Source organism: Ictalurus furcatus, chromosome 6 (assembly GCF_023375685.1).
Source record: "Ictalurus furcatus strain D&B chromosome 6, Billie_1.0, whole genome shotgun sequence".
Lineage (NCBI taxonomy): Eukaryota > Metazoa > Chordata > Actinopteri > Siluriformes > Ictaluridae > Ictalurus > Ictalurus furcatus.
In genome coordinates this window covers 19,013,851-19,074,389 of record NC_071260.1, presented here as the reverse complement: position 1 = coordinate 19,074,389, position 60,539 = coordinate 19,013,851, and the positions used below count along the sequence as shown (strand labels likewise).

General features: G+C 37.2%; 5 protein-coding genes across 7 annotated transcripts; 2 read left to right on the top strand and 3 right to left on the bottom strand.

The window, feature by feature from the left end:
• Positions 1-23,268: 23,268 nt before the first annotated feature.
• kctd12.1 (potassium channel tetramerisation domain containing 12.1) lies at positions 23,269-26,171 on the bottom strand. Its single transcript, XM_053626923.1, has one exon. The coding sequence runs from the start codon at positions 24,916-24,918 to the stop codon at positions 24,058-24,060; it is 861 nt and encodes a 286-aa protein (XP_053482898.1). The 5' UTR covers positions 24,919-26,171; the 3' UTR covers positions 23,269-24,057.
• A 2,789-nt stretch (positions 26,172-28,960) lies between these two features.
• On the top strand, positions 28,961-33,812 carry acod1 (aconitate decarboxylase 1). The gene is made up of 5 exons (XM_053626919.1): positions 28,961-28,982; positions 29,108-29,269; positions 29,413-29,502; positions 30,177-30,376; positions 31,662-33,812. The coding sequence occupies exons 1-5, from the start codon at positions 28,971-28,973 to the stop codon at positions 32,629-32,631; spliced, it is 1,434 nt and encodes a 477-aa protein (XP_053482894.1). The 5' UTR covers positions 28,961-28,970; the 3' UTR covers positions 32,632-33,812.
• A 76-nt stretch (positions 33,813-33,888) lies between these two features.
• zgc:162944 (uncharacterized protein LOC569993 homolog) lies at positions 33,889-40,889 on the bottom strand. The gene is made up of 4 exons (XM_053626924.1): positions 40,642-40,889; positions 37,801-37,972; positions 36,393-36,591; positions 33,889-34,223 (listed from the first exon to the last, which is right to left on the bottom strand). The coding sequence occupies exons 1-4, from the start codon at positions 40,747-40,749 to the stop codon at positions 34,028-34,030; spliced, it is 675 nt and encodes a 224-aa protein (XP_053482899.1). The 5' UTR covers positions 40,750-40,889; the 3' UTR covers positions 33,889-34,027.
• A 378-nt stretch (positions 40,890-41,267) lies between these two features.
• On the top strand, positions 41,268-50,476 carry zgc:152951 (uncharacterized protein LOC569013 homolog). Its single transcript, XM_053626922.1, has 9 exons — positions 41,268-41,563; positions 42,947-43,194; positions 45,078-45,192; positions 46,536-46,618; positions 46,790-46,987; positions 47,095-47,232; positions 47,838-47,927; positions 48,023-48,166; positions 48,300-50,476. Exons 2-9 carry the CDS (start codon positions 42,955-42,957, stop codon positions 48,426-48,428), a joined length of 1,137 nt encoding a protein of 378 aa, XP_053482897.1. The 5' UTR covers positions 41,268-41,563; positions 42,947-42,954; the 3' UTR covers positions 48,429-50,476.
• htr1fa (5-hydroxytryptamine (serotonin) receptor 1Fa) lies at positions 48,057-59,503 on the bottom strand. 3 transcript variants are annotated; one of them, XR_008386133.1, is made up of 2 exons: positions 51,409-52,883; positions 48,057-48,092 (listed from the first exon to the last, which is right to left on the bottom strand). XR_008386133.1 is itself a non-coding variant. In XM_053626920.1 (2 exons), the coding sequence occupies exon 2, from the start codon at positions 52,609-52,611 to the stop codon at positions 51,505-51,507; it is 1,107 nt and encodes a 368-aa protein (XP_053482895.1). In that variant the 5' UTR covers positions 52,612-52,613; positions 59,393-59,503; the 3' UTR covers positions 50,477-51,504. The 3 variants fall into 3 exon arrangements, 2 of the variants coding, with proteins under 2 accessions (XP_053482895.1, XP_053482896.1); XM_053626920.1 differs by lacking the exon at positions 48,057-48,092 and adding an exon at positions 59,393-59,503 and having other exon boundaries at positions 50,477-52,613; XM_053626921.1 differs by lacking the exon at positions 48,057-48,092 and adding an exon at positions 57,266-57,381 and having other exon boundaries at positions 50,477-52,613.
• Between the last annotated feature and the right edge of the window lie 1,036 nt (positions 59,504-60,539).

The following is a 60,539-nucleotide window of genomic DNA, read 5'->3' as shown; positions in this document are numbered from 1 at the left end:
ACCTTCAGCCGTTCTTTAGATGACGCATTGTGTTTGCTCTGTCCTATAGCACCAAGAGGAGGCACATATGTCTGAATATAAAGTGCCTTATGGTGCTGAGAAGGACGTTTTTCTAAAGGAAAGGAATTATTCATTCAGGTGTGAGAATCAAAAGGGATTTGAAAATGGTCAAGGCCTCTATTTCACAGTAAAAATGTGAGAGGTGAAGAAAAGCCTGCTATTGCCAAGTTCTTATTACATTTATTATGAGAGAATCTGAGTAGGCATGTCTGATCAGATATTGTCATTTCTTGTGCTGATTTGTAATGGCCTTTGTTGGCATAATTAAGATATTTTATCCTACCCAGTTACAGCTGGAAGATGCAGATATGCTTCAAATGTTATTATGCCCTAGACCAGCATAAACCTAGCCAATAATAATGAGCACAGGAAAGAAAGGAGAATTCTTCAGTTAATGGTCTCACTTCTATTTCCACACTAACTGTTTTAGTAAATGACACCATGTGTGGGTTTTCAGGCATGTAGAAACATTATAGGGGAAAAAAACAACATGTCTTAGTAACATGATGGGCTACTACATGCTTTCAGAACATCTTAAGATTGTATCTTAAGTGTACCTTAAGATTGATTCTTCAACATAGATATATCACTCTATCGAGATTTCTAGAGCAAGACTCAAACAGCAATCAAAAACATAGTGTGCAAGCAAGACAAACATATTCAGTAAAAATAAATATATAAACATATTCAGTAAAAAAATATATAAAATACAATATTGGACATAGAGTGAGCATAGCTTTATACAGTGTGGTAAATAAATTTTGGGCTCGTCAAAATTCTTTTTCAGTAAATATATTTCCAGTGAGGCTATTCATGTGAAATTTTCACCAGACATTGGTATTAACTCAAGAAATCCACACATATAAAGAAATCCAAACATTAAAGTCCATAAATGAAGTTGTGTGTAATAAAGAGGAATGACCCAGGAAAAAAGTATTGAACACACTAACTGAAATTTATTTAATACTTAGTGGAGAAGCCTTTGTTTGTAATGACAGCTTCAAGACACTTCCTGTATGAAGAAATTAATCAGCCACAGTATTCAGGTGTGATTTTCGTCCATTCTTCTAAACCTACTGACTTTAAATCTTGTTCAATTGGATTTAAGTCAGGTGATTGCCTAGCCATTCTAATGCCTTGATTTTTTTTTCTCTGAAACCAATTGAGAGTTTCCTTTGCTGTATGCTTTGGATCGTTGTCCTGCTGGAAGGTCCACCCACGTCTCATCTTCATCATCCTGGTGGATATGAAGTCTGCCAGTACCATGCGATGAAAAACAGCCCCACACCATGATGCTTCCACCTCCAAACTTCACTGATGGATTAGTGTTTTAAGGGTGCTGTGCAATGCCATTACTTCTCCAAACATGGTGTGTAGTATAACAGCCAAAAAGAAAAATTTTGCTCTTGGCTGATCAGACTACACTCTCCCAGTATTTCATAGGATTGTCCAAATGAGTTGTAGCAAACTTTAAACGAGCTTCGACATGCAGTTTCTGTAGTAATGGAGCCTTGCGTGATGAGCGTGAGCAGTGGAGTGCATTGCCTATTATTTTCTTTGTGATTTTCTGAGCACCTGCTGCCTCCAAGTGTTTCTGGAGCTCTTTCCAAGTGGTCCTTGGCTCTTGGGCTACTCTTCTGACTATTCTTCTGACTCCCTGGTCAGAAATCTTGAGAGGAGCTCCTGTGCATGGCCGGTTAATGACGGAGTGATGTTGCTTCCACTTGCAGATAATGGCCCCAATGGTGCTTACTGGAGGATTCAGGAGTTTTGAAGTACATCTGTATCTGATTCCATCAATATGTTTTGCAACAATAAGGTTGCGAAGGTCGTGGGAGAGATCTTTGCTTTTACCCATCATGAGATGCTTCTTGTGTGACACCTTGGGAATGAAAAGCCTTTTATAGACCATCAATTTACTAACCCAGTTGATATTAATTTGCACAGATTGGAGGTATAATTACTTATGGATTTCAGCTGGTTCCTTGCCTTACCTTGCCTTGGAGAACTGCTTTTTCTTATCGTGTTCAATACTTTTTCCTGTGTCATTCCACTTATTACACATAACTTTATTTATGGACTTTAATGATGTGAATTCTTTATATTTCTGAATTTCTTGAGTTAATACTGATGTTTCCTGAAAATTTCATGTGAATAGCCTCATTGGAAATATATTTACTGAAAAAAATGCTGACACATTCAATACTTATTTCCCCCACTGTATACACTGTCTTCTAAGTAAATGTGAAACATGTCAGTGCAAATACTGGAGCATTAACCCCAGGGAATATGAATGATTCACGTAATGTATAATGCAAATGGTGCAAAAGAATAGGTATGGAATCACAAATGTGTAGCAGAGTAGATGTGATCAACAGAGCGACCACAGTTGTACAGTTGCACAGTGCACTACTCATGTCAACATAATAGTATTATGAGTAGCATCAGTGCAATAAGTAGAATGCAACCCAGCACAAAAATGTAACGTGTCCAATGAGCTTACTCTACGAATAGTCTCTAATGCACAATAATGTCATGGTACAGTGATGAATTGTATTGTTCCTTGCTACAGCAGAACTGAATGAACCTGTTTGACCAGTAGGGCATGGAGGGGATGTGACACATTGTCTAAGATGGATAATAGTTTGCTCAGTGTCTCCCTTTCCACAACCCCTTCAAAACTGTCCAGGGGGCATCCCAGGCAAGAGCCAGCCTTCTTTATTAGTTTGTTGATCGTCCTTGCTCCAAATCCCATCCCCCCAAAATATTGCAGGAAAGAAGACAACACTTGCAACAACAGACTGGTAGAAGAGTGCCAACATCTGGCTGCAAACATTAAACAACCAGAGCTTCCTCAGAAAATAGTGTCTGCTTATCCTCTTCCTATACACAGCCTCCATGTTGACTTTTCAGTCCAGCCTTTTGCTGAGGTGGACACCAAGTTATTTGTAGGTGTCAACAAGCTCAACATCCTGCTGCTCAGTAGCTGCAAAAACAGGCAGCTTCCCAGCTGCATGAACTGAGGTCTGTCTGACAGATAGTCTGTGACCCAGGTGATCATGGAGGTGCTGACCTGCGTTGTAGAAATCTTCTCAGCACTTAGTAGGAGGGGTTGGATGGTGTTGAATGCATTTGAGAAATCAAAATGTGATTCTTGATATGGTATTGCTGCAGGCTAAGTGTGAGTGGACTGTCTGCAGTAAATAGATTACTGCATTGTCCAAGCCTACCTGTGGCTTGTAGGCAAATTGCAGGGGGTCCAGGAATGAGTCTCTGGAACTGTACTGGAGTGATGGGCACTGTTCTTTTAAAATATATTCCCATTATTGATGATTTGATGATGGTGGTGGAGAGTGCTGTCTAACATGTTGCCCCAAAATCTTTCTTAGGTGTTCAGTTGGGTTGAGCTCTGGTGACTGTAAAGGCCATAGTATATAAGATAACACATTATTAATCCCAGGCCCTTATGCCTTGTGAATGAAGATTTTGTCATCCTGGAAGAGATGACTGCTATCTGGATAGAAATGTTTCATCATAGCAAAGATACTTCCCTCTATGGGGACAAGTCAATACAAATCATGCCAGCAAAATGCATCACAACATAACAGAGCCACCATTTTCTCTTTATTTTTGTCACCTGTCTATATGTGTATACAAACTTTTTATCTTAAATGATTTAACATTTAAAATACAATCATAAATAATAAACATTCTTTTTAAAGCTTCATTTATAATAATATTATAATACAATATGATATTAATATGATAATAATATTATTAGAAATGTTTTCAGATTTCCTGGATGTCTTTCTTGACACATCATTCTCAAGCTTCGTTTATCCTTCCAATGCCATCATATGTAATTCCCCAACTCAATTAATTAGAATCCACCCCCTCCCTCCCCCGGTTGAAAAAACCTTCAAAGCCAGTGAACATTTTAAACTGTTCTTTTTATGTCATCTGTATCAGATTTGCTTTTAAAATATTCAGACTTCTGAAATGGCAAAAGGATGACATCCAACATGGACTTCATTTGAGTCGCCAATGATAAAACATTATCAGGCCAGCAAAAAAGAAAGCAATTTAGCAATATTAAAATGTAGCCAAATAACTTGCAATATGTGCATGCCTAGTGAGTTCTTAGAAAAATATTCTTTCTCTTTTTCCATTAATTGTGTTGTAGTTAATACAACAAATTTGTGCCATGAATTGGTGGAATACGGCTCTGTTGATCTTATAATATTCTGTTGTTCTTGTGTGAACTATTAAAAATGCCATCGTAGACCTTTTCAAATTAAACGTTTCAGTGGTTATCAGGTAGTATCAAATGATGTGTCAGGCACAGGCAGGATGAAAGTGTAAGGTCTTATTAAGAAACAGCAAAGTAGACAAATCCAAAGGGCATATCAGAGTCAAAGTCATGACACAGGTGATCAACAAACAGACTAGCCTAGACAAGGCTAAACTCAATAAACTCGACAGACAAGGTCAAAACCAGATTAGTGTGTACACAATGAAAAAGGCTTGGTAATGTCCGTATTTCACTTAATGTGAGTGTTTACAAGGTCTAACTCATGGTCTTGGTTTGGGACTCAGCACCTCTCCTCAGGACCATTCTCCTGCCAGTTGATGAAGTACTGCATTCTTCCACTTTAACATCTGGAATCTACAATTTCCTTAATCATATGATCAGGTTGATAGAGAGGAGGTGGAGGATAGTTTCTAGTTTACTTTATTAATCCCACAATGTGCAATTAGCAATAGGGCTTAAAACAACACACAACCAACACATTAAAGGACATGTTTAAACATATTAAAACATGCATAAAACTAAATGCAGCATGCTTCAATATAAATTCAGTTACTCATAAATACCTAATGAATAACAAATTAAGAATCACTTGAAAAATTTAAGGTGCATAGACAGACAGCCTCCGGCAAAAAGGTAAAGTTGTAGTGGTTGGTCATACACCTGATACTCTGGAGCCGCCTGCCCGAAGGCATTATCTCAAAATATATGTGCAGGGGATGTGTATCATCACCTGTAATACTCCAGGCCTTCTTTATATCTTGCTGCTCATAATACTTAGTTAAACTCCGCAGAGGCACACCAGTCATTTTTTAACAGTTTCAAACTATGGTTTGCAGATGAAAGTGCAACCCTAACCCTAACCCTAACCAAACATACAGTATAAATGAAAAACACAAGATAATAAAAGAACTATAAAAGGTTTTCAATATAGATCTTTGGACACAAAAGAAGTTTAGTTTTCTCAGAACAGGCCTTTGATGAGCCTTTTTTAATAATGGCCTCCATGTTCTGCTGAAACTTTAATGTAGCATCAAAAATAGTTCTAAGATATTTGTCCTCCTCTACTCTATCAACCCTCATATCATGAATATACATGGTTTTCAACTTGGGAGCATTTTTTCTAAAATCAATCACCATCTCCTTTTTTTTTAGAGATATTTAGTTGCAACTCTGCTCCATCACACCATGTAATGTGTACTGGGGATTCACAATACAAAGGACTGGATACCAACGGGTTTAGTAAGGACACATAGAATGATGTTGATGGGTGTTATTGTAAAGGCAAGTCAAACTTATATGTTACTTTGTTGACGGGTTCCAGAGTCTTAAATGGGCCAATGTACAGTGAGGGAAAAAAGTATTTGATCCCCTGCTGATTTTGTACGTTTGCCCACTGACAAAGAAATGATCATTCTATAATTTTAATGGTAAGTTTATTTGAACAGTGAGAGACAGAATAACAACAAAAAAATCCAGAAAAACGCATGTCAAAAATGTTATAAATTGATTTGCATTTTAATGAGGGAAATAAGTATTTGACCCCCTCTCAATCAGAAAGATTTCTGGCTCCCAGGTATCTTTTATACAGGTAACGAGCTGAGATTAGGAGCACACTCTTAAAGGGAGTGCTCCTAATCTCAGCTTTTTACCTGTATAAAAGACACCTGTCCACAGGAGCAATCAATCAATCAGATTCCAAACTCTCCACCATGGCCAAGACCAAAGAGCTCTCCAAGGATGTCAGGGACAAGATTGTAGACCTACACAAGTCTGGAATGGGCTACAAGACCATTGCCAAGCAGCTTGGTGAGAAGGTGACAACAGTTGGTGCGATTATTTGCAAATGGAAGAAACACAAAAGAACTGTCAATCTCCCTCGGCCTGGGGCTCCATGCAAGATCTCACCTCGTGGAGTTGCAATGATCATGAGAACAGTGAGGAATCAGCCCAGAACTACACGGGAGGATCTTGTTAATGATCTCAAGGCAGCTGGGACCATAGTCACCAAGAAAACAATTGGTAACACACTACGCCGTGAAGGACTGAAATCCTGCAGCGCCCGCAAGGTCCCCCTGCTCAAGAAAGCACATATACATGCCCGTCTGAAGTTTGCCAATGAATATCTGAATGATTCAGAGGACAACTGGGTGAAAGTGTTGTCAGATGAGACCAAAATGGAGCTCTTTGGCATCAACTCAACTCGCCGTGTTTGGAGGAGGAGGAATGCCGCCTATGACCCCAAGAACATCATCCCCACCGTCAAACATGGAGGTGGAAACATTATGCTTTGGGGGTGTTTTTCTGCTAAGGGGACAGGACAACTTCACCGCATCAAAGGGACGATGGACGGGGCCATGTACCGTCAAATCTTGGGGGAGAACCTCCTTCCCTCAGCCAGGGCATTGAAAATGGGTTGTGGATGGGTATTCCAGCATGACAATGACCCAAAACACACGGCCAAGGCAACAAAGGAGTGGCTCAAGAAGAAGCACATTAAGGTTCTGGAGTGGCCTAGCCAGTCTCCAGACCTTAATCCCATAGAAAATCTGGGGAGGGAGCTGAAGGTTCGAGCTGCCAAACGTCAGCCTCGAAACCTTAATGACTTGGAGAAGATCTGCAAAGAGGAGTGGGACAAAATCCCTCCTGAGATGTGTGCAAACCTGGTGGCTAACTACAAGAAACGTCTGACCTCTGTGATTGCCAACAAGGGTTTTGCCACCAAGTACTAAGTCATGTTTTGCAGAGGGGTCAAATACTTATTTCCCTCATTGAAATGCAAATCAATTTATAACATTTTTGACATGCGTTTTTCTGGATTTTTTTTGTTGTTATTCTGTCTCTCACTGTTCAAATAAATCTACCATTAAAATTATAGACTGATCATTTCTTTGTCAGTGGGCAAATGTACAAAATCAGCAGGGGATCAAATACTTTTTTCCCTCACTGTATTCATGCATGACCTTTCTACAACAATGTCGCAAAAAAGCATCTAAGGTGGAAAGTCACACCCTGTCCTCTGGTTCAAACATAGATGAAGCTGCTCAGTGGTGACTTTTTCTAGGTGTTGATGTGTGCTCTGTAAGACTTCCTCACATTGTCATTGTGAACTGCTGGAGGAGTGGAGTGGAGATGGTGTGATGTGGAGTGTTCTGGGCATATTCAGCCTGAGGTAAGAAGAGTGACCAATCCTCTTTATTATCAGCACAAAAAGTTCTGAGAAACCAAACAGTGGTTAAACTTCCTGATGCAATCTTGATGTAAGTTTGGTCATGCCTTTGCTTTACTGCAGTTGGTTTTCATATCTAAATATTGTAGAAATGCTGCCATGCCACAAAACTATAAGAACAAAATAGGCTAGGCCTTAACACTGTTTGAGAAGATGGAGAGAGGGGTCTATTAAGTCAAGGAAGGTGAAATCTATCAGAACAGCAAGATTAACAGTTGTCCCTAGGGCCCTTAAATGTTCTATGTAGATCCATGCAACACACTGTTTATCAAAAAGTTCTCCAAATTAGAACCCTTTTAGAAAACTAAAAAACACTTAACTACACAAAGAAGTCCCTGAAAACCTACAAAAGACAGAAGAAATGAAAATTACAGCAGTAGGATACAGTGGAACAACAGAAGCAAAGCAGTTCTTCATATAAAGGAGTCAGAGAAGGAGTGCAGACCATGTCAAAAGACTGAAGGTCTTACTCCAAAGAAATGTCTGGCATTTGAATTGGCACAAAGAAACAACATTCCAGTCACCAACAACTGATAAAGAAGAGGGTTTCTCAGGTAAGGTTGAGGAAAGGCTGAGCTTAAATGATTTCAGTGGGAAATGCATTATCTGAGGTCATCTGCTTTTGACAGTGTGTCTGGAGGATAAGACATGCAGCAGTAAGGAAGAGACAAAGCATGACTTGAAGGCAAGGCTTAAACCTGGCATTAATATGTCATTCAGTCAATATAGCCAGTGACTCTATGAACAGCCCATATATATATATATATATATATATATATATATATATATATATATATATATATATATATATATATATATATTATTGGTTTAGTCAAATATGGAAAGATTAAGATCTTGTCTATCAATGTGCCTGATAAAATGTATGAATATATAATCAGGGTTAATAACTATATATTCAAGATTTGTATTTATATATTCATGATTTATAAATATAAATTCAGAATCATAACTTTCTATTAGGATTTATAAATATATATTGGGATTCAGATTTCTGCATAAATATTACCTAAAACCTCATCAGATTTTCATACAAGTTCTAAAATTAGACAAAGAGAACCCAATTAAACAAATGAGACAAAAAATATTATACTTGGTCATTTATTTATTGAGGAAAATCCAATATTACTGTACATATCTGTGAGTGGCAAAAGTACAGTATGTGAACCTTTGCTTTCAGTTTCTGGTGTGACCCCCTTGTGCAGCAATTGCTGCAACTAAACATCCAGTAACTGTTGATCAGTCCTGTACACCAGCTTGGGGGAATTTTAGCCCATGCAGGAAAACTTTAATTTTAGACGATTGTACACAGAGGTTCATAAAGGAGTAGCAAAACAATGTACTTCTTAAGTGGGTCACACTTGGAAAAAGGTTAAGAACTTCTGGTTTAAACTATCTGCCACTTCCCCACAAGATCCACCCTTTCATCATCAGTAACTGCTTTATTGTGATCAGAGTCACAACAGGAGAAAATACAAAACTCAAGGTACATAAAGTAAACCAAGCTCAGGATCGAACCTTAAACCCTGGAGCTTTCATCCTTTAGAAGTTATAAAATATAAGCTATAAAATGTGAAATAATAACAGTAGCTTTCATTGCTCAAATACTGAATGACTAGTCAAAAGCCTTTTCCTCAGCATTTTCATCAGTTATGCAGGTCCGCTTAGCTACTGACCTAGTTTCTTCAAAATGCAACATTTTTTTCTTCAAGAACACTCTATTCTGTACTGAGAGAACATGATTCAGACTCTTACTGCACTATCCCACCTGCTGTGTCTGTCTTATACTTCTATTTTATCACCTGCTGTTTGAATTTAGAATCAGTGATCTTGGTAATGATGATAATTACAAGATACTTGTATGTTTGTTTTTGTTTGCAACGTCTCTGCTGTGATTATAGTGCATATCCCAGGAACACTAAATATAATTATAAATCTCATTTAGAAAGCTCAAGAGGCTGAATTGTAGTCCTACAATAGTTGTAACATAATGATGCTTTCATAGCATCCACAGTCACAGTGCTTTTTATTCTCAGCAATACTGTCACAAGTTCTTTGCTTATACAAAGTTAGAACTTTTGCAAGGTCTATTGAATGACAAAGTTTAGTTACCAATTAAAGAAAGTAGAGTTCTGAATGCAAGATTGCACCACTCAAGGGTGATGCCTTGTGCATGTCTCTTGTTTATTTTGGGGTTCTATATTTTTAATCTGTGTACATAAGAGGTACAACAGAGAGGGATGAATAAGGAAAAATTATTATATTATATATGTATATACTGTATAGTGTCTCCATTTTAGAGAGCTGAAGTTAATTGGAGCACAGAAAAAAAAAGGTCCAAAATGAAGGACAGAAGTGAAGAAAGATAAGCATTCCCAATCCCTGCTGTCTTGTTTGGAAATGTTCCTGACGCTGAACAGTAAGTTTGATGAACTATTCCTTTGACGTTAATACTAAACAAGACTTGAGACACTTCTGGGTCTTTCTTTTCTTTTTTCTTTTTTTTTCTTTTTCTTTTTTTTTTTTTTTTTTTAAATCTAAGGACCCTTGAATGAATCTGAAAATTTCCTGATGTTGAAGTACAGGGTAATGGATTCACACAAGAAAGTGAAGTGTTTCATCATTAAAAACCTTTGCCTAGTATCCCACAGATATTTCACATGTACACTGTATGAGGTATAGGCCTATATGGCACAGTAATCAAACATTTTTACTTGTAAAGATTTAATTAAAAGATTTAAGTCATCAACAAGAATGACATACTTTGTCTACCTTTTTCACTGAATTTTACTAAACATATTAAAACATGCATAAAACTAAATGCAGCATGCTTCAATATAAATTCAGTTACTCATAAATACCTAATGAATAAAAAATTAAGAATCCATCCATACATCTTCTATACCGCTTATCCTTTTCAGGGTCACGGGGAAACCTGGAGCCTATCCCAGGGAGCATCGGGCACAAGGTGGAGTACACCCTGGACAGGGTGCCAATCCATCGCAGGGCACAATCACATACACATTCACACACACTTTGGACATGCCAATCAGCCTACCATGCATGTCTTTGGACTGGGGGAGGAAACCGGAGTACCCGGAGGAAACCCCCGCAGCACGGGGAGAACATGCAAACTTCGCACACACAGGGCCATGGTGGGAATCGGACCCCCGACCCTGGAGGTGTGAGGCGATCGTGCTAACCATTAAGCCAACGTGTGCCCACACAAATTAAGAATCACTTGAAAAATTTAAGTTGCATAGACGAATAGCCTCTGGCAAAAAGGTAACGTTGTAGTGGTTGTTCATACACCTGATACTCTGGAGCGGCCTGCCCGAAGACTTTATCTCAAAATATATGTGCAGGGGGTGCTTATCATCACCTATAATACTCCAGGCCTTCTTTATATCTTGCTGCTCATAACACTTAGTTAAACTCCACAGTTTAGTAGAAATAGTAGAAAAAAACTTTTTCTACTATTTTAACACACTTATGTACCTTGTCTCCAAATATTATTTTAATGGGAGATTTTAATATTCATTATGATAATACTACTAGCACTCAATATAATGATTTCAAATCAGTTTTGGATAGTGCTGACCTTGCTCAGTTTGTTAATTTTCCAACACATAACAAAGGTCATATTTTAGATCTAGTATTGTTGTTCTGGTGTCATGCCTTTTAATTTTACTTCTACAGAATTTCCTATTTCAGATCACAAGCCTGTGTTTTTTTATGTTTCTGTTCCCTTATCAAAGGTTAAATCACAATGCAGTGTTTCATTTCATAACATTAAAAATATAGACCTTATTGTTTTGCATGGAATGATTGACTACTCTGTAAATCAGTGCTGCTTTAACTCTTCCACATCAGATTTGGTAAATTTTTATGATTACAGTTTTTCACAAATACTTGACATTGTGGCTTCTGTGAAAACCCCTAGTGAATCATTTGTTCATTCTTCCCCTTGGTATACCCCTGAACTTCACCATCAAAAGAGCATAGGTCATTGATTGGAGAGAATGTGCAAAAGAACTGGTCTTGCAGTGCATAAACAGATATACTCTGAGCATCTGGTTTCATATAAGGCTGCACGTAATACAGCTAAATCGTCCGTTTATCCAAATATCATTGGCTCTGGACAGGGTAATACAAAGATTTGGTTTAGCACTGTTAACAAACTGTTGAAGCCTCTTAATACTGTTTCTTTTTCTCCAAATCAATGTGTATCTTTTTCTGAATGTTTTAGATTTAAAATTGGCAGTATACACAAAGAATTACTTAACTCTGTTTCAATGTCTAGTGGTTATCAAAATGGAAACAATCAAATCTGTTGGTCCACAAATACTCTGTCTAATTTTGAGCTTCCTTCAGTGGATTATATTACTAGACTGATTATAAAGTCTAAGTCTTCTACTTATCCACCCAATCCTTTACCCACTGTTTTGGTTAAATCTTGTATTCATTCAATTTCTCTTATTATTACAGCTATAATTAATTCTTCAGTATCTACTGCTACTGTTCCTACTTAATTAAAATTGGCTTCTATCACTCCAATTCTTAAAAATACCTGTGCGGATCCTAGTGATTTAAATAATTATTGACCCATTTCCAATCTTCCTTTTATTTCAGAAATTCTTGAAAGAACAGTAGCAACCCAACTTGAATCGCCTTTCCAAAGTAATGACCTTTACAAACCTTTTTAGTTGGGCTGTAGATGTAAACATAGTACTGAAACAGCTTTGTTAAAATCACAAACTTTGATCTTTGATACCATTAATCATACAGTATAATTAGATCGATTGGCTTGTATTGGGGTAACTGATAATGCACTTGTTTGTTTTCATCCTATTTAAATGATAGAAAATAGTTTCTACAGATAAAGAATATTCAATCAGAGCCAATATCAGTTACTCATGATGTTCCACAGGGGTTAGTGTTGGGTCCGCTTTTATTTATCATTTATATTTTACCTTTTGGTAAAGTTTTTCACACTTATGGCATTAATTTCCATGTTTACACAGATGATACACAGTTGTATATATTTACAAAACCTAATATTTCCTTTCTCCCTTTTGAACTTACTAAATGTTTACAGGATGTTAGAAAGTTCTTCTTATTGGGTCTAGTTCTACCTTATCGAAAACACTGTCTATTACTCTGCTTATTGACAACTGCCCAGTTAGTATTTCTACTCAAGTGAAAAGCCTTGGTGTTATATTTGATGGTTTGCTTTCTTTTGGCTCTCATATTAATAATATTTCACATATTGCATTTTTTCATTCATGTAATATTGCTAGACTCCATTCTACACTTTCTGAACATAGTATTGAAGTCCTTATTCATGCTTTAGTAACATCCTTGCCTCAGCTGCAAGGATCGTTAGCCGTACATGTACTTCTGACCATATTACACAGATTCTTTTTCAACTACACTGGCTTCCTGTTCATTATCACGTCCATTGCAAAATTTTGTTGCTCAACTACAAAGCTCTTCATAATTTGGCTCCTCTTCATCTCTTAGACCCTCTTCAACTATACATTCCTTCACGTTCTTTAATATCATCTTTTGCAGACTTATTGACTGTTCCAAATTATAAATTAAGTTCTTTCGATGATATGGCTTTTAGTTGTTCTGCGCCAAAATTATGGAATTGTTTACCACTGCATATTCGCCAGTTGGATTCTATTTCCCAGTTTAAAGCTCAAATTAAAACTTATTTGTTTAGAATAGCTTTTATTGATTTGACTAATTTATTATTTTTGTATCATTGTAAGTTTGTGTTTTTATGTTTGTATGTTTGCTTTATATTTTATTGATTTGCCTCTATGTTGTAAGGTGTCCTTGAGTGTCTTGAAAGAGGCCTATAAATAAACATTATTATTATTATTATTATTATTATTATTAACAATTATACAGATACCACAGAAAATATATTGTCATGAGTGTCTATGACAGTTCACATCCAGTGCTATAATTATGTTGTAATTACCAGTAATTCATGATAAAGTCATGATATCCATCATGTTTGAAACCACAAAACCAACAAATGTTTGTTTTGGTCAGAAAATGTCATCAGCTGTAAATCAATGCTTTCAGTAAGTGTTTAAATGTAACCATGACAGTGAGCATAAACAACAGCTTAAGCTTGGCATCTGTTCATGCATCCTTGTCACATAGCAAAACAAAAATAAGAAAAAAATATTCTTAAAGGGATTATGTGTAACCATAGTAACAATTAGATTAGTGTGTTGTGTGGTTGGGAATAAAGTTTTCAGTTATAAGAAAGCAAAACTTGAACAAAGCCCTTTTTGTTTTCTTCCTACTTTTTGTCAAATGTTATTAGAAACTTTTATTAAACATTATACTTATATGAATAGACTCCTGTACTGAAGATGAAGGAATTGATGAAGAGTAAAAATATCATCTGCATATAGGCTGATTTTATGTTGCATGTTAAATGTCTGGATATCACTTATGTCTAATTGTTGGCATATAGGTGCAGCTAATGTTTCATTAGCAGGAGGTAGCTGTGCATCCCTGGTATATTTGTGCATTGTGAAACATTCTGTTAGTAAAAAACTGTGGCCTTAAGTGAAGTGTAAAAATATGAATACATTGATTAATCAATGATTGTCTTAAATCTAATTTAATGAAAGTAGGAAATAAGAATTTCCAATTGGCTTTGTCAAAGGCACTCTCTGTATTGAGTGTAACTATGGCTGTGTCTGATTTTTGCTGTGATGAACGATGCATCAGGTTAAGTAGGCTGTGCATGTTAGTAGTTGAATGTCTGCCTTTGATGAAGCCTATTTGATCATGGTGGATTAGTGATGGCAAATTCGCTGTTGCTTTCCCCTGTCAATATCACTTCCTTGCAGATCTATGAGCATATTGCCATTTGCAGGTCCCATATGGTGTTTTTTCCCCGATATTGGGTTGGGGTTGGGGGATGGATAACAAAGAGGCACTTACTGGACCTGTGCTGGGAGATGAACGTGTATGTAGAATGTGTGAGCAATGATTAAACCTGTACACCCTCACACACACACACACACACACACACACACACACACACACACAAGAAGCTCATTCATTTTAATCCTAATTTTAATTAAGAGAGAACTAATCATCTTAAATTCTCATCTTAAAGTCATGTATAGGTTGGTTATATTCAGCACTGACAGTTGAAGTTTTTTGATGAAGTTTAAAATATTACCTAGGGAGAAAAAAAAATGAAATAAGTAATGCAAATAATTATTCCAAATAGAAAATATATCAATAAATATCAGAAATATCCTATGGCTCAACATGAAGCAAACTATGTTTAAAGAGAGTAAATCTGGTCTCATAAATCACACATTCATTGTCTTAATTGCCTCATCCAATGTTTCTTAATTCTGGTCTGAGAGTAAAATACAGAATGCATGTTTCTCTAGGACCAGGATTGGGGAACACTGGCCATCACCCTTTAATAGAGCTCACCTTTGCATTTCAAAGCAGTACATGGCCACTGAAGCTAAGAACATGATCAATATTTCATGCTTGGACATGCAAATTGCTCTTTTAAAACACCCCAGCTTTTTTTCTATGATGTTTCTGCCTTTCCTTAGGATGTTTTCTAGATCTACAAGTGGTGTATTGTATAGGGAACAATGGATATAATTTAATATAACATTTTGTGCAGCAAAAATCCTTTGATAAGTCCTTATTCTTGACATGGTGACCTGCCTTCCAAATAAAAGACTTTCCTATACTCAGCACAGCACTCTTATTCACAATATGCTCACACTAAACTTTCTTTCAACACACATACTGCACTTACTGCTTGACTTTATAGTCTACAGTTGTGGAAGAATTAGGAATTTTGATCCCACTATCCCACTATCCCCTTTTGAATCTGGTTCCTCTCAACATTTCTTCCTCGTGTTGTGTCAGGGAGATTTTCCTCATCATGGTCACAATTGGCTTACTCATAAAGGACCTAAATCTACATCTGGATTTCTGTAAAGCTTCTCTGTGACAATATTTATTGTTAAAAGCGCTATATAAAAATTTAATTGAAGCAGATATCCGTACCGTTAAAACTTTTTTAAAGATAGAAAAATATGCTTACTGACATGGTGCAAGTGTTTGATTTCCAGTGGTTCAAAATGTGATGCTAAGCTTCAGTGGGGTATCATATTAACATAAAAGTCATGGATTGGAATACTCATTCACATATTATTATTATTATTATTATTATTATTAAAATTTGTATTTTTACACACAGGAAATTAACATCATTAGACATTATTCATTAACAGCAGTCCCTCTAGAACACAAGGATTAATACTTATTTCACTCCCAAGTCACTTGACTCCTGTAGCCTGGCAAATAAGCATTTATTTGGGAGCACGGAAACGCCAAGCAGAAATCAACTAGTGAAAATCATTGGGAATTGATTAAGAGCAGTCTCTTCCTGATTTACTTCTTGCATCTATAATGACTGTGCTGGGTTTAAAGGTGACCTGAGGCAGATACACATCTCAGCCCTGAGATTCATTTAAATTGTAAACTAAATAAATAGCCTGCTGTAATAGAAAGCTGACACAGATGGTCCAGTGTCCAGTGATCTTGTTTATTGAACAAGAATACAATGTTTGTCATGGTCTCAAAGGCACACAGAAGAAAAACAACATATGTTATGTGTCCTAATGTAATCTGTCAAAAAAAAAAGTTCAACATGGAATGTAAAACTGTAAGGAAACAGCAAAAGTGAATAATTCTATGATTGAGAGTCTTCTCCAAATCTGTTGTGGTTTATAAAATCTTTTGTAGTGATATAACATTGTTTTGCAACTGAACTAGTCTAACTGTGGATATTGTAACTGAAATGTCATTGTTTATGTTATACTACACATCAGGGGTATTCAACTAAAAGCACATAACATCAGTGAATGGTGACAACAGTTACATTTTAATGCTTTACCATCAGTGATTAATTTACAGCTTGAAATAAGACATCAATCTAAAGTGTTTTGTTTTGTGCTGGTGTTTCATGTTACTGCTTATGACAAGCAGCAGACTCTGAACAGAGAAGACAGCCATTTTGAAAGTGGAGAAAAGAAGAAATGATGATGTGGAATGTTTAATGTTAAAAAAAAAAAACAGAGTTGCTGAACTACATGGCTTTTCTTTATATGTTGATCAGTTCTGCTTTAGTACTTTTCAAGTGCTCAGGTCATCTGATTGCTCACATGCCTAAACACTCCATATAGCTTCATTTCTGGGAACCCTCATTTGCCTCATTGTGAACAAGAATATTAACCGATCCTAAGCTGACAGGGCCAACAACTGTTTCAAAGAAATTACAGAACACCCCTGCTGGTCTCTATTTTGAGGGATATAATGATATTTGATCTGTGAGATTCAGTGAATATGTGCCAGGCAGCCCATTTGTTTGAAAGTATTGGTTTTTCTCCCCATTCATTGTATTCTTTAGGTCTGAAAGGGGAAGTTCATTGTCTGTACTATTGATTAATACTTGTGATTTCTAAAAGGTATAGTCATTTCCTGTGAGGCAAACGCAAGCAAGTTTGAATATTGTTGGACTAAATGGACAGCATTTGTGGTGAAATTGTTCAGCATTGAAAGGGACCATCCTGACAGAGATATGTTGCCACTGAATTGTTATTTTTGAAGCAACTGACCCAGGTACAAGAAATGTTGAAAGTGCACATTGATTTACCTTCACAACACAAAAGAGATGAAATAAGAGCATTTTACTGGGAACATGGGCTTAAATAGAACACAAATGTAGCTTATTTTCAAAGTAAAATAAATCACCTTGGTATAATTCACTTTTGTTCACTTATACCAAATAAAAAACAAAAATAATACTAGCAGTAGTATCAAGATCCTAAATAGTATTTGAGGTGTATTTTTATTTCTCTGGGGAAGCTATAGCATGCTGGCAGTTGTGTGCTTGTAATGTGACCTTATCAACACATTGAATTCAGCATTCTTATACTAAATCATATTTACCATCCAGACCAACACTCTGGAATATGAGATGCCACAAAAACATTTTTTTACTTTGATGAAAAATGGTTATAGTTTCTCCTACTTACAATACAGCTAGCAATTTGTTATATCATTTTTTAAAGTTTTAAATAGTATAAAAGAACTATATAACCATCTTCATAAAATTACTCCTAAGCATTTTTTAAGAGATCCAAATATCCAAAGAACCATCTGTTGTGTAATTTAACATTTGTACTATTTCTATCCTGCTGGTCCTTATTCCAAGGAGAGAATATTGTCAAACACTTACTTAATGCCAGTGAACATGCAGGGATGAAATGTTCGATACTCTCTCATAGGCAAACACAAGAGGCACCAGGAGCACAGACATGCATGCAGATGGCAAAAATGCATGGACACTATAGACATTTACATTTGCATACATAAGTATACACACATATACAGAAATATCTGTATTTGACCCAAACCCCACCTCCCCTTCCCCACACATCTGGGTCCATAACCATCAGACTGCATGGTAATTACAATAGTGTAGACAGCAAACTATAAAATTTATACAGAATCCACATACTCTCCGAATTTGAAGTGTGTTTAAGTGTGTATAATGCATCATGATTAAATCTGAGAGCATCATCATGGCAGAATAAAAACGACTAAAAAAAGATATGCACACAGGGCTTTCCACATCATTGATATTCTACACAGTGTCAAATGCAGTTTTTGGTAATATAATTTAAGGTAATTCTATTATTCATTATATCCAGCTCTCTCTTTTTTTAATGTATGGAATTTGTCTTTTGAAAATTTACTGAAAATGTCTTCACATGACGTGGTAAACTGCTGAATCTCTGAGGGGTAACCAGTAATGGAGGATTACTAGAGGATGTTCACACTCCAGCACAATGAGGTGAATGGTGTAAGGTTATAAAGAAGAGCATGAGGAATGGGGTTTGAATTTGATGCCAGGATTAGAATTGAATTTTAGTATTTAAATTGGCAAGGCTACACATTTCTTGAATGGAGCAATGTGATGTTTTTGGCAAGCATCCTTGTTGCCACTTAGTGAAGGATTGCAATATCATTTGTATCTAAGTGTACTGTGATGCTCACTGAGTCTCTATTGAAAAATATAACTAGATGTGGTGATTAGCAAACTGGAGCAAAGACTTTATACCCCACTAGAAACATCTTTTCCACAAAAGGCTAGAAAGCAAAGTACATATAATTCAGTTAGCAACATACCATAGAGCAAACATACATACTAGACCATTTTTAGAGAGGGGAAAAAAAAAGCTATTGTAAATTTACAATGGTGTGGAAATACATATTTCACAAATCTAGGAATGCAGATGATATCACGGCACAGTGCACAATCATTGAAAGAAAAAAAAAGATCTGGCCAAAATACAAAAAATTAAGAGTACGCAGTTGAATAAATGTTAAAAAGGAATGGAAAATGCATGTTAATGAACAATTATTAATGGTCCTAATATATGTTGTACTAAAACAGGCTTTGTTGCAGGTAAAAAGCAAGTGGCATTTAGAAGCAAATTATTTCTTCCAGTCAAAATGTATAGACACATACACAAAAATGCTTCTGAGACTAAAGACTCAGCTCATTATTTATGCAGAGCTATATTGTATCTATTGTGTAATGGCCTCAAACATCATGTAGACAATTAAAGCTTTTTTGTTGGTTGCACGCTAATTTGGAGCTTATGTATAAAAGACTCATCATTGAACTTTTGAGCTTCATTATATATACTGTATGTATGTGTGTGTATATACAGGTGCATCTGAAAAAATTTGAATGTCACGGAAAAGTACATTTTTTCCGTAATTTCATTCAAAAAGTGGAACTTTCATGTATTCTAGATTCATTACACATAAAGTGAAACATTTCAAGCCTTTTTTTGTTTTAATCTTGATGATTATGGCTTACAGCTCATGGAAATCAAAAATCCAGTATCTGAAAATATTAGAATAAAGAATTTATAATTCAGAAATGTTGACCTGAGAAGAGCTCTAATCAGTTAATTAACTCAAAACACCTGCAAAGGTTTCCAGAGCTTCCAGTCTCTCAGTCTGTTTCAGTACACACAACCACAATCATGGGGAAGCTGAAAGTAAATTTTGCATTTCATTTGGAAATCAAGGTCCCAGAGTCTGGAGTAAGAGTGGTGAGGCACAGAATCCAAGTTGCTTGTAGTGCATTGTGAAGTTTCCAGACTCAGTGATGATTTGGGTTGCCATGTCATCTGCTGGTGTTGGTCCACTGTGTTTTCTCAAGTCGAGAGTCAATGTAGCGTCTACCAGGAGATTTTAGAGCACTTCATGCTTCTATCTGCTGACAAGCTTTATGGAGATGCTGATTTCCTTTTCCAGCAGGACTTGGTACCTGCCCACAGTGTCACAACTACTAGTAACTGGTTTGCTTACCATGGTATTACTGTGCTTGATTGGCCAGCCAGCTCACCTGGCCTGAACCCCATAGAGAATCTATGAGAGACACCAGACCCAACAATACAGATGAGCTGAAGGCCGCTATAAAAGCAACCTGGGCTTCCATAACACCTCAGCAGTGCCACAGGCTGATTGCCTCCATGCCACGCCGCATTGATGCAGTAATTCGTGCAAAAGGAGCCCCAACCAAGTATTGTGTGCATAAACATACCTTTCAGAAGGTCATACATTTTATAATACATTGCTGTATTATAAATTCTTTAGTCTAATATTTTGAGATACTGGATTTTTGATTTCCATGAGATGTAAGCCATAATCATCAAGATTTTTTTTTTTAAAAAAAGGCTTGAAATATTTCACGTTATGTGTAATGAATCTAGAATATATGAAAGTTCCACTTTTTGAATCAAATTATGGAAAAAATAACTTTCCCACGATATTCTCTTTTTTTGATATGCACCTGTATATATAAGCCTATATTCTATAAGCTATAAAGTAAACTATAAATTGTGCTTCTCATGTGAACTTGAATCTTTCAGATCTTTTAGCTGCACAGCACGATATTTTTACATGCTCAGACTTAGTGGATGTACAGAGTGGATATGCAAAACATTTAGACAATTGCCAACTGAGATATATGTGTCTGGCTTATTTTTAACACACAACCTAATTAGAACCACCAGGGTGGCCAGTTTGGCGTAAACACAGCGTTCTGATCTGCAATTCAAAGGAGATACTAGACAGCTATATGCAATACAATAGTTTTCTAATGGCTTTGGGAAACTCTGAAGCAAAAAGTAAGAATTGCACTATCATGAATATGCACAATACCAGAATTCTAAGGAATTAGCCTTTAGGAGGACAACTTAAATGAATGGTACCTAATGGCTGCCTAGAATAACAAGAATACATCCTTTATTCTACCCTCGATAAACATCATCAGATATTTTCCTGGTACAGCACCAGTGAATAATAGAGGAACATTGTCTTTCTAGGACACAAGGTTTTTCATTTTGTCCCTCAGGCAATCTGTCCCTCTCTCACTGCAGCTGGAACCTTTTGTTATTTACACTTGAAATGATAATGGCATCATAATTTGAGTACAGCTGCACCATTTGCATCCGAGCATCACACACCAAATTTGTGTCACAAAAACAGATATGATCCACACAGAAAGTGAGGAGGGACATCTCTGGAAGCTCGGCTCTTTAATATTCAGGATAAGAAGCCTTTGTAGTTTCTTTCAGTAGGTGTGTTTCTTCCCCAAATTTTTGTTAATATTTTTCTCTTTATAAATCTCTAACCTGCTGAAAAATCACATCCTGTTCTATGTATATAAATAGACACAGTGCTGCTATACAGTAGCTCTATGTCTTTATACCACATAAAGTGTCACATAAAGCAGGCATGCCATCCAGGAGTTCATTTTCTTATACTGTATCTTATCTTCTCATTTTTATTCTCTGTGTTAAAGTTTTACCACCAATAATATCCAAAAATACTATAGTTTCTTAATGACAAGAATAGAATTTTATTTAATTTCTTCAAACATTTAAAATACATACACGTTAAGTTAACATTAAGTTAGAGCACAGGTCTTAACAGTACATAGATATCAAAACAGTGTATTATGAATGGAACTTAGCTTAGAAGCAAGACATGTGCACAGTTTTAAATTTGTATTTTATTTAAATTTGTAACATTTGTATTTTTCTACCAAATCACAACAACAGTGCAAAATTCAGTGGAAACAGAGCATGCACATTAAAGGTACGTTCACACAAACAGCAATTTTATCGCTGCAATTTGCCAGTCGCTGTATTATGAAGTCGCCAGTAGGCGGTCCTACTACTGGTTGCCATAGTAACATGGGTGGTGCAACTACCATTCCACTTCTGGCAACAAACCAGTTTTCCTGCTGCTAAAATGAATCATTCTGGAGGGAGAGCAATTTTATACAAATTCACCAGTGTATATGTCTCATATCCTACGAGATGAAGGAGAACCAGTGTGTGCTCTTTGCCATCTATCTAATAAGCTTAGCTTATGACCTTAGCACATTTAAGGTAAAATAATAATAATGAAACACACTCACTTTTTGTTGCAGTTGAGCAAAATCCCAGTGTAGATCCTATCTCAGTAAGTGAGCGTCACCATCAGGGTGTCATTCACTGTATGTTCGAGGGTGACCGGGAGCTCTTTGGAGTGCAGCTCTTCGGCCATGGACTCTGTGTTTCCTGGGTGAAGTGTCTGGCTTGGTGCTGCTCGTTCCCGGCTGCCAAAGCAGCAACAAGCCAGGCACTTCACCCAAGATAGGAACTACACTGGGATTTTGTTCACTTGCAACAAAAAGTGTGTGTGTTTCATTATTATTTCTTTTATTATTTATCTCTCTTTTTTTTTTTTTTCTTTAAACCCGCTACAATCCTAAGCAAAGCTAAGCTAAGCTAATTGGCTACCGCCACAGCAGGGGTGGCTACGGATCACGAGCCCTCTACTCTCTTCACTCACATTGGTAGTCGCTGCAGCAAGTTGCTCCAAATTTGCTTAAAGTTAAACTTTTCTCAACTTTAAAAGTCACTGGACACACCCACATCTAGTCGCCAATGGTCACTGTTGCTCATATCGCCGGAAGTCGCCAGCTCGCACTAAAAATGAATGGTCTCCGGTCGCTCTCTTGCTGCGAGTCGCTGTACGTGTGAATGCACCTTAACAGAGAGTATGGCAAGAGCTGTTGAACTACTAGTCTGATAAACGACAGATAAGGGAGATATAAAGTGTTGTTGATACTTTATGGAAACGTTCAATCTAAGGCATCATCATGCAAGAGGTCTTCCATACATCCAATATACAGGTGTAAAGGTTTAATCTTACTTAATTTGGTTTTGGTATTAGTATTTGGTACTGTAAAGCTCAGTGATTCTGTATAGAAAAAGCCAACCAGATGTGGTGATTAGCAAACTGGAGCAAACACTTTATACCCCACTAGAAACATGTTTTCCACAAAAGGCTATAAAGCAGAGTAAAGTACACATAATTCAGTTAGCAACAGACCACAGAGCAAACATACATATCAGACCATTGTTAGAGAGAGAGAGAAAAAAAAAGTTATTTTACAATGGTGTAGAATTGCATCTTTCACAAATCTAGGAAAGCTGATATCAATGCACAGTGTGCAATTATTTAAAATAATAATAATAATAATAATAATAATAATAATAATAATAACAAACATGTGGCCAGGAGTAAACCGTTTCATAAATATTAAAAAGTTTTCATTCATTGATTTCTAACAAGAACAACATTTCGGAATGTTTAAAGTGAAGGAATGCGAAACGAGGAAAGCACATGCTAATGAATAATCAGTAATTTCCTTAATGGGTAATTAGTATGTTGTGCTAAAACAGATATCAAACACATTACATATTACACGTTACATCATCAAATAGGTTACTCAAATTCTTTACAAGCATGAGAGCACATGCATAAAGATATTATTGGTTAAAATGTAATTGGAAATTGTTTTAGTTCCATTACCTCTGGTGTGCTCTGTACACAATAAAATCCCTAGTGTTGAATTAACACCAAGAGTGTTCATTTGTGTCCAGTGGACTTATATAAACAGTGTAGGGTGTAAATTCAACACTGTGGATTTTGCTGTGTAGTTTCTGTAAATAAAGTCTAGTGGACAATATGAAATAATCCGACATCTTTAATATCTGACGTCATGTATTTACTGAATTTTAGTGGTCATAATGTAACTACTACGCAGTAACTTAGTAAATCATTAAAGTGATGTGAAGGAGCTACTGTATTCACATAACAATGAATTGGCATCTATAGTGTTGAAGTAACTCAGTGATACAGTGTTCACTTCTAATAACCTAATACACTATTGTTTGTACATTTCCACATGAATGATACACACTGAGCTGTACATTTCCAATGTGTCTTAGTCCCGACAGAACACATACTCTGTGTAACTCGTCCAGATTTTATCCTCTCCCGGGTCGTTGCTCGTATAAGCGCACGTCCCTGTGGAGCTGCACGCGACCATGCGGAAGCCGAACTCAGTGAGCCTGTCGAAAGCCTGCTCCAGGAAGTTGTATTTGAGATAATAGCGCGAAGTGTATCTCTCCGGAGACCTGTCCGGGTCTCTGCTCTCGTTCAGAGTGTCCCCGAACACCTCTTTGGCAAGAGACGTCTTCCCGCACACAGTGATGCGCGCCACGCGCCTAAACTTAGCGTCGGTCTGAATGTCCCTCCCGATTGTGTACGAGCCCCTGTAGCCAATTGTGATGTAGCCCGACTTTCTGACTTCCGCTGAGGGCAAGGGCGTCATGCTGAGTGCGGAAAGCGCGCGCGACGCATCCCAACCGGAAACCGCTGCACCGTGCGCCATCACCTCATCCGAATCGCTCTGATAGCAGCTCTCTTCACACACCGAGTCGTCCTTGCTCATTTTAGGACTCAGGCGCTTGCACAGCTCTCGCAGCTGAAAGAACTCGGCCTCCCTTTGCAGACGCTTCTTCTCCGGGAAGTAATCGGGCAGCACCAGGTTCAGGTCCCGCAGGTAATCTAGGATGTAACGGAATAGAAAGCCGTCCCGGTCCAAGAAGAAGCGCCCTTTACTGTCCTGCGCCAAGTCCTTTGGTGTGCTCATGAACATGCCCCATAAGAGAGAGTCCGGTACTGCGATTAAAGTTGCGCGTCTTGTCACGTACACTTGGCCACCAACATTTAGTTCGATAATTTCCGAAAACGCTGAGCCAGCACCGTTAGTTACTCCACGCTGTGGATCCGCCAGAGCCATGTCGTCTTCAGCAAAGATTAGAGCTTTCCGTAAGCGTGAACTGAGTGAGGTTGAGGTTTTTCCCCCCTTCCACAAAGCGGTGGAGCTAAGGGCAGGGGGTATCACTAAATAGGGTGCGTGGGAGGAGATATACAGACTGCCGAGGAGCTCTGATCGATTAACCCTCTATCGACAAACGAGAAACCTGCTGGTGGCAGGTGTGTGTCAGTGAAAGCCGTCGCATATTTCATTGTAAATGTATTTCACACACACACACACACACACACAGATAGAGACCTCTGGGGATCATGGTGATGATGAAACACACAGAACATAATACAGAGGAGCAATATTCAAACTAAATAGGATTAAAGGTGTGTTTGTTTGTTTGTTTGTTTCCTAGAAAATATGTGCACAAGTGGTTGCTCATTTCCAAAGAATTCATAATAAAACCATAGGTAAGGTTTCCATCTGGTGTTGTGACAAAGAATTTTAACATGTCTTAGTTGATTTACAGCAAAGTTCCTCAACTTTAGTCCTGGAGGGCCAGGGCCCCAACACACCTTCTAATCATTGTAATTAAATGCTAAGTTGAATTAAGTGGCTCCGAGCAGGGAAATGAAACATTGTGTGTCTAATAATGTGAATGGTAAGTGTACACCAGTGGTCACCAGGAACAGGATTTCTTGGAGATCTACCTTCCTGAAGACTTTAGCTCCAACCATCATGCCCACTTGACCATCTAATCATTGCCTTAAGAAGTTCTTGATCAACTAAAACAGGTGTGTTAGACTTTGGTTGGACATGAAACCTGCAGGTAGGTAGATCTCAATAAAGATGGTTGATGACAACTGGTGTACACTGTTTTTAAAAACTAGCTCATCTATTTGTGTTAATCATCTGACCACAGGACACTGTTGGCTGGATAGTTTTTCTTTGGTTGGTGAACTGTACTTAACCAAGCTGATATACTGAGGTGTTGAAAAATCCCAAGCAACAGTGCTTTGCACAATACTTTCATACCAAAACCACACATACCACCAGACCCCTACCATGTCAGAGTCACTGCTTTACTGGAAAAGGTCAGCAGCAATAATATCTGGTCAGCAGTTGTCCTATGGTGGTTTCCTATGATTAACTTTGTACCTACACAGTGTACCAAAAAATCTAAGTTTACTGGGACAATTGATCGTATAGGAACTAGGTTGGTGTAATTAATAAACTGGCAACTAGTAAGTAAAGATCACTTAGTATGATGGAACAAAACACATGCATGAAAGGCATATACTGGGAAGCACAGTCAACTGCAGGAGTCCATATATGAACATTAATAATATGAGTTGGACAACCTCAAAGCCAAATGAGAGGAACCACAGAAAACAGCAAAACTCATATGGACACTCCAGTTACATACAGATAAACAAATAATAGTAAACCATAGTAAACCATATTGCAAAGCAAACATATGACATTATCCAAAGAAGGAAAAGGAGAAGCTGGGGAAGTTCCACACAAGCTGAAAGTGGAACTAGAAAGATTGTGGAAAGTTAAGAAATATTTTGGGACATGATGCATGAGTGTCTCTGTTGTAAATCTTTCTGGATGGTCATCAAAATACTTCAAGAGACTGAAGAGGTCAAAGACAAAGAGCCAGGATACAATCAAAGAGATGGTTTATTGTGTGCACGCAGCCTGGGTACTCTAGGCTAAACATAAGTTGGACTTTTATACCAATGTATGCATGCAAAGGACACACATAGAGACAATATAAATAATCCCCAAGGCTAAGAGAAGAGAAAAACAAAAACATGTACAAGGGCAAAAAACATTGTGACCCAGAAAAACATTATGATTGCTGGAATGAAGACTTCATCTTATTTTATTATTTAATTGCATGTTTTTCAGTTGGAAAAGTACTATCAAAATATGGATCTTTTTGACTTTGTATTTTCGGTTTAGAGTTTGCATGTACTCCCCGTGCTGCGGGGGTTTCCTCCGGGTACTCCGGTTTCCTCCCCCAGTCCAAAGACATGCATGGTAGGCTGATTGGCATCTCCAAAGTGTCCGTAGTGTATGAATGGGTGTGTGAATGTGTATGTGATTGTGCCCTGCGATGGATTGGCACCCTGTCCAGGGTGTACCTCGCTTTGTGCCCGATGCTTCCTGGGATGGGCTCCAGGTTTCCCCGTGACCCTGAAAAGGATAAATGGTATAGAAGATGGATGGATGGATGGGATGGATTTTCGGTTTATGTTTTTAATAGACTCATATTGGGTATTGTTGGTATTGGCACATCTATACAGTTCTTTATAGTTTAAAGTCTTCTCATATAAATGCTTCTATTTTTAAATTTAGGGATTATGGTTGTAAAGGTACAGTAAAGTTCCTTAATATTCAGCAAGCCTCATGAACTTTATGACTACATGGCATTCTCATGTAATGCAAACGTTATGCAAACATATGAATCACAATTCTTATGTTTCTATCATTTTCTCATGTTTTCTGTGATTGCATTTGGATTTCATACAGTCATATGATTCACATGACTCATGCATTGTATGTTTCTTTATAACATATGTCTTATCCTCAATTAGGTAAAGATCTTTTAATTTTTTTTGCCATCTATGACTTGAGATCCATAAAGCAATCAAAAACAGATATTAAGGAGTGGTCATCCCAAGGGTTCTGTGGCACTGTATAATGTCTGTTTAGCAATGGTAAGAAATTCCTGAACAATTGTACCCAGTGGATGTACAGATACACTCACTGAGCACTTTATTAGGAACGCATGTACACCTACTCATTCATGCTCATTCAGTTATCTACAATCCCTGGCAAAAGTTATGGAATCACCACACTTAAATGATGTTCATTCAGGTTTTTTACTTCATAGCAAATAAACAAATCACAGATATGACACAAAACTATTTTTGTTTAATAGCTGAAAATTCTGGCTTCATAAAACATACCTCAAACAAGATAAATGAAATTATTTTAATTGATGGCATATTTTTTCCAGATCAAGTAGATGAAAAAATGATGGAAATCTAAGTGTGGTGATTCCATAATTTTTGCCAGGGTTTCTAATCAGCCGATTGTGTGGCAGAATTGAAATGCATAAAATCATGCAGATACAGGCCAGGAGCTTCAGGTAATGTTCACATCAACCGGAATGGGCAAAAACGTGATCTTGACCGTGGCATGATTGTTGGTGCCAGACGAGTTGGTGCCATAACTGCAGATCTGCTGAGATTTTCATACAGAACAGTTTCTAGAGTTTACTCAAAATGGGGCAATAAAGAAAAAAACATCCAGTGAGCAGCAGTTCAGCAGATAGAAACACCTTGTTGATGACAGAGGTCAATGGAGAATGGCCAGACTGGTTTGAGCTGACAGAAAAGCTACATTAACTCAGATAACCATTTTGTACAGTTGTGGTTAGCAGAAAAGCATCTCACAATGCACAAACCTTGAAGCAGATGGGCTATAACAGAAGAAGTCTGTCAGCTAAGTACAGAAAGCTGAGGTTGCAGTGGGAACAGGCAATCTTTGAATTCGTAAAGCCTGAATTTTAAAGAATTTGTCAAATAAATAAATCTGCATGACTTCCAATTAAATGTAACCTGTATAGCTTTCATAGCATTGTTCACTTTTAACCTTGAACCTATTCAGCAAAAATAAAGGAATCTGGGGAAAAACAGAGAACATTCTCTTTTTCTTTCCTTCCTTTTTTTTTAAAAAACAGAAATGAGAAATAATAATGAAGTAATGTACGATATAATAGTAATTCTGCCAGGTTACAATTAAAAAAATCTGCTAATAATGTTCACTTCTTTATTTCCATATCCCATCAGATGCTTACAAAATATCAGATACACACATGTAAGTGATATGTGACTGTGACTGATTGGAGCATGACCTTAAACATGAGTTGTGAAACCGTGTACTTCTCAAGTTTTTTTTCTCTCTAGTGGTTGATTAATTCAGGAAAGTTGGTGAGCCAATTCTGATAGTATGCAAACTAGAATATAAAGGGAGCGAGTTCATTCTCATAACTCAGATCTCCGTGCAAGATGATTCGAAAGGTACTGGCACTCATTTTTTGGCATATATTCAACAATTTCAGTGTAATCTCTTGTATATACACAGGCATTTTATAATAACTGTGAAATGCTGAAAACAAATGCTTACTTCTCCATTCATTTTTCAGAGTGTTACAGAGAGCTTTGGCACAGCCATATCATCTTTGAGTACAGCACATCTTACTGATGGAGTTATCAGAAGAAGCAAGAGAATGATGCTAGATACACTGGGGGTTGGATTGCTTGGAACCAGCACCCCAGTCTTTAATGTGATTTTCCAGTACAGCAAGGTAAATACTATACTAGGTTTAACACTACATATTTCAGTATACAAGGTAATATTAAATAACAAATTAAGACAAAGTTACAATTCTTCATGTCATTTTTATGTTCTCCTTTAACTTGTAAGTTTGGATTTATTTTTTTTAATCAGAGATACCAAGCAAAACAGAACAGCAGTGTATGGGGGAGACCAGGATCATTCCTTCCACCTCATTATGCTGCATTTGTCAATGGGGTTGGGGTAGGTTACCAATAATTCTCACATTATAAAGATTTTACTGTTATATTACTGGCATTTCTTGATGAAAAGGTTATCAGTTCATACACCCATACAATTCTTTAATGGTGGGTTGCACCCATATCTCTTTTATAAGTAACACTAAAAATGGTTTGACCATGTTTGATTAGATGTTTTTATAGATTTTTTAAAAATATATTTTTAATCATTCAATGTACAGCAAGGTAGATTTTGTGTGTGTGAGCTTTCAGTTGAACAGGTGTGTAAGTTGGTTAAAATGTACAGCAATAAAATTAAATTTAGTGAAAACTTGTACGTGGAAATGAACAGAGCAAAGATTTAGTTGTTGCTTCTCATATGAAGAAAGAAGTCTCTAAAATGCTAGCTTGTTATGCATTTGTCCTTATAATAGAAGAAAATATCCAACTCGTATTTAATGCACATCTCATTGTAGCATCACTATGTGCTCATGTCAGTTATCTGGCTGAAAGTCACTGTAATTCATGAAAATTCTGAAAATGTCTTCACAAAAATGAAGATGAAAATGGTAGTTATAATCCAGCTAGGTTTATAATACATTCTTAATACATTCCCAAGTAATATATTTTCCTGAAAACAGAGGTTAGGTGCACTACACTATACTACACTCTACATCATGTTGATGATCTCTTATTTAGGTGCACTCTATGGACTTTGATGACACCTGGCATCCTGCCACTCACCCCTCCGGAGCCGTGCTGCCTGCTCTGCTTGCTCTAGCTGAGTCTCTGCCTTCCAAACCTTCAGGCTTGGATCTACTTCTGGCCTTCAATGTGGGACTTGAAGTTCAGGGAAGACTGATGAGGTTTTCAAAAGAGGCTTATAACATCCCCAAAAGGTACAACGACATCCTACTTACTGACTCATGTCACGATGGCTTAATAGTTAGCAGGTTTGCCTTGGACCTGTGAGGCTGGGGCTATGAATCCTGCCTCCGCCCTGCGTGTGCAGAGTTTGCATGTTCTCCCTGTGCTTCGGGGGTTTCCTCCTCCAGTCCAAAGGCATGCACTGTAGGCTGATTGGCATTTCAAAATTGTCTGTAGTGTGTGAATGTGTGTGCGACTGTGCCCTGTGATTGGTTGGCACCCCGTACAGGGTGTCTCCTGCCTTGCACCCTGAGTTTCCTGGGATAGGGTCCAGGCTCCCTGTGACCCTGTGTAGGATAAGTGGGATGAATGGATGATCTATAGCCCTTGTCATTCTGAGTTCAAAATCTCAAAGTGAATATATAAAAAAAGATTGGAAGTTTGTCAAAACAACATATTTATGATAAGGCATGTTAATGAAGCAATCCACAATCACTAAGTAATTAACTATAAATAAATGCAAGCTCTAGGTATTCCCCAGGTAAGTGTTTGGTACAAACTCTGAAGTACTGATTAATTATTTTGTGTAGAAAGTTGTTACTAAACTAATTTGAACTACATTTGGACAAATTAAGCTTATATATCACCCAGTTAGAGTGCCCTCCACTAATATTGGCAACCCAATGTTATGAATGACTAAGGGAATTTGGCTTATGTGTTACCTTATATTTATACCCCTATGAAACAGGAAGTCATGGTTGATCAATTTCCTGTTCCTAGTCACCTAGATACACTAAAAATTTTAAAATATCAATGAGAATATACTTCAAATATAGTTTTGTCATATGATTTTTTGATAAACCTATGTTGTGTTTGCAATTGTTTGATATCCATGAGAGCAGAGTATTTTTGTGAACTTTTTTTTTTAACAAAATATCAAAAGGTTAAACAATAAAGACAATTTTTCACAGCCTTCTTTGCTCATATTTCCAAGAGTGCCAATATTAGTGAATCACTGCAAGTCATGAAAGTATATTTAAGAAGAAAATTGCCCCTGAATTATGAACAGGCCAAGGACATATTCAATCTGCATTCAAAATCCCTTTTAGAACTTGTTCTGCATACAGTATATTTATCTAGAACAACGTTCTAAAGTTTAGCGGCTTTGTAAGAAAAGGCTAATATGATTTATTCGGTTAGAATCATCTTTTACTCCCAACTTTATCTTAGAGGATTGTAACTTGTTAAAATTCATGCTGTTGTCATTTATCCATGAGCAACAGTTCACACATCAAACCTTTTGTTTTCCTTTCTCAGGTTCCATCCTCCTACAGTTGTTGGAGTTATGGGCAGTGCAGCTGCTACGGCTAAACTCCTGGGTCTGTCCCCATCTCAGACCATGGCGGCTCTTGCTATTGCATGTTCATCTGCCGGTGCTCCATTGGCAAATGCTGCTACTCAGACAAAGCCACTGCACTTGGGAAACGCTGCTAGAAGGGGCCTGGAAGCATCTCAGCTTGCTCTTCTTGGTCTAGAGGGCAACAAATACATTCTGGACCTGGAGTCAGGTTTTAGCATCTTCTACCAGGATTATTTTCCACGTCATTTGGCTGAGGTTTCCCCAACTAGCCAGTATAGGTGGGTGCTGGAAGACCAGGATATTGCATTTAAGCGATTTCCTGCCCATCTCGGCATGCACTGGGTAGCTGATGCAGCAGTAAAAGTGAGGAATAAAATTCATATCAGAGAGCCAAATGCTGATCTCAGTCAAATTAAGAGGATTGTACTGAGAGTCCCTTCATCCAGATATATAGATTGTCCACTCCCAGTGACGGAGCACGAGGCTAGGCACTCGTACCAGTTCAATTGCTGCAGTGCACTGCTCGATGGCGAGGTCACCGTGGACTCCTTCAGCAGTAAAATGATGGAAAGGAAAGCACTGAAGGACCTGCTCCTCAAAGTTAATCTGGAAAATCCGATAGACAATCAGGCTAGTTTCAAAAAGATGTACTGTGAAGTTGTGGTGGAGATGGCCAATAGAGAAACACACACAGCACGTTGCAACACATTTTATGGTCACTGGAGAAAGCCTCTCAGTCAGGAGCATTTGGTAAGGAAATTTAAGAACAATGCATCGACTGTGCTGAGCACAGATGCTGTAGATAGTATTCTACAAGTTATTGACAGCCTGGAGACAGTCACTGACTGTTCTGTGCTTGGGTCATACATGCAATTTCATAAGCACATAAACCAAAGCAATGACTCCTATTATTCAGCATCTGCTTGAATGTTACTGCAATGATAACTCGTACCTAAAACTATGTTTTAAGTGACTATTAAAATGTGTCAATTAAACCTGATAAACCACATACTAGACTACTTTTATTACCTGCCAAAACACAAGATATGTGACATGAATCTTGGCAATCATATTTAGTAATATAGCTATCATACAACTCAATGGATGATGGTCTATTTAGTTAAGTGTATCTTAAGGCATAACACTTCTGATCAAGGTATGAAATGTAAAATATCAAAAAGGAACACAGTAGTGGTGTAGGAGTGTCCATCGCTATTGGTTCAATGTATCGATCAAATAACCAATGATCCGCCGCATCAGTGCAATGCGTAAACATCGATGCGTGTATAATTTTTAAGATGGACCTTTATTTAGGGCACTAATTCGAAAAATGCTCCAGAAACGCCGTCCGTATGCATTTTTTTCTCGTGTCAATTTCACATTTGAAAAAAATTAGCTGATGCCACAACATAGCAACATGAGTGTTCAAGAAATAAAGGTTTTCTATTTAATTAGAAACAAATCTCGGGTGTGGGAAAGTATGTCGTCACTGAAGCGCTAAACATTTATGTGAAATTCTACACAGAAATCCTACCAAGTTGTAGGAATGATTTTTTTTTCAGCTTTGTTTTGTTAAGTATGAAAATGTCAAAGCTTTATATTTCAAAAGTCAAATTTAAGTTAATCACAGGTCCTTATTTGCACTGAAATATGTAGCATTTCATATTGAAATAAAGCTCAATACATTTTTTAAAATTATTTTGGCTACATTTCAGAATTGTGTGAAATACACATTGTTTAATATTGATCACAGGACCCTGAATCCATCAAATCGAAAGTGCATCATGTCGGCCATTGAGGTTTCGGCAAATATCGAATCGCTGGCTAAGATAATTGATATTAGATGGTACTGTCAGGAAACTTGCGAGTTACATCCCTACGCAGCAGTATTACTTATTCTTTCTGTATGCAAGTTTCCGATTAGTAATATTTGAAGCTAAATGTTAAAACGTTGTGTTCTTTTATGTATTTATATAATACATAAATAAAGTGTTAGAAGACCATAAAAGGTTATTTTTTTGGAAACGCCAGAGGATTTTCTACAAAACACACAGCATTTAATCACTATATTATGTCATATGACATATGTGGTAGTATCCTTACCACACAGAAATTAGGAGAGAAAGAAAGTTTAACAGCACTGACTCACTGAAAATGACATAAACGAATGACTGCTATGGAGTATTTCAATTCAGTCTCATGCTGTTTATTACTTCGCAATTAACATGTGCATTACAGTAGTAAGGCAAAGGTCATCCTTTGATATGCTTTGTAGCTCTAAAAAAGGTGTTTACACTTGCTGGATTGTGGTGCTAGTGTGCATTCAGGCAAGTTTGAGAACATCTTGAATCATCACACCAATGCCATCAAATATCTCATGGAGAGGTGCTTTGCACATAAAGGCACAGGTGGTAACAATCTTATTTTTTTCATCCACATGGGCTTCATTGACATTCTTGCAGATGTGTTTACAGCCCAGCTGGCTGATGGCTTCTGCAGTCCCTGGTACATCAGGAGATCTGAAAAATCAAATGAATCACAGAGCTTGCTCATTATCTGCATGATGTTTTTGTCTCCTTTCTTCAGATAATGAATGACGGAATCAGTAGAGAAATATCAGACTATTAGTAAAATAAAATAATTAACTGCACAGAGAACTAAATTACTAGAAAATGTGAGGATTTCATAATGTACTGGCTTGAATTAAAATGCAAGATGATGTAAAGAAAGGAGTGTCTACAGTATGCCACTGTCTACAAGTCAGATAGTAGACACACACACAGAAAAACACAATAAAAACCTAAAAATATAACAGCCCTATTAAATACTGTACATATAATAACCCTATTATAAAAATTACAACATCCCATTTAGATATTTTCTTGCTATTTTCGGTTAGGATGGTATTTGCCATGCTTACTTGGGAAACATTTGACTATGAAAAATCTTCAACTTCAGATATTACATGTCTGAAGTAGGGGCTGGATAAACTAGTTGACCAGTTAACTACTACATTCACTAGGCACCTTTGTGGGGAGCTGTTGACTAGTTGGGGCAGTGGAAAAAACAATGGGGCAGAGAGTAAGAAGGTACAGGCATTTTAATTTTTTATTATTTTTTGCTTTAAGGGATAATTAACACTTTGATATCACTTTGCATAAAGTGGAAGGGTGTGTGAGATACAATCCTGCCAAATCCTGAAGGCAGGGTTGCTGAGGTTTTAACACCTTTAACAAATTTAAAAAAATTATGAAAACTACCAGAGAAAGCCAAATGAAAATGAACTCCAGCCAAATAAATTAAAATATAAGGCCATCTGCCAAATGGCATAAATATAAATATAAATGTGTACTTTATATAGTCTATTTTATAAAGTTCTGAAAGATACAAGTTTCCTGAACTGAAATGTTTCTCTTTTTCACCTCAACACATAACATTTTAAGTTCCCTAAAAAGTGAAAATAGAGACACATTTAAAGATTTCTTTACAATTCTACTGAAAGATGCCCAACCTAATACTATATTTATAACCTAATCTACTAAAGCTTAAACTCCAAAACACTGAATATAACTTTGATTAAATGTCATTTGTGGCATTTGACAAACCGTAGCCTCGTCACCGCTTCACTAAACTGATCTCTGTTCAGTCGAACATCACTGTAAATAATCACTGATTATAGCAGTCAGTTCTGCTGGCTAAATTTCTTGTTAGTAATGTCTTCTCTGTTTTGATGGTGATGTGATGAAGCAGCAGCACATATTACATGCACAATCATTCCTTTCATTCACGGTTTGCAAGAATATCAGGAAAAAATGGCCTTAGAACATATGACCCTGCTTAATGGCAGCCTTACATTTATATAGCTTTATTGTTTGTGTTAATTTTATTGTTTATCCTCTTCCACAAGTATGGGGGAAAAACAACACAGAAGGTTATATGACTCAGTGCCAGGCAAGTAAGTGCCTTTTAGTCAAAATTAAATGAATAAATATGATTATTATCCATCCATCCTTTTTCTGTACCGTTTATCCTACACAGGGTTGTGGGGGAACCTGGAGCCTGTCCCTGGGAACTCATGGCACAAGGCAGAGGACACCCTGGACAGGGTGGCAACCCACCACAGGGTACAATCGCACACACATTCACACACTACAGACAATTTGGAAACGTCAATCATCCTACAATGCATGTCTTTGGCCTGGGAGAGGAAACCAGAGTGCCTGAAGGAAACCCCAGAAGCACGGGGAGAACATGCACACACTGGACATACTGTAGAGGGCAGAGGCGGGATTCAAACCCCCAACCCAGGAAGTGTGAAATATTTTGTGAAATTTAATTTGTAGCCTGTGTATGGATGTTAACTAAAGACACATTCTTTGTTTCCTAAAAATAGTGATGATCTGAAACAGTTTTTTTTAAAAATGGCAAACAGAAAAAACTACCAGACAATTACTTTTATGAATTATTGTTCAACTAGTAAAAGTAGTTGTGCAACCCTTAGTCTGAAGCTGTCTTCACTTTTGTGTGTGAAAATTGTGTGAAATCTGTTGTGAATTGTGATAAGGTGGTCCAAGTTCTTACACCTCTACATTGTTTTTTCTTTCCTTTTAAACAGCATGCCAGCTCCTATGGCTATATTCATGCCGAGAGCCAGTTTTTACACCTCTAGAAAATTCAGAATTCAGTACCTTTCATCTCTGTCATTCCCAACTGTGACTTCACAGCCAGGGAAGACCTTAGCTGCCAGTACTGGAGAGATACAGCACAAGCCAATGGGTTTCTTCTCAGCATGGAAAGCCTGCAGTACTGCTTTAACCTGCTCATTCACACAGCAGTCTTTGCCTTGTACTGCCCAGCTGCACAGATTCTTTGCAACTCCAAAGCCACCTGCCAAACAAAATATTCAACAATAAACTATATATTACATTTCATGGTAAGCCTGGAATTATAATTCTTCAGAAATAAATATTTCATATTGAGTTTTTGAGTTAGTAATCAGAAGATTAGAAGTACACATCCAGCAGCAGCCAGACAGACACTGTTGGGCCCTTGAGCAAATCCTCAACCCTTCGTGTCTGGATTATATTCTTCTTCACAGGAAGTTGCTTTTATAAGCAAGTGTCAACTAAATAAATTAAACTTAAAAGTATTTTAAAGTGGTGCAGCAAATTGCATTGCCACAGCTTCAGGTTCCCCAGTTTGATTCTAAGCTTAGGTTACTCTTTGTGTGAAGATTCCTCTCCAGTGTTCCAGGTATAAGATCTAGATGACCCTAACCAGGGTAAAGTATTTACTGAAAATAAATAGAAGATGAAAATATGATAGGATACAAAATAAGCAAAGAACTAAGCTTTTGAGAGTTAAGGCTCTTGCTTATGGGCACAAACTGTGCTTTTACTGCAGTGGAATTCAATTTAGACGTCTTTATCATGCCACATTTGGATGAGATACACATGAAACGGAAGAGATTTTACAGAGTAGAGGGGTCATTATCCCAGATCAGTGCCTGTTCTGAGGAAAACTTATAATAAACTCAATTTCCATTAAAAAAAAAAATCCTCTAGAGTTAAAATGTCTGTTATATAAATTACAATGCATCTCCTGTAATAAAGTAAGTTTTTTTTTTAAATAAGCTAAGAGTATATTTAAATGTATAAAATAGATTTCTAGCAAGCAATTTTCATTTCTGTTATCAATGATAAACTTTATTGGAAATGAAAGTCATTAAAAATAGTATTATTGGAAATGTTACTTGTGTAAAAGTATACATAATTAAGTAGATATTGAATTTAATTATTCATACTGTAATTGTGTGAATGGCAGTAATAGTGTTGATAGTAATAAGTAATAGTGCACCTACATTCTATAGGATGTAGGTGCATGAATTGGGCCAGATGTTTGTTTGTTTTTCCATGTCTTCTTTCAAATAAAAAGTATAAAAAGAAGTTGAGAATTTTGCATTCCAGAAATACAACTTACAGGTCAAAATGCAACCTTTTGAGATAATGACCCTGAGGCTAATAAATGGAAGGTAAAACATGTCAATGAATGTATAAAGAAAACTTCAAAAAAGAAATGAGAGGTCAGCCCTCTAACCTGGGAAAATAATGGCATCAAAATCCTTTACGCTGAGTTCAGACAGATCTTGAATGTCACCTCGGGCAAGTCTAGCACTTTCCACAAGCACATTGCGCTTCTCCTCAGTGGGGACACCTTTCACGTGATCTACAACATGCATCTGATCGATGCTGGGTGCGAATATTTTAACCTAAAATAGTGACAACAATAATTATTACGTTTGCATAATATGTTGAAAAATAATTAATTCTGCTGTTTTTTTTTTAAATGTACATACACAAAATGACATACAGAAAAAGACTAAACATGATGAAGCGACATATGTCAGAGATGGTACACTAAACCAGGGATGTGAAGAAAAGAATTTCACTGTGCATATGTATATGTGATAAATAAAGACTCATTATTCTCAAACTTTTTGCATCTGTATAATAAATTACGGGGGCATTGTGAATTAGTGGTTAACACGTTTGCCTCGCACCTCCAGGGTTCGCATTTGAATCCCGCATCTGCCCTGCATTGCAAGTTCAAAGACATGCATTATAGGCTGATTGGAATCTATAAATTGTGTGAATATGTGCGATTGCGCCCTGTGATGGGTTGGCACCTATTCACTGAAGATATAAAATAACATCACTGCCATCTTCTTTTACTGACGTTCAGTTACGTAGTGAAAAACCGCTCCAGGTGGAGAATTATTCAGTGTTCAAAAAAAATCTTCAGGGCAAAACGTGATTTATTTTTAAAATGCATTTTACGTAATATTGTTTTCTTAACAATAAATTTGTAATGCAAGTAACGTAATTTTATTGACATCAGTAACTGTATTCAAATTACATAAATTTTAAATGTAATGTGTTACATTACAGAAAATTTTTATTAGATTACAAAATAACTTGTTACACCCAACTCTGTTGATTAGATGCTAAACTGAGCATATAGTTTCAACTGATATATAGCATACAGTCATTGGATGCATGAGGGAAGGAGACAACTACATGATATATAACTAGTACTTTGAAGGTCAAAAATAATCTAAGTATTTTTTTCCTTGTACATGTAAGTGTACGTACAAGAGTTCAATTTAAATAAAACTTAAGTATACTGTTTATACACCAAAATACCACTTGGCTGTGCTCCACAGAGCCACTTTGAGTACCATTGCACTAGACAGATGTAATCTGTGCTTCAACATACTAATACTAATATATAACCTTCCGGTTATATATCCGTTTTAAAGAGAGATTAAGAACATAATGCTTGATGTAAACACGTATTATTGATGGTTAGCTTAAACTGAGCTTTCAGTGTGAGAAAAGCAAAAGAGGATATGAGGAGAACTCTTCAAATGTTATTCCAGACATTGAGTCACGGCGCCCTCTAGCGGCTTCATCTAACTTCTTTTATAAATATCTCCTGATGAAATATGTATGGACGACCTAAGCGGCCATGCTTTTTTATTTTTTTCTGTTGTTTTCTCGTGATCCCGACATAACAAAAAGTTGTTTTCTTACTACATAATTTTATCCAGAGAAAATCTCGTGCCTTGTGAATGGGACTGGTGTTACATGCACGTTGGCATCTTCGCCATCATAAATGTAATAACTGTCCGCTGTAGATATGGACTTTATCTCTGCATTAAGAGAGAGGGGTGTGTGTCCCCTTCTCAAGTGTCGGACACTAATTAGGAAGTCGTCAATCCTGCAGGGATGACGTATTTTTGTAGGCCAACCCGGAAGTTAGCATCACACTGGTTCCCTCGACAAAAAGTCAATAGGATTTTCCATTGGCTTTAGGATTATTGCAGGAAAACTGTGACCAACAAAAGTTTATGGATTCATCCATGTTTCATTCATTGAGAATCTTCACAAATGAACAAAATTTGTATGAATTCTGAAGCCTAAATATAATTTCCAGAAGTAAAAAGCTAATGTTAGGCTATAAACGAACTATACCACAGTCGCATGACTTCAACGTTTCCACCACTAAGCTTCCGACAACTCTTTGAATAGGTTTTTTGGTTTTTTTTAACCAATACAATTGGAAAATACTATAAACTGGTAGATCTACAAGTTGGGAAGTTTGAGTTGCCAAAGCGCAAGTATAAACACAACGAGGCTGTAGTAGATGAATTTCCTGTTCGGCGTGATGACGTTTAATGTTCCCGACAACCTCTGTAGTACCATTTAGCCACTTTTTGGCAACTGTCTTTTTCCAAGACACGTAAACGCTTTTTTTTTAAAAAAAAAAATCCTGAGTGGGGTATTACTGACGTACTTTATTTCGTAGTATAAAACGTGAACATATCTCGAGCTTTTGTTAACCACAGACCTTATTTCAGGCATTTAACCAAACCCGATTAAAAAAAACCCCATTGATTTCGGGATGATGGATGTCCAGTACACAGAAAAATTAAGTCGAGATCACAAGAAAACAACTTTTTTTATGTCATGTCGAAATCACGAGAAAACTTAACAGGACAATTTTTTATAATGCATGGCCGGTTAGAGCTTCCGTAAATATATGATCAATACAGGTCACAAAATGCGCCAGATGAAACAGTTCGCTTCTTTGTGTTTCGCAACGCAATTATTATAGACGGAGTAAACTTGGAAATGTTGCTGTTAACTTTTTCTCAAAGTTCTACATGTGAAATAGGAAAAAAACTGCATAATATTCTACCTTTTGCATGTTTGTCATTAATCTACCCGCTTTATATGTATAATGCGTTATTGTTATTTTTATTTATTTATTTATTTGCCTTCTATCTTTCCTGCTTTATTCTATCTAGTAGCATTTGGAGCAATCTGTCTCTGGTTTTGTATGTGTGTGTGTGCACTTGAACCAAGAGGAACTCACACTTGCTCCGTTTCGGCTTAAATGCACCAGCACTGCAGAGGCTTCGTGGATTTCACTGCCGTCGAAAACGCCACAGCCTGCTAGCACTACAGCTACACGCTTAGCCATGTTGTAAAGCGATGACAGAATTCACACACTTCAATAAAAGCGATGTCTACAACAGTTGCAAAAGTGCTGAAGAAAGGACATTCGCATATCCATGACAAACCTTTAGCGCCGACAGTTGGTGAGGTAGAGAATGGAAGGACTCTTATTATGAAAAGTGCGCGACGAGCAGCCGGCGGGTGCATTGGAGAGCATCAGTTTTTTAACGAGGTACGCAGGTTTTTTGTGGCCTACAAATCATTACAGTATCCACACAATCACTGCGTTACTTGAACGCATCTACAACGTCTTTTAACATTAGACCAACCATGTCCTGGGTCTAATTCAATTTTCATATTCATACCCTAAATAACCCCGTTCCCCCTTCCCTTTGCATGGTTAATCAAAACAATAACGCTTGTACTCATCAAAATGTACAAAATATTGTTTGTCGTTTGTCGAATTTCGCTGCACTGAGTGCACCACAGATAACCCCTAAGCGGCAGTGCAAAGGGAAAGTGAACAAGGGAGCATCAGAAAGGAATTGATATGTAATGAGCCCACTGTTGTCGTCACTAGTAAAGGGACCTCAGCAGGATATTAAATAAGTATAACAGTGCTGCACATCATCCCGTAGCAATAGCGCAGTATTACAGTGTTATATTTAAGATGAGAAACGCGATTAGCAAAACTGTTATTGTAGTATAGTGTCAGGACAGCAGCAGCACAGGTACTGTTACCTGCTGGCTTAAGCATTGTGTTTCAGCTGGAGAGCCATCTGTCACTGACTTCCGGTGTAATGGGGAAATTGCATTCACAGCATCTGCTAGTTTGACAGGTAGGTACTGAGCTGACACTAGTTGTGACCCTGATCCGGACTGAAAATGGATGGATGGATGAAGGTAGGAAGGAAGGAAGGACCAGTCTGCTCTTATCACGTGATCAGGGGGGCATTATGCAGTACCCTAGAAGTTAGAATAAGAACCAGGATGGTGACAACATGCTGCCTCCTATAACATATCTGATTGGGCTTAGTTTGGTGTCTAAGAGAGACCTGAAATTAGCACTCCTGATTTGGACAGTCATGCAAAATGTTTATGCATTAACTTGTTTGAGACACACCAGCCAATCATAAACCAACTCTCAAAGCCTATGTGTAAACTGTAAAAAAAAATAAAATAAATAAAATATGTTATTCTGTGATAAATATTTTTTACAATGAGTATATTTCTATACCAGCAGGTCAGACAGTAGTTTAGACTGTAAGGATTATATTATGTATTATATTATGTATTATGTTGTAATATGCTATTGTTCTATAGTAACAGCTCATTTACATGCACTTGTACAGTACACCAGGTACCGAAAAGGGTTAAAATGTGTGTGATAGTTGATATGGTGCCTTTTTTTTTGTTGTTGTTCTTTTTTTTTTTTTTTTGAGGAGACTCAGAGAATTTTGGAAGGAGTCTCCGGTGTCCATACTTTATAACGGTGAGAGCTGTAAATGTAAGCTTCTGTCACAGGAAAGTCTTCAGGGCAGAGGACTTTCAGCTTTGTGGTTTCTTGGAAACTTGAAAGGTTGAGTTTTTTCATCTTAATAACATCTAGAGAAAATAAAACGAGGTTGGTGTGGTGAGGGAACAACTGTTTATGGCTGTTAGAAGTGATAAAACTTGTTTCACAGACATTTCACAATATTATACATAACATAAACAAATAAAAAGTATAAAACATCACTCATTAATTAATTAAAATTTTAATCGTCATAGTGTGGTATAAAAGGAATCAAACACTTTGGGATGTTCTGTTATTTCCTATAACACCATATCCTGTCATATTTTATTCTTTATTTTAAAGTAGTTACAGGGTTACCAGACTGGTTAATTAGCTGCTTTATGGAGCAAATAAATCGTTTCATCTTCCAAGTATATCATGTTGAACCTGAAGACTGAATCTGCATAATTTATTTCATTAGTAATAAATAGAATCAATATCTGGTCTGATCCTAACAAATATATTCTATATCCAACCATCAAGATGTTTCAAAATGTTATTATTTTTTTAATTGCTTCTATTTAACCAGGAAAAAGTCTTGTTCAGATTTAAAATCTCTTTTTCAAGACGGCCCTGACCAAGAGGGCAGCATACAGGGTTTCAACAAGAAAACAGACAAAGTAGACATACAGTACAAATAATTGTATTATGGATGTTCTCTCCACAGTTGTATTGATGGCGGTGTTTGAGAACCATATAGCAGGAAGGGTTACTGTGTACTCGGTGCCAGGATGCCCACAGTGTTTACAGGCCAAGGCTGCTTTACAGGCACTGAATCTACCAGTGTGTGAAGTGGACGTGAGTCATGATGCTGCTCTAAGGGCTTGGCTGGATAAGATGACTGGTAGCAGCACTCTGCCGCAGATATTCTTTAACAACGTCCACATAGGAGGAAATGAGATTCTTAAAAAATTGGTGGGTGAGCAACAGTGTAACACTAGCCCTAACTAAAGAAAAAAAAAGTATTGGATATAATAATAATAATAATAATAATAATACACTGTTGTATAACTTGTAGTGAATCTTTAGCTTTTAATGCTTGTGAAAATTAAAAAGCATTATTTTAATTTGTTGCCTTTCTAACACTCATATACTGTCACCAGTAACTTTATTAGAAACACCTGTACACCCACACAGTTATGTAGTTATCTAATCAGCCAATCATGTGGCAGCAGCACAATGCATAAAATCATGCAGATACAGGTCACATCAAACATCAGAATGGGGGAAAAAGTGAGATCTCTGTGACTTTAACCATGGCATGGTTGTTGGTGCTGGATGGGCTGGTTTGAGTATTTCAGAAACTGCTGATTTGCTGGGATTTTCACACACAACAGTCTCTAGAGTTTACACCGAATGGTGTGAAAAACAAAAAAAAAAACATCCTGCGAGCAGAGTGCCTGCAAGCTGAAACATCTTGGTGATGAGAGAAATCAGAAAAGAATGGACAGACTGGTCCGAGCTAACAGGAAATCTATAGTAACTCAAATCAGCACTCTTTACAACCGTGTTGAGCAGAAAACCGTCTCAGAATGCACAGCACATCAAATCTTGAGGTGGATGAGCTATAACAACAGAAGACCACATCAGGTTCCACTCCCTTCAACCAAGAACTACAAGGTGTCCCAAAAGTGTCTACACATAGGGGACTATATGCCAGCACCATGTCGGTAGAGCCTTCATCATTAGATGTTAATGAGCATCCACTTCTCAGTAAGTTGGTCAGTAACACTTCCAGTCAAGTAAGTGTTAATTTCCCCCATGTATGGAGACATGGGGGGCACCCTGTAGAATCTGAGGCTATCATGATCACAGACTCACCCAAAGACTGGAAAAAGACCAGATTTCACCAGTTTGGTTGAGCCTGTGCCCATGATAGCCTCAGATACCTGTTCTTGGCTGACAGGAGTGGAACCTGATGTGGTCTTCTGCTGTTGTAGCCCATCCACTGCAAGGTTTGAAGTTTTGTGCATGCTGAGATGCTTGTCTGCTCACCACGGTTGTATGAGTTACTATATCCTTCCTGGCAGCTCGAACCAATCTGGCCATTTTCCTCTGCCCTCTCTCATCATCAAGGCATTTCCACCCACAGAACTGTCACTCACTCAATTTTTTTTGTCTCTAGAGACTGTTGTGTGTGAGATCAGCAGGAGATCAGCAGTTTCTGAAATACTCAGACCAGCGCATCTGGCACCAACAACCATGCCACAATCAAAGTCACAGGGATCAAATTTTTTCTTCATTCTGATCTTTTATTTGAACATTATCTGAAGCTCTTGACCTATATCTACATGATTTCGTGCTTTGCTTTGCGATTCTGCCACGATTGGCGGATTAGATAACTTCATTGAATGTGCGTTGTACAGGTGTTCCTAATAAAGTGAATGGTAAGTGTATTTTATATTTTCATATATATTTTCATATTTTATATTTATTTTATATATACACACACACACACTATATATATATATATAGTGTATATGTTGTGTGGCTTTTGCATCAACATATGCTGCCTTTAACAAAGTAAGCAGGCATAAACAAACCCACCCTTTACAGACATAATTTACTTTCTATTTTTGGCAAGTTCTTTGAGAAGTATTTCAGAGTAATCATTTAAAAGATCTCTCTCGTTCTTATCAGTTGAGATACACTAAAAATTGCTTTTATTTTTTCAGCCTAAAACCAACTATCATTTTTGGCTATTTTCACTGGCTGAAATTTAATTTCTAATTAAAGCTAAGTGTATACTGTTGTAACCTTTTTAAAATGGCATAGCTTTAACACTGTCTATTCTCTAGGCCCCTGAGGAACTTGAGCCTCTGGTACGTATGGTGAAGGAGAAGCCAGTGTCCCCAGATGCCCTACCATTACCTGCAGGAAACAGCCCTGAGTCTGAGGAGAGGGATAGAGGAGGTTAGTGTGCACAAACTGCATGTGGACTGTTACCTACGAGGTTCTAGACACGCCTGTGTGTTTGCTTCCTTAACATTAAACCTGAATGAGGAAATGCAGTGTTCATGACAACCTGTTTTTTTGTCTCTCTGTAATGTCTCCCAGCTGCATGTGCAGTTACAACTTATATCTACCCTCAGAACACTCTCTGTAGTCTTCTCTGATGTTAGCTAGTTGCTTGACTACAAATTCACATCATCAGTTATCTCAGGCTCTGTTTACAGACTGTGAGAGGGAATCTTCTGGACACAGTGTGGATGAATTTTAAGACATGGATTGATTGACAGACGCAGGAGTGGGTTGATGGTGTACCGAAACAGATTTACAAGCACAGAGCTGATGAATTGGCTGTGCAGCGAGAAAGGGAGGTTACCAGAGCTGGCTCTGCAAGAGACAGGGAAGATGAAAAATGAGTAGACAGTATAATAAATAACAGAATTATGGCTCACCATACTGTATATTCTTTCCTATAATGTCAGTTTGTAGGCTATTCTTAGTAAAAAGGGTTCCCCAAGGCTTCTTTAAGTTAAGCTTATTAAATGGGTATTATCTAGAGCCCTCTTGGATACAGAAAATTGTCTGTTTTAGCCATCTAGATAGAGCTATAGCAAGTTCGTCAAAATTTTTTCTTTAATTGGGGGTCCCCGAGGGTCCTTTATATGGTTAATGGTTCCAGTCTTTTAAAGTGGTTTTACATAAAAAAACTTTTGTTTATAGGAAACCCTATATCATAGTTTTCTACAAACCACATACCCTTTAGGGAACCTTTTTATTTGTTGTCCCTTGCAGAGTGCAGAATAAAAGCTGGTGTGATCGATCAGATCATAGTGATCAGGCTCTAATTATTGTATTTTACTCCCTTGATTGGCAAAAGCAATCAGATTCAAGGTATAATGCACTATTCTGTAAGTCTACTCTGTAGAAATGGTAGCATATGGCCCTAATAAATTGTACATAGAACTTGCAGACTGTTGTGTTTCTTGTTGGAGGTAGAGGCTTGTGGTCACTGGTGTATCTACAAATACATTAATTCTCTACTGTGATACTATTTGACGTTTTTTGTCGTTAGAGCTTGTGTAGATAAATGTCATATTTCTCATTAAAATCCCTTTTTTCTGTATTGACACACCAAACCCACTCCATTTAAGTGCATATTCGCCTCTAGACCTGCATGTGTTTATTATCTGCACGCATCTAGACTCCCTTTAAAGCTTGGGGCTTTACTGTTCTGTACATGCTCATGCGTTATTTCCCTTCAGTTTTAGTAAATGAAGAATAAAGAATATTTATTGACATTATTTCAGCAATTACAGCTTCTGAATTATCTGAGGCCCTGAGGAATCTGATCATGAAACTGTACTCTGATCACCTCTCTGCTGATGGCAAGGTACTAACTACCCTGTTCTAACATGCAGTATTTCAACAAGTTTAATGTAAACGGGTAACAATACTTTATTTACTTAGCATTACTTTAACTGCTGAAATGGAGTGAGTTTGGTGTAGAATTAATCAACTATATGTTATGTCGGGTAATTTTCTTTGTTTTTCTTTTCTGCAGTCAGTGGACTATAAGTCCATGTCTAAAAGCACATGCTATGAACGATATTGTGAGCTGGCTGTGTACCTGCAGCGTGTGCAGCTACTCTCTTTGAGTCAGGAGGAGAGGCTGGCTTTCTTCATCAATGTCTACAATGCCCTGGTTATCCATGGCTACCTGCGCCTCGGCTTCCCCAAAAACATGTGGCAGAGGTACCGGGTAAGAAGATGATTTGTTTTAGTCTTGGAAGCTCATTTGAAATGTCCTATTTTGTTTGGCCTTGAAATAACAGATTATAAATGAAAAACAATAATATCATTGTGCAGTTCTTTAACTATGTGAGCTACCTGATTGGAGGAGAGGTGTTCACACTGCAGGATATTGAGAATGGTGTGCTGCGGGGAAACAGGAAAGGAATAGCACAACTTCTGAAGCCCTTCTCAAAGAATGACCCTCGACTACAGGTGACTTGTATCTGCCTCACACTGCTTTTAACGCTTGTGTAAATTTGTTAGTAGGGGCAGTCTCTAGTGCTTATAATCGCAGCATTCAGGAGGACCTTTTTTTGTTGTCTAAGTTAATCAGTCAATGAATAATTCCCTGCATCTAAGAAGCAACAACGGTCATCCTCAGCCTTATGCCATTGTACTGTTGTCCTCAATAGGATAATTAATAACTAGTTTTTCCTGACTAATGTCTTTTTAACTATTAGGTTTCTCAGGGCACAGCATTATCTATTCTATTAGCAACACCATCAAATGTACACAGTTTACTTGATGATAATTATTATTATTATTAATTTTTTACTATCAGAGGAATATATAGTAATTAGCTGATGCAGTTGATGCAAATTTGTTATGCTTTTAATTTAATATAATGCTGTTAATTTAATGTAATGTTTTTTTTTATTTTCAAAGTTGAGTTATTCAAATAGAAGGAGTAAATTTGATGAATGTATAATGTAACACAATAAATGCACTTCATATAGTACGCTGTATTAGTAGCTGTGCCATTTTAAAGTCAGTGGGTTTCATTTAGCTCAATCCTGTGTTTTGTGATACCTCATTAGGTTGCACTTCCTGAAGCAGAGCCTCTAATACATTTTGCACTGAACTGTGGTGTGAAAGGCTGCCCGCCCATTAGGACCTACACCCCAAAGGTGAACTGCATGCTTATGTCTGAGTTAGTTAGCTTGTTGTTCATTAAAAAAAAAATTATTATTATTATTATTTGAGTCTGAATGTTTCTCACCAGGACATTGGCAGTCAGCTGCAGACTGCTGCTGAGGCATTTCTGGAGGCTGATGATGGCTGCATTGTGGATTCTATGAAAAGAGAGGTGAAGCTTAGCCAGATCTTCAAATGGTACAAGGCAGATTTTGGAGACACTGATGAAAAGGTAGCCTGATTCCAAAGCTTGAGCCAGTTTGAGACTGAATGTTCTTCTCTTTGAGCCTCAACATTACTAAACATTTCAAGATACACACAGCATGTACAAGCTCTCATTGTGTAAGTTGTGTTCTCCTATACAGTTGCTGAAGTGGGTTTTAAACCACATGAGGGCGTCTCAGAAGAAGAAAAGTCTGAAAACTCTCCTATCTACAGGGAATGTTAAAGTAAGCTACATGCATTATGACTGGTCCACTAACAGCACACACTGATTAAAACTCTATTATTAAGAGTTTAGGGCTTTGAGATGACCTGCCTCACTCTGATAGGCTTATATTTTCTTTAGCAAATGCATGAGAGCACAGATATTTTTACTCTGGCTGTATCCAGCTTCTCTATCAACTCTAGGATAAAAAAAATTAAACCATAGAAAAGCTGGCCTTGCTTTTAAGGAGTAACTATGCATCTAGATTCCTAACAATAATTCCTTTACACTCCCAAGGGCAAGTTTTCCTACCAGCAGTTATCCAATGAATTATACTGGATTTTAGACTTCCTTAATGATTCTTTACTTTGTGTTAACCAGCTTTATTTCTCTTAAACCAATTTACACTGTATAGTAATTATGATATTATTTAATTTTTCTTTACCATTTTGTTAATTTAGCTTGTATGATCCACTATTGCTATGAAAACAAATGAATATTTGTAGTAGCTATCAGCACTAAGGCATTATGCCCTACTGGGACCGTTTAGCATGGGCTATATCAGCAACTGGACCTAAAAGCATAAAAATGCATGCCATTGTACCATTATTTTATTCACATGGCTCACAGTGAGCATAAACTTTAGATAAGTCCATAACTTGTTTTCCATTTAGAATATCAATATTAAAGCTTATATAACATCCTATTAATTGATTTCTCTGTGCAACTTTTTGCCATTTTAAAAATACTGATGGGAGTTGAGTGTATTGTGAAATTGACTGCATGTTGTAATGGTAAAGGCTGGAATTTTTTAATCATATTCTTAGTAATGTATGAACTCTATTCCATCCAGTACCTTTTCACCTGAGTATATGACACCTATATTCCAAGTTCACCTCATACTTAGTTCAGGAATTTCTGTTCTATATTTTATTAAATGAAAGACCTATATATGCAATATATGAAGGAAAATGTAACAGCAGCATAACGATTTCATAAAAAAAGGAATGGATTCATTATTTTACTTATCAGGAATTAAATCAATGCAAAGCTGCCTAGCTAATATTGTATTCATTCTGTTGCATGAACCTGGGTTATATCATCCTTGAGCAATATTATGCACTGATGAATAAATTATGATAACGCAAGCTTTAATAATAAAGCATTTGTATCCTCTGGTTTCTGAGAGGTGTAAATAAATTAAAGGTTTTTTTTCCAAATGTTCCCCGTTGTTATCTGAAGCTTGTGAATTGAATCATGTGGATAATTGTGGGGAGACCATAAATTGGTTGCGCTTCCTGGCATATGCAGCTGGAGTCACTGTTGAACTTGTACTTTCATGCATCTTTACATGGTGTCACTCAATTGGTATATTTGTTTACTTTTAACGATATGCATTATGTTTCACAAGAAAAATATGTTTTTTGGAAGGAACACTGGAAATGCTTCTGTTGTGCATATTTCACTGAGCACTTTGAGAGAAATCTGTATATTTTTTTTCCACCTCATGTTCCACTGCACTGAGACAACGTGCACGATAATGTGCACTGAGACAATGTGCATGAAATTGAAAATGCACTGAATGTTTTTCTAATAAATGAACTGTCATTACTTATCAGCAATAATTACTTACACAGGTTTCCATTCATATTCAAGACATATTTATAAAAATAAAAAATTATGAATTATTATATGACCAATAGAATTCTGTATTGCATGAATGGTAGCATGTTGATTATGAATGAGCTCTATATACTGCAGCATGTATAATAACAAATGTATCATGTATATGGCATGTTTATTTTCTCGACATCCTTTAATGTCTTTAAATATAATGCTGTAAATGACATTAAATATCCTTTACATAACATTCACTTTAAATAACATTAAGAATGATACTGGAAAATACAGGCATATTTGTTATTTAACTTTTATGATTATTGTAATCCTGTAAGGTGACTTCTTTTCACACACCACCTTACATGTATGTTGTTTGTAACATCTATGAAATAACTCAGCTGGTAAAATATTTCAGTTTTTGGGGACAACTACCTTTTGTGTGTGTCAATTTGTGTGTGTGTGTGTGTGTGTGTGTGTGTGTGTGTGTGAAGAAAATATCACATAAATACACTACATGGCCAAATGTTTGTAGGCACCTGACCATAACACTCATATGTGCTTTTTGAACAGCCCATTCCATATTAATCCTCCTTTGCTATATTAATAACTGTCACTATTCTGGGAAGACTTTCCACTATATTTGAGTGTGGCTGTGGGGATTTGCCCATTCAGTCACAAGAGCATTAGTGAGGTCAGGTACTGTTGCTGGGCAAGTAGGACTGGGGTGCAGTCTGCGTTCCAATTCATCCCAAAGGTCTTCAGAAGGGTTGAGGTCAGGGCTCTGTGAAGGCCACCTGAGTTCTTCCACTTCAGCCTTGGCAGACCATTCTTCATGAACCTCGCTTTGTGCACAGGGGCATTATCCTGCTGGAACAGGTTTGGGCCTCTTAGTTCGAGTGAAGGGAAATTGTAATGCTACAGCATACAAAGACATTCTGTACTTCCAATTTTGTGGCAACAGTTTGGGGAAGGTGCACATATGGATGTGATGGTCAGGTATCAACAAACATTTGGCCATATAAAAGTGGCCATTTATTTATCCATGTATGTGCATGGATAAATAAAAGACAATTCATGTATATGTTAATTTACAAATCTCTCAGCAGTACAAATGTCACACTTCCTTCATATAAATTATGGACAAAGTTTATGCAGGTGTTAGTTAGAGAGTTTGTACCAGCCTGCAGGCCATCACAGTGGACACCGCTGTCTCGCAAACTGCCTTTCAAACTGACTCATCCCAAAACATCTTGGGTGAAGGTTGAGTGACTTCCAAACAGCAATGCCTCTACAAATTTCTCCTGCACAGTTTTAGTTTGTTTGGGATCATTTAAGGTCAAAAAAGCAAGGTCTCTTTTGATGAGCAGTGTATACATGTTTACAGATGAACTAGAAGTATGTAAACAAAATCAGTTTTACATATTCACCTGCATTACAGAAGTCTTCGTGTTCTCTCAAATTTTCAAAATGTCACATCAATATTTAATGTTTTCTGTGAAAGCAATGATATGCCATTTTCTGTATCAGAGCTCATTCCGACACTTGATCAATTTATGAAAGGCTTTCTTGAAGTCCTCATTGAAGATGGTATAAATGAGTGGGTTGATTAGGGAGTTAAGGTATCCTAGCCAGGTCAGAAGTGTAGTTATTTCATTGGAGGGGATACAGCTGCTGCATATGTTAATAATCACTTCCTGAATGAAGAATGGCAGCCAACAGATGACAAATGCCCCAAGAATAAGGCCAAGGGTCATGGCTGCCTTTCTTTCACGTGCCCCTGAAATCCGTTGTCTTTTAATGGACCTCTCACTGTGAGGCTGAAAATTTGGGCTTGCTGCAGAGAAACGTCCCCTGTCGCCCTCAGTAGAGGGTTCTGACATTGACTTCTCTGGTAAGGCGAGTGCATCAAGGCTCTGCTGTTCTCTGTCTGGACACATAGGGATCTTGTGTCCATTTATCTCAAGCTTGTTCATGGGGCTGGGCCTTCTTTTGTGGTAAATAATTTTAGCTGCTTTGTATATTTTGTAGTAAAGGATAAGGATGAGTATAAGTGGGATGTAGAAGGCCCCAAATGTGGAGTAAAGGGTGAAAGCAATGTTTTCATGCTTTATGAGGCATTCGTTCTCCTGCTCTTCTTTTTTGTGGTGTCCCCAGAGCATCGGCGGTAAGGAAATGAGAATGGACAGGAGCCAGACGACACTAATCGTGACAGCAGCCCTTAGAGATGTCCTCTTCCTGGAGTATTCCACAGCATCCGTGATGGCGCGATAACGATCCACAGCAATAGCCGCCAAGTGCAAAATGGAGCATGTGCAGCAGGTAATGTCAACGCTGAGCCAGATGGTGCACATCACCTCACCCATGACCCACGTCTCCTTCACAATGTAGACGATGCTGAAGGGCATGACCAGGATAGCCACCAGCAGGTCCGTCACAGCCAGAGAGCAGATAAGGTAGTTGGCAGGGTGGTGAAGTTTTCGAGTGACAATGATGGCAGTGATGACTAAGGAGTTGATTGCTGTGGTTAGTATAGCCAGCACAGACAGAGTGAGAGAGAGAAGGATCATGCCTGCAGGACTTCTACCAAGTCCATCTGCAGACTTAGCCCCATCTGTGCCGTTTGGATCCATGCCTGGGATCAAATAGGGAGAAAGCAGAAAACTTTTGTCATTGAGGCCAAATATTGAACTGGAGGTCATAGTGATCCTGTATTTAAAAAAAAAAAACAACAAGAATATATAGTATGTTTGTGATGTACCACATAATATATCACACTGATTTTGCTGGTCATACAGTACATCATTATGTAAACACTTTCAGATTGACTGTACTTACACTCATGGTAAGCATTAAATATGATTAAATATGTTATACTTGCAAAAATTAGTAGACCAGCATTTTTAGCATCACTAAATTGAATGATGGAATGAGCTTGGTGATTTTGAACGTGTTATTATAGTTGGTAGTATTCCTGGGTGGTTGACTGGCAACCATTTCATGAGTGGTAAAACAAACAATCAAAAAACAGTTGTCAATCCTGTGAACAAAACAGCTTATGGATCACAGTGGTCAGAGTAGAATGTTGAATTACGCTAAAACCAGGCCACAATGCGACAAACTAAATTTAATTCAACATTAGAATATAACCTTAAAATACAAACTTATTTAAGATGATCTTAAGCTAATCTATTACTGGGAAATTGGCTTAATAAAATAAAAAAATAAAAAGTAATTTAGTATTTCATTCAGTAAGTGCCTTTTCCATTCCAAAGATAAAACCATCACTATGACAACTATGCCCATAAAACCAGTAGAGGTACAGAAATGTGTGTTACGGGTTTCTGAGATTAGTTTTTCTTCTGACACTTCCACCTTTACCCTCTTGACATTTAGCTCTATCTCTCTAAAAGCAGCACTCACATTCATATTTCGGATGTTCCAGCTGAAGTACACAATACTATTAATGCTATTCTGAAAAAGTTTCCTTCTGTACACTAAGTTGACAGTTTATTATGTATACCTGTCTAATAGCATATGGCGCCTTCTTTAGTCTTCAACAGCATGACAGTATATAGTATTAGTACTGACCACACCACTTTCCCACTCAGTAATGGTTCAGTTTTAATGCTTCTTTGCCCAGTGGACACATTTCTTTGTTCTTCACTGACAACATCAGCACCTTACCTGGTCTTGAGCTGTTTTAGCCCATTCGAGCCAAAAGCTAAGTGTTAAGTGGTGTACATAATAAACTGTAAACTTAGTGTACAGAAGGAAACTTTTTCAGAATAGCATTCATAGTATTGCGTACTTGAGCTGGAACATCCAAAATATTAATGTGAGTGCTGCTTTAAGAGAGATTGGGCTAAATGACAAGAGGGTAAAGCAAAAACCAAGCTCAGAAACCCATAACACACATTTGTGTACCTTACTGGTTTTATGGGCATAGTTGTCATAGTGATGTGTTTATCTTTGGAATGGAAAAGGCACTTACTGAGTGAAATATAAAATTACTTTTTTTTATTATTATTATTTCAAGCCAATTTCCCAGTAATAGATCAGCTTAAATAAGTTCATTCACCACATATGCTTCAAATAAAAATAGCTCATAGTCAAAAGAAATTAATTAGGTTTTGCTGAATACATAACCTTCAGTCTGATGTTCTTTTCATATTAACTCTGGGCAAGAGATAATAAAGGCATACTGTTGTAAGTGAAGTACACTTTGACATATTAAATTGATTCTTGTGAAGAACTGCAAATTTAGTTGATGAACTGGAAATATTCATGCGGAGAAATCCCTGAAAGCTATCTTTAAGTCACTCACTGTTCTAAAATAAGTCAGACAATTACAACAACGAAAAAAGCCACAAAAGCTTATGCTTTAATTAGGATTATATTAACACCAAAGAAAAATGCCAAGATCTGCCCATTAATTTCTGGTGAGGTTAAAGCAACTTCTTTTCAGGTCACAGTAATATATATTTAGAAGTAATTCTTATCATGTTACAGGTATTTATGAATAACATTGAGAAGGCATGGTTTAAGGAATAGCTTTATGGTGAAGCTCATTTTAATTGAAACTGAATCATAATATTGTGTTTAAATTTGGGGGTGGTGTGGGTGGGGCTAAAAAGGTAATAACCTTTTTATTGGCTGATTCACAACCATGATACCTTGCTATGAACTTTAAGCATGTAGTGTTTGAATGAGAAATATAATTAAATAATGTAAAACATCCCACTTTAAATACTGGTTAATAATGAATGTTAAATAATTAATAACACGTTATTTTCATTAAGCATTCTTCATGCACTTATTGCTGTATTTGTTAAATTAAACTCTAAAGTGCTTATTAAAATAAAAAAGACTTACTCTCATGCTGATGTGTTTACACCTAAAAACTATATTGAAACAAACCTAGTGGCAGACTAAGGATAAGAGGTCATTTTCAACAGACATTAATATGCTCTTTTTTAACTCATTCCTATTATGACCAGAAAGACAACAGCAGTATATACACTACCGTGCACAATATTCACATCAATGCATATCCAGTGCTCCACCTCCCCTGAGTACTGCCATCAATGACTCATTTCCACGACTTATGGAAAAACTGTTTAAATGCACACTGAAAGCATTTTCATTTGTGAATAGGTCACTTCCATCCAGAAACATGCTTTTTCCATCCTATGTCATGTAAACCTGTTATATCCATATGTGCATGCCTCTGAGGTGGGAATCAGGATTGTACTGACTTGATTGTCCAGAGAACCAGTTAAACTACACTCAGTTACAAACTGACTCTGTCTTAAGAAAACTGCAACTTAGGCAACCGTGAGCCCCTTGCCATCAAGCTAGACCTGGATGTTGGAGACACTGGCTGAAGGTGGCCCTTCACTATGTTGACTAATCCCATGGGCACACCCTGGAGCCCAGAAACTCTTCTTGACTTGCTTTTGTCCCAATTTAATCACTGCTGTGCAGAAATATGTCAGCTTCTGGACAGTATATGCCCAAGGCAAGTCATCTTTGCAGCTCCCTGCAGGAACCCGGACACCCCCTCCTATAGCACAATCCTTTTCAGAGATGATGGAATGACCCTTGTCCATTTTCTTGGTTGGCTTGACCACCAGTCTCTAAAAATAATACTTACAGTGGTAGGTCTCTATGAAGCCTATTGTCTCATCCCTTTCCCAGGTCAGGAGGTGCTCAAGCATATCCGGCATTACATTAGACCAGGGAACTGCCTCATCATCAAGAGTCTAATAGTACAATGAACAGACAAGTTTATCTCAGCGGCAATGGCTACCGCACAACAACAGGTAGGAGGTAGCAAAACACTAACATGAGCACACGCATTCCAGCTCAGTGGTGATGAACTATGAATGATTGAAGGGCACTACTTTCTTTAGTAATGACAGCAGGCAGAGATACTCGATCAGTATATGAACGCAAAACCACTTCACAGAGCCAGCACTATACACACCTTCCCCAGAATACCAGCACTGAAACAGCTCAAATCACCTTCCCTCACCTTCCCATACCTAAATGACCCCTCCAGGGCTCAGCTAGCACACCTTGTCTTTTTCACACTACCCTTCAGGCCAGAAATTAAGAGTTTTGAAAATGGTGTAATAAAGAATAAATTACTGGAAACTCACGCCTAACTAAAAAAACAACGGGAAATACTGTTTGGCTATGTCATATTCTCTGACATATTCTGATAAGTTTTACACAAGACATTGAAAGGGAAACCCATATAGGAGGGCTGTTTTAATCACACTGTGCACATCTCATCTGTCAGTCAATTAGGATAGGCAATGTTTATAGTACACATTCGGTTCACTCTCTCATGCTGATGACGATCTTGATGGTGAATTCCATTAATAAAAAAAATGGCCAGTGCTCTAATTGCCTAACTGCTTTTAGGAGGATTTGGGATTCAGTGTGATTGAATAGCGCTATTATAGTGTAAATAATGGCTGAGGTTAATGTCTGAGGTGGGAGAAAAACAGGCAGCAGATTTAGACAGTTAAAGAGGAAAACAGATTTACTTTTTAAAGTCAGTTATCTTTATGCTTTCTGATGATATTAAAGCAGTTTACTTGCCAGAATATGTTATTACTTCTGATAACAAATGCCAGTATTGTTGCAGTTTTGCATTGTCAGTATCTCTTTCTGAAGTAATATGCATTCCACATAAAACACATTCTGCAAGAATAATGTTACAATGATCTTACAATGAAAATGGAATGGACTCCTTTTTTCCCCCCCAAAGTGATACAAAACAGGTAGGAGGTATTGTCTTTCCCTCCTGTTGATATCAAAACTCACTCTACCTACCACTGTTATCATCCTGTCACAATAAGATGACATCACTATTCTAAGATATTGCCATTAAGGTGTTTCATTAATTTAAGGATTACAATCAATTAGACTAATGCTCATATGCATGTACTCATGTTATCCATGCCTTATGATGTTTTGTCATTTCTTAGGGTTACAAACAATACTTTAAGTTATTCAACATCACTGTCTATCACTGTACAGTATATGGGCTACCTTATTTTTGCATGATGCACTGATGTAGAACTCATCTGCAGTCATTTTACTTATGTGGATCATATAGTATGATCCACAACTACTGCTTTTACATCTACATTAATTATTTATCCTCATACATACTACTATTAAATACACAAATAGTATAGTTAACTCACAATACTGCTCACTAAACCCTCAGATATAAAATAGCATGGTCATAAGATCATACACAATAATTACCTGATATGAAGGATAAAATAGTAAAAAAAGAAAATAAAAAAAAGAGTAAAATCCACTCATCAAACTAAAAAACAGTTCTAGAATAGTTATCTTAGTTGTCTTATGCTATAGCACACACGCTACTTGCTGTCTGACATACAATACTTATATGCATGCAAGTGCAATGCAATACCTGGAAATGACAGAGGAAAAACATTTGAATTGATGAAGAGATAAGCTGTTATTAATAATACACAAATTTACTTGGAAAACAATTTGCATACAGATAAAAGATAGAAGATTAAAGTATATAAGCAACAAGTATTTAAAAATTGTCACTTTATAGATACATATATTCTAATAATGATATAATTGCAAATTATTATAGATAAATAATCGTTTAGATGTAATAACCCCTGTTCAGTTTGCCCAACTGTGATAATCTTTGATTTGTTCCAGCAGAATGGATCTTATTTATTATGGAGATGTGTTTAATTAGGTTGACTTGATTAACATATTTAATTTGGTTTTCATATTTTTTTATAACTCAAGTGCAAACACATGAGAAATGTACAACCCCTAATTAAGCTTTTCATGTCTGCAGCATTTTATTTTGTTTCATTTTGTGTATTATGAGAGATATGTTTTGGGTTTTAGCAGAATTGCGAATGCTAATGGTTGGAAAAAAATAAATTTTATATCTAAAGCATTGCTCCATGTGTGATTCCATGTAATGCCTGTAATTATAATAGACCAACACACTCCTATAACCATCACACACACACTTCTATAACCATCACACATCAACATCAGGTGATCAGAAAAATTTTAATAAGATTCACTGAAATGGAAAGGAGGTGGGACATGAAACATTTGTTATGGCTAGCGGTTAATTTCGCTCCACATTGACGTCATCTAGTTCAACCTGTGAATTTGAGTATTTTGCATTTATCTATATCAAAAGACATATCACTGGTGTTCTTTAAGTAGGTTGGCGATCACAATTTTCGTTTTCAAATATACTGAGAATTTTGTGTTCCTGTATAAGTTGTTGTTGTTTCCCATTCATGTCTACATGCTCCTACAGTATAACCATCACACCCCCCATCAAGCTCCCATATAACCATCACACCCCCCATCAAGCTCCCATATAACCATCACACCCCCCATCAAGCTCCCATATAACCATCATACACACCATCAAGCTCCCATATAACCATCACACACACCATCAAGCTCCTATATAACCATCATACACCAACAAGCTCCTACAGTGTATAACCATCACACACACCAAGTTCCTATATCACCCACACCAACAACCATGATCTTATAACCACCACACACCAACTCCAATAGCCATCACACACACCAACACACTCATACAGCTACACACACACACCAACACACACACACAAATATGCTCCTTTAACTGCTGCATGCCAACTCCAATAGCCATCACACACCAACACACACCTAAAGCCATCACATACCAGCACATATACCAGGTTAGGTGCTTGTTGATGTCCATCAGTCAGTTAAGTTTAGGAATGTGTTGGTGTATTATGGTTATGAGTGTGTCCTTTATACACGAACATACCCCGGTGCATCTTCATCCCTCTATCAACATGCACTCAGAGGTCCAGCCATCAGTGCGTCTGGATAACCACAGGAAATTCCCTGACAATAATTCATGTTTATTTTATAAACTGGCAACTCAGTGAATAACCACACACTCCGATCCCCCTAGTACAGTTCAAAATGTTCCCAATCACCTGTTAAGCCATTAGATACATATAGGACTTCATAACTGTTATCATTTAATAACATATATGATATCAATCGCAAAATATATCACAACATATATAATATCAATATATTTTAAACGTTTTTGTGTGCCATGCGCACTAAACATAAAAGCACGCTGCAGTTCTAAATAAATAAATAAATAGTGAAAACCAAATTGCGTGTAAAACTGCAGGTGGTAGAAATAGAAGTAGCCTAATTCAACTCCTAAAGCTTTATCTAAATAATTACAATGCACTCTGGTGTTCCTGTTTACGCTCTGTCAACTCGATAACCCGGAGCCTAAATTTATTCATATTTGAAACCGCTGTCATCAGAGAAACGACTCACAGGAATACTCACATGTTCGTGTAGTCCTTTAGAGCAGGAGATGTTCAGTGAAGCGGCTTTTCAGGCACTGTCTGTGAGCGCGCAAAGCAAAGACGGAGACGCGCACGAGTCCCCCTGATGTGCACTCGGTTCTGGTACACGCATATGGATGTGGGATTGGACAAGCGGATGTAATTTCAGATCGACCAGTACGCGAGACATATGGCTTTACTTAGTCTGATACAGTGCCCTCCACATATTGGCACTCTTGGTAAATATGACCAAAGAAGGCTGTGCAAAATTGCCTTTATTGTTTAACCTTTTGATATTTTGTTCAAAGAATTCAAAAATACTCTGCTCTCGAATATCGAACAATTGCAAACACAGTTTTATCAAAAAAAGAATGTTAAATATAGGTGTGCAACAATTATTTGCACCCCTATTAAGTCATATGAGAAATCTATTTGAAGTATATTCCCATTGTTATTTAAAATGGTTTAGTACACCTGGGTGACTAGGTTTCACAGGGGTATAAATATGAGGTAACATAGGGCAAATTCCCTTAGTCATTCATAACAATAGGTAAGACCAAAGTCACTTACATCACCACAAGTTGTTTGGAAGGGTTTCAAGAAAAAAACCTCTACTCTCATCCAAAAACAAACTCAAGCATCTTCAGTTTGCCAGACACTACTAGAACTTCAAATGGTATCGGGTTCTATGGTCAGATGAAACCAAAATAGATTAGAAACCAAAATTTTGGCAATAAACACCAGAGGTGGTTTTGGCACACACAGAGAAGTAGCCATATTGAAAAGTACCTCATGTCCATGGTTAAATATGGTGGTGGCTCTTTAATGTTTTGGAGCTGTTTTTCTGCCAGAGGACCTGGACATTTTGTTAGAATACATGACATCATGGACTATCAAATATTAATAGATATTAAATAAGAACCTGACTGCCTCTGCCAGAAAGCTTAAAGGAAATCTATTAATCATAATTCACTTTTACATGATGTTTGAACATAAATGTGAGTCAGCAGTGGTCCAATGGGGAAAATCCACCCACTCTTTTTTTTTTATATTCCCCATAAATCGTAAACATTGTCTCAAAATTAGTTGCTTTTGTTTTCTCTCCAATGTGAGCTCACATTGGAACAGGCCCCGCCCACGATTAGTGA

Excerpts from the sequence above, each read along its gene's own strand:
- kctd12.1 (XM_053626923.1), bottom strand. The coding sequence starts at position 24,918 with ATGGCTCTGGCGGATCCACAGCGTGGAGTAACTAACGGTGCTGGCTCA.
- acod1 (XM_053626919.1), top strand. Across the intron at positions 29,270-29,412 it reads TGATTTTCCAGTACAGCAAG|AGATACCAAGCAAAACAGAA; the intron begins GTAAATACTATA and ends TTTTTTAATCAG. Across the intron at positions 29,503-30,176 it reads CATTTGTCAATGGGGTTGGG|GTGCACTCTATGGACTTTGA; the intron begins GTAGGTTACCAA and ends TCTCTTATTTAG.
- zgc:162944 (XM_053626924.1), bottom strand. The coding sequence starts at position 40,749 with ATGGCTAAGCGTGTAGCTGTAGTGCTAGCAGGCTGTGGCGTTTTCGAC. Across the intron at positions 36,592-37,800 it reads TGATGCCATTATTTTCCCAG|GTGGCTTTGGAGTTGCAAAG; the intron begins GTTAGAGGGCTG and ends TTTGTTTGGCAG. Across the intron at positions 34,224-36,392 it reads GGGAATGACAGAGATGAAAG|ATCTCCTGATGTACCAGGGA; the intron begins GTACTGAATTCT and ends TTGATTTTTCAG.
- zgc:152951 (XM_053626922.1), top strand. The coding sequence starts at position 42,955 with ATGGCGGTGTTTGAGAACCATATAGCAGGAAGGGTTACTGTGTACTCG. Across the intron at positions 45,193-46,535 it reads TGAGGAGAGGGATAGAGGAG|CAATTACAGCTTCTGAATTA; the intron begins GTTAGTGTGCAC and ends ACATTATTTCAG. Across the intron at positions 47,928-48,022 it reads TTAGGACCTACACCCCAAAG|GACATTGGCAGTCAGCTGCA; the intron begins GTGAACTGCATG and ends GTTTCTCACCAG.
- htr1fa (XM_053626920.1), bottom strand. The coding sequence starts at position 52,611 with ATGGATCCAAACGGCACAGATGGGGCTAAGTCTGCAGATGGACTTGGT.